At 41.8% G+C, this 57,876-nt stretch overlaps 2 protein-coding genes and 1 non-coding gene across 5 annotated transcripts; all 3 read left to right on the forward strand.

Moving 5' to 3' along the window:
* Positions 1 to 924: 924 nt before the first annotated feature.
* GNE (glucosamine (UDP-N-acetyl)-2-epimerase/N-acetylmannosamine kinase) lies at positions 925 to 54,219 on the forward strand. 3 transcript variants are annotated; one of them, XM_070431198.1, is made up of 12 exons: positions 925 to 1,063; positions 15,136 to 15,341; positions 20,934 to 21,385; positions 25,513 to 25,665; positions 28,305 to 28,517; positions 37,695 to 37,782; positions 38,991 to 39,201; positions 43,112 to 43,241; positions 43,587 to 43,796; positions 45,559 to 45,741; positions 50,733 to 50,849; positions 51,698 to 54,219. In XM_070431198.1, the coding sequence occupies exons 1-12, from the start codon at positions 1,013 to 1,015 to the stop codon at positions 51,931 to 51,933; spliced, it is 2,250 nt and encodes a 749-aa protein (XP_070287299.1). In that variant the 5' UTR covers positions 925 to 1,012; the 3' UTR covers positions 51,934 to 54,219. The 3 variants fall into 3 exon arrangements, with proteins under 3 accessions (XP_070287299.1, XP_070287298.1, XP_070287300.1); XM_070431197.1 differs by having other exon boundaries at positions 929 to 1,063; positions 43,575 to 43,796; XM_070431199.1 differs by lacking the exon at positions 925 to 1,063 and adding an exon at positions 9,109 to 9,265 and having other exon boundaries at positions 43,575 to 43,796.
* LOC139020904 (large ribosomal subunit protein eL34-like) lies at positions 30,439 to 32,727 on the forward strand. The gene is made up of 2 exons (XM_070430977.1): positions 30,439 to 30,510; positions 32,275 to 32,727. The coding sequence occupies exons 1-2, from the start codon at positions 30,439 to 30,441 to the stop codon at positions 32,641 to 32,643; spliced, it is 441 nt and encodes a 146-aa protein (XP_070287078.1). The 3' UTR covers positions 32,644 to 32,727.
* On the forward strand, positions 42,651 to 42,757 carry LOC139021374 (U6 spliceosomal RNA). The gene has a single exon (XR_011473479.1). It is a non-coding gene; the product is annotated as a U6 spliceosomal RNA (small nuclear RNA).
* Positions 54,220 to 57,876: the final 3,657 nt, after the last annotated feature.

The raw sequence follows: 57,876 nt of genomic DNA on the forward strand, positions 1-57,876 counted from the left end.
TCCTGGCTCATCGGTCTACTCTCAACTACTGAGCCACGCCGGCTGCGCTGACTTTTTTATTTTAGCTTTCCTGAGGTAGAATGTAAAGTTGCATGGTATATAAGGCTAAGCTGGTGATGTGTTTGAACAAACATATAGAAATAGCAGATCATTAGTCTGTACCCCACCCAGGTCATGGGAGGTCCCTGAGCACCAAAGGGCAAAGTACACCTTTTATAAAATGTAGAAACAGATCTGACCGGTTTGGCTCAGTGGATGGAGCATCGGCCTGAGGACTGAAGGGTCCCAGGTTCGATTCCGGTCAAGGGCATGGTCAATGGCATGTACCTTGGTTGCAGGCACATCCCCAGTGGGGAGTGTGCAGGAGGCAGCTGATCGATGTTTCTCTCATCGATGTTTCTGACTCTCTGTCCCTCTCCCTTCCTCTCTGTAAAAATCAATAAAAAATATATTTAAAAAATGAAGAAACAGCTTTAATGTAGCTTAGATAAAATGCAACAATATTAATTTTTTCCCTTCAATCTCTTGAAACTAAGGGTATTCAATATGTCAAGGCCTGTGACTATTAAGAAAACTTGAATCCCTAGTTTAATGTCTTTATTTTACTTTTCGGCTTAAGGTGGTATCTTAATAAATATTTTGAATGGGTCATGTGTGAAAACAATGTGAAAAGACTATTGAGACTTCGAATGTCGTTTTTTGTTTCTGTCTTCATGAAACTCAAGAAGAAACTAATCTTTCTAGTGGAAAATAAAATCAGGTAGAAATATCAAAAACAGGGAAGGGCCACTCAGACACTCAATGCCCTCCTCCTTGCAAGCTACTGTCCAGGAAGACAGGAACAATTTAGAGCCACATATTTTTTCCTTCCTTTTCAGAGAGGCGGGGCCCAGGATTTAGTCGGGAAATCAGACGCTTATTAATGACGGCTCTGTTGCAGCTAAACCAACAGAACGAACAGCTGCCCTGCTCCTCGACTCAACAACGCTGGGTCCAGAGCTGGTGCTGCGGGATGGAAATCAGTGTGTGTTCTTACCAGGAGCTGGGCTTTCCAGGACCTCACGTAAGTAACTGAGCAGTTGGGGAGCTTTGTCATGGAAACTGCAATCGGAAGCAAAGGGAGAAGAGGAAAGCTTTGGTTCTAAACCGGTCACATCCATCATCACTGCCAACTCATGCCGGTCATTTTCTGGTTCCCATTCGTCTCCTGGCTGCTGCGCTGAAACGCACGGCCTCCCAGCATGTCTAAACTGAAAGCTGGACACGAACTCTCCTTCACAGTCCTCATTCTGTCATCCAGGGAAGTGGATCTGCTCCTGCTTCTGGAACCTTCTGCTTCATAAATGTAGTTTATTTCTCAAAGTGAAAGTTTGCTGCAACTCTTTTTATTTGTTCCTTTGCTTTTGAAGCATGCTACGTGGAGCTGCCTGGTCTGTGCTTTTTTCTCCCAGTTATTCAACTACTAACTAGCCATGTTAGGGAGGGAGTGCACTTACTCTGTGTTATATGGTATCCAAATGCCCAAATAAAATGGAAATGGCCATGCTGATCAGTATGTCAGATAGTGTGCTATATTATAATGTCATTTATTTAACCTACATTTTTGTTGAAATGTGGAAATTCAGATGTTTTAGGAAATCATCATCACATTTCAATTTGGTGATTATATATATGTATATATATATATATATTTTTTCAATTTAAAGATGATCTATAGTTAAGGAATGGCTTGTAAGCACTTTTCAATCAAATATCATTCTTGCAATTATTTTCAACATAGTCTACTTCTAGCTATACTATTAAGCCCAATTTCAATTTGCCTCCTTCAATGAAAATTTATTTTTTAGTAGCATTTGTACTTACATTTAAATTCAAGGTCAGATTTTCTGAACTTCTAGTTTGAACTTCTTAGTAGTTTTTCCCTCATGTCTTCAATAAAACCTAAGAAATGGTTGTTTCTAGTTACAAAGGTAAGAGTTGCTCTGACTTGCATTTTTCAAGTGGCTGACTTTTAAAAAATGTGCCTTGGAATGACCATTTCACCCACTTGCTGATATCTGGTGGTTCTATGACCACATACCTCAACTCTGAAATACTGTGTATCGCCTTTAAGCTCTGTTCCCAGGTTCCCTCCCACTTGATATTTTCCGATATTCCTCAGCAAAACTTCCCTCCTGTCAGGTTAGTTCTCCCCTTTTCATGTTATTCTTGCCCCCTTCTTGTTCTCTTCAATCACACCATGTTCTCTTCTAGGAAAATGCTCATTTAAAATCTATAGTTGATAGGATTTCATGATAGACTGATTTGGGAGATAAAGATGGAGAGGTCAAGGATTCCTCCCAGGTTAGAGGTGGGTGATAATACCATTCTCTGGAGAAAGCCCAAGTTTATGGAGAAGAAAAAACTTCATTTTAGCGAGCTGATGGAAGTGCCTGTGGAACTCAGTCACATGACGATGCCCGCAAAGGAGTTGGATGTTTGCGTTTGAATGGAGAAGACTGGGCTAGAGATTCAGATTTAGAAACAAATTTCACTGGTTGTGTTAAGCCATGCAAGAGGATGGGGTCACACTAGATGTTTACTAAAATGAGATGAAAGAAAGGCTAAATAGGGGCTCCTAGGAAACGTTAACTTTTAAGGAGACGTTTGAGGAAGTATAGAGAGATTTGAGGTAGATGGAAAATCAGGAGGTGTCATGGAAACCCAGGAAAAAGGAAGTTTCAAGAATGAGACAGTGACCAAAAGTGTAAAGAAGGGGTTAAGAGAAGAGCAGCTGGAGGGTAGGAAAGACTGGACAGTTGGAAAAAGTGAGCTGGCGAAGAGGGCACAGGGCCAGGAAAGCCCCACTGAGAGTTAAACACAATAAAATGACGTCCCCGGATTTCCGCAGAACTTTATCCTGTAAAAGTAAATTTAATCATGTCTGAGAGTCCAACTGTCTAAGATTGAGATAACTGCTTTGTGTAAAGTAGTATAGAAAGAGCTCTGAACTGGCCAAGAGTAAATGTATAACAGACCAGGAGTCAGGAGCCTTAGAAAAGCTGGTGAGACAGGTAGGACAAGAAATGCAGTTGGGTGCCTTGGGCTAGAAGTAACAATGGATTTCAAAATAGATATAGCCCTAGCTGGTTTGGCTCAGTGGATAGAGCGTCGGCCTGCAGACTGAAGGGTCCCAGGTTCGATTCCAATCAAGGGCACATGCCTGAGTTGCGGGCTTGATCCCCAGTGGGGGGCGTGCAGGAGGCAGCCAATCAATGATTCTCATCATTGATGTTTCTATCTCTCTCTCTCTCTCTCTTCCTCTCTGAAATCAATAAAAATATATTTTAAAAAAATAGATATAAAGTTTGGGGGATGAATTATGCCTCATCACATATCTTTCTACAGGTCCTCAACCTTACGAAAATTTCCTTTAGGTGCTGCAAATTCAACATGTCCTAATCAGAGCTCAGCTTCTCGGCTCCTCTAGCCCATCCACGCCTGCTTCTCCTTTCCTTCAGATGAGAGCATTGCCAGTCACCCAGTTTTTTGAAGTAGAAACATCAGCTATTCTCTTTCATCATCATTCCTTCTGCCACCAACTTCTGTCCATTCTTTCTCCACATTCTTTTGAGTCTGTCCTCTCGCTCACACTTCATTTCCATGTCCATCACCTTAATTCAGGTCCTGAAATATTAATTCTTAACTGGCCTCCCTTCTTCTAGTCCTTCCTCCTCTTCCCAGCTCATCTTCCACAACTCTAATGAAGCAAATATGATCATGTCACTCTGATGATTAAAGAAACCTCCCAATTCTAGCGAGGAGAAAGCCTGGCCTCCTTAGCATGACATCACTCAGGGCCCCCACTGACCTGGCCTTACCCCACATCTCAGCTGCATGTCCAGCTGCTTTCTGCCTCCACACATCTATCTTATAACACCACTAAATTTCTCTTTGTTCCTCAACTCACCATGCTCTTTTACACTCGATTCACTATAAAGATAAGCAACCTTGTTGTAATACTACTAAGATCATTAGCTTCGGTGCTGGCAGCGGGGAGATGGGGGAAGTTGAATGCAAGTGAACTGGACTAGCCAGAGGGAAAAGAATGGGGATGGAAATGACTCTTCGATAAGAGTTGTGATCTCCTCATTTGACTCAATGCTGATGAGACTGTATTTCTTAAATAAGTCACGATTCAAGGATAAGGATGTATCAGGGAGACAAGTATACCTAACAGAGCTAACTTCACAACAGAGAAGGACTTGAAGTCTGAGTAGGGTATAAGCAGCTGAGGAATCGCCTTTTAATTGTGGGGAGTTGAAAGGGCCAGGGCTAGGCCCTCCATCTTGCCCCAGGGTAAGTGCTACACCCTCCATCTTACATTGGCCATGTGCTTGGCAAGGAGCTTCTTCCTGGAAGTCTAAGCCTCTGCTAGCCACACCCAGGAATAAGACACCGACTTGCGCCTGGTCAATCGGCAAGGCCCACAGCCCTTTCTCCTCCCTTTACTCCAACCCCCTATAAAACACTTCTCCACACAGAGTTCGCTCTCTCTCTGCTTCCTGCTGCTGTGTCGGCAAGGTGGGGGAGCCGAGCTAGCTCAAATACAGACTCCTATGCTTTTACATCGGACAGGCTGGCTCCCTGGTGTGGTTTCTTGGGGATCCTGAAATCTGGGCATAACAGGAGTGACATCAACAGAGGCAGGCAGCGATCTGTCCAGGGCAGAAGGACCTGGGAGGGGAGTCATGTTAGTCAGGCCGGGAAGAGGTCAGGGCATGATCATGATCGTTGGAGACTTTCAATGCCAAGTTGACCCCCTAGGCATACTTTACCCAGCAGGGAATGGGGAGACATGGAAGTTTTTCTTAAGCAAAGCAATGACTTGGTGAAAGCAGGCTTTTAAGTAGATTAATCAGGCAGTAGTGTGCAGGACAGATTCGAGAAGCAGGGAATGCAGGCTGGAAGAGCAGGGAGAAGCACAGTAATCCAGGTCTGAGATGCCATATTTGCTTAATTACAATAAAAAATCTCTACATTAAATGTGTACAATGATTAAAAATAAATCTTGAGTTTAAGTATGTAAAATCGTGAAAACATAGACATCTCAGAATTAAGGAAATAAAAAGATAAAGATCTGAATGAACTAAGGTGGTGATGTTAGAAATGGGAGGGAAGAGTAGATGCCAAAAAAACTCCCACAAAACACATTTTGAAGAATTTGAGAGATTGGATGTTAAAAGTTAGAGAGAGAAACAGAGACCAAGAGAGAGAGGAGGAGAGAATATTACAATATGACTCCATGATTTTGAGTCTGAATGAAAGTGGCAAGGGATACCATTAAGAGAAATGGGGAAGTCAAGAGGAAAAACACCAAACTAAATTTTATATATTGAGTATGAGATGAGGAAATGTCTAGCCGGCAGTTGAAATTATGGGCCCAGAACTAGCATGAGTATATACAACCACGGAATTATCTGCACAGAAGTCAAAATGGAAGACTTGAGAGTGAAAGACATTCCAAACGATGGTGTGTGTAGAGGACCAGAGGCAGAGGTGTAATTCAGGGACTGGCCACATTTAGGGACAGGAAGCAGGGGAGGGAGGAACAACAGAAATGATTTGAAAGGTTGAATTAGATTCATTCCAGAGGAGGGGAATGAAAGACATGAGAAGAGAGAGGTGGAGGCCTTTTGCTCATGCTTTGGACTTACAGATATTAATTATGTATCTTTGGATGTGTCTTAAGCATCCACAGAGGTATCGAGAGCTCACTTCAGTCCTCCAAAGGGATGGCATGTGGGACCCCATCTTCACTGTTAGCTGCAGCCCAGTACTAATTGGCTGTTCATCAGCTCCAGGAGTCCTGGCCCAGTGCCTTGGCTGGCTCCCCGGCCGGTGTGAGAAAGCATGAACTTTCCCAAAGGCTTATTGCTGGTCTGAATGCTTTTGATCTCAGCCTGATCCTTTGAAGTCCAAAAGAGCATACTTCCTACTAACTCTTCCTCCCGCCCCACTGTTCTTTCCTCCCCATGGAACTCTTTAATGAGCAGTTATTTTAGAACATAATGTAGTTGATCCAACAGTTTATAACAGAGCCAAAGTTAAAGGCAAACTCGTTTTTAACACTTTTCCTGTTCTGCTGGAATTGCTGGGCCAATTAAACTTTCTGAACTCCTATTAGTCAGGGGTGACTAGACACTTTCTGGCTTACCTCATTTCCTTGGCAGGTAGATAAGTAATAAATAATACTTGCATAGCCCATACAATACATTTAAAAATCCCAATAAAGGGCAGTATTTTACACAGTCATTGTATTTATTTGTACTTTTGTTCTGTAATTGGGAAAGCTAGCACAGGGACAGCTCACCACCACAGGTGCTCTAAAAAGCTGATTGGCTGATGTGATAACTGATTAGTGATTGGGGATATGAACAATGATTAATGGTCCTGAAATACAAATTTCATAAAAAGGCTTCTCTTCTTGTTATGAGTATCTATTTATTTATCTTCACCTGAGGATATTTTCCTCATTGATCCTTAGAGAGAGTTGAAAGGAAGAAGGAGAGGAAGAGGAGGAGGAGGGAGGGAGGGAGGGAGAGAGAGAGAGAGAGAGAGAAAAAGAGAGATCCACCAGCTGCCTTCTGCACACACCCCAATGGGGGGCCGAGGATTGAATTTGAGACCCTTTGGTTCACCGGCCCATGCTCTAACCATTGAGAAGACCGGCTAGGGCAGCTTTTATTGTTTGTTAGAGAGAGAGGAAGGGGGAGAGAGAGAAACATTGCTGTGAATGAAAAACATTCACTGTTGCCTTCTCTGCAAGCCCCTACTGAGGATGGACCCGGAAACCTGGATATGTGCCCTGACTGGGAATCGAACCTGCAACCTTTTGGTATATGGATGATGCTCCAACAAACTGAGCCACCTGGCCAGGGTTGTATTACCTATTATTAAAAGTATTTATATTCCTAGTTATAATCTGAAACAATGTTTAAAAAACATATTGTACTTATAATATGCGTACAAAAAACATGCACATCTTAAATGTACAATTAAAAATTTTATAAACTACATACATTCATTTAATAAACATCCAGATTTAAAAAAAACTGAACATCAACACTGTTTTTAAAATTAATTTTTCTTAACTTCAAGAGAAAAAAAGTGACGTTCTGTTCTGGGTATTTGCTGGGATGGCATGTGACTTTAAAAGTGGTATGCCCAGCCCTGGCCGTTGTGACTCAGTTGACTGAGCATTGTCCCATGAACAGAGAGGTCACCAGATCCATTTCTGGTCAGGTCACATGCCCGGGTTTCAGGCTCCACCCTGGGAGGGGGCATGCGGGAGACAGCAGATCCCTGTTTCTCTCCCTCCCTCACCCTTCCTCTCTCTAAAATCAATAAGACATTTTAAAAACTTATATTCCCCTCTTGAACATCTCCTGTGGTAGGCAAATAATACCTCCCCAAAGATGTCTACATCCTAATCCTCAGAACCTGTGAATGTTTCCGTACGTAGAAGAGACTTTCCAGATGCGATTAAATTAGGATTTTGAGGGAAGATTATTCTGAACTACCTGAGTAGACCCACTGTAATCATACGGGTCCTTTTATGTGAACAAGGGAGGCAAGGGCGTCCGAGAAGATGTGGCAAGGGAAGCAGGTCAGAGGGGCCACAAGTCAAGGAATGTAGGCAGCCTCTAAAAACTGAAAAGATAAGGAAACAGAGTCTCCCCCTGCAGCCTAGAAAGGCAGTTACAATTTTTGTGTATGTGATGCCTACACTGCTACCTTGATTTTAGCCCTGTGAAACCCATTTCAGACTCCTAAGTCCCAGAACCATAAGGTAAACAATTGTGTTGTTTCAAGCCACTAAGTTTGTTACAACAATAGTCGGAAATTTATTCATCATCTATAGTCTGGTGACTCTGTATTCAGACTCGTATATCTTATTGCCTGTTGAGTAGCTGCATATGGCATCTCATAGGTCTCTCCAACATAACACATCCCAAATTAAAACTGCTGTTAACTCCCCACACCTGGGCACACCCCCAGCTTTTCGCACCTTGGTAAGTGGCACCAATCACTCAGTACTAATGCCAAACACCTGGGCCATCCTTGTTTTCTTCTTCTGTCATCCCTCACACCTAATCCCTAAATTTCATCTATTCTGCTTCCAAACTAAATCTCATATCTATCCACTTCAATTGCGTTTCTCTGCCACCATTATTTTTCAATTAACTTTATTATCTTTCATTCGGATATGTGCATATACTACAAAATACAAAAGATATTATAAATAGGAATTTAGTGAAAAGGCCGACTCCTCCCAGCCCTATCAGATGCAATCAGTGACACCACGTTTGTTGTGCCTCCTTCCAAAGTGATATTTCAAAGTGACATTTGAAAAAGAAAGCCAACGACACTTTGTTGCACAACATCCCTTAATGTTCGTCCTTCTGTGCCTGAGGGGACCTTTCAGTGGCTCCCAGCTAGCTGCTGGGGATTCGGCATTAATGGAAAAATCAAGGTGCCAAAGTCCGAACTTTCAATGGTTTGTTAAGACTGTTGAGTTTCACTTGCGGTAAATCATGTAATGGTTGTAAAAAAAATAAAATTTTAAAAAATGTTTTGTTATCACCAACTCCAAGCTTGTCAGTGGTGAGTCAGGACCATTACAAATTCATCACCGGGAGCTGTGTGCGCGCCCTGCCACCGCTTTTCCCCCCAGCTTTGTTCTCGGCTGGGCGGAGCTCGGGGTGCCGGTCGCTAGTGTTCGCCATCAGAGCCCCTAGCAGTCAGGGCTCCGGGCCCGCTGCACGACAGCATGGCTCCGGTCCCGGCCTGTGAAACGCCTGAGGGCGTGGGAGGCCAAGATAACTACCCCAGCGCGGACTCGGGTTCCCTCCCAGGCGTCCGGGAGGCCCGCGGGGCGGGGGCGGGGGCTGGCTGGTCCCACAAGGCCACGACCACGGAAGGCAGCGGCCGCCCCGCCTCCCCAGAAACCCTTGGCGAAGGAGGTGGGGCGTAGGAGGGCCCAGCCAATCACGGGATAGCTCTCAGGTGACGTAAGGGCGCGCTCGCCGATTCGCGCCGGGGAGGGTGTGCAGGGTGCGGGCTGGGGTCCAGCGACGCGTCAGCGACCCGTGGGCCCCGCTGCGGAAGCCGACGGCGGGCTGGGCACAGCCTGCGGACGGGCGCTGCCTCCGGCTCTCCGCCTCGAGGCGTGGCAGCGGCGGCGGCGGCGGCGGCGCGGGAGGGAGCCGCGGACCAGCGACTGGTGAGAGCCACGCATCCGCCGGGGACGCGGGGCGCGGGCTCGGAAGAGCATCCTCCCGGCTTCTAGAGCCTCCTCCTCCTCCTCCGGTCCCCAGCCCGCGGCTTCGCACCGCTTCCCCCCGTCTCCGGCCCACACCGGCCCGGGCTCGCCCCCTCTCCCGCGGGCCTACCCGCCCGGGCCCCTCTGTAGTCCCGTTATAGGCCCCACCTGGCGGCGGGTGGCGCAGGCAGCGTCAGGGCGGCCCCGGGCGGGTACCGTCAGGGAAGTTGTGTGTGTGGTTGGGGATGGGGGCGGTGGGAGGGAGGCCGGCGCGACGCTCCCGGAGCAGTGCTCTCCGGGAAGAAAACGGGCGGCCCTGCACGGTAATGCCCGTTAACGGCATCGGAGGGCGGAGAGCTACTTGCTAGGCAGGTTGCCCTGGGGATAAAGGTTGAAGTGAGAGATGGCTGGGAAGGTCTGCGCCCAACCCGGACTGAGTTCTGAGTCTGCGCTTCCTCGGAAGTTTGATAAGCGTTTGTTACCCGCACGCGTGCACGCACAGACGCACCCCGTCCTGAGCACACTGCACACCTCCTGCGGCACGGAAAGTATTCTGTGCTCCTCTGGTGGAGAGAGGCGGGGTGGGCACAGCTAGCAATATAGGCAGCTGATTAACCGGACTGTCGAAGCCAAACGGAATTATCGCTCAGGAATAGGGTTCTGAATTTCAGAACACTTTCAGATAGCCCCGTCCTTCTGATTTCTGTGAGTCTCATCCTCTCTGCACTGAGGAAAGCGTAGTCCCCCCTTATCCATGGGGGACAGGTTGCAAGATCCCCAGTGGATGCCTGAAACCAGCAGATAGCATGGAACCCTGTTTTTCCCCTGTGTATACATATCTATGATGACGTTTAATGCCTTTACCATTTATTTTTTAAAAAAATATTTTTATTGATTTCAGAGAGGTAGAGAGAGGGATAGAGAGATAGAAACATCAACGATGAGAGAGAATCATTGATCAGCTGCCTCCTGCACGCCCCCTACTGGGGATCAAGCCCCCAACCCAGGCATGTGCCCTTGGCCAGAATTGAACCTGGGACCCTTCAGTCCGCAGGCCGATGCTCTATCCACTGAGCCAAACTGTCTAGGGCTGCCTTTACCATGTAACTAAGCACTTACGAACTGTGCCTTTAACTTTTGCAGTTTGAAGTGCGACGGCAAAACTAGCACGCATTCTCCCCCCCCTCCCCCCTTCACCCATAGAAGATTCATTCTTACTGTAGATTTTAGCAACCTCAGTATGTATCTTCTTGTTGAGTTGAGAACTGTCACGTTTTCGTAGAGGAAGCTCCTGACCGCTTCTCTTTGGCATATTTGAACTGCCGGCATCACTACTCTTACTCTTTGGGACCAGTATTAAGTAAAATGAAGTTGATTTGAACAGGAGCAGTGTGATACTGTGACAGTCAGATAGCCTAGGCTGCTACTAGGTGACTAAGGTTGGGGAGCATATATATCATGGATTCAACACTGAACAAAGGGATGAGTCACACTGGGACGGAGTGGGGTGAGGTGAGTTTTCATCACCCCACTGAGAACATAGTGAAATTTAAAATTTTAGAAAGAATTGTTTATTTCTGGATTTTTCCATTTAATAGTCTCAGACCGCGGATAACTGAAACCGCAAAAAGTGAAAAGGGGAAGGGGACGCCTACAGTGTCATGTTCTCTTGGCAGAAAGTTCTCACTCATAGATGTTTATGAAATGAACAGACACAAGGCAAACGCTGGATGTGGGCAATGTCCTGAATGCTGGGTTTGATTGATTTGAATGAGAGAGGAACATCCATTTGTCGTTCCACTTATTTATACATTCATTGGTTGATTCTTCTATGTGCCCTCACTGGGGATCAAACTTGCAACCTTGCCATATCAGGATGATGCTCTAACCAACTGAACTACCCGGCCAGGGCCTATTATTTTCTTTTTAAGATTTAACTTCTTTCCTTAAAAAAGTTTTGGCTTAAGTAACTTTTTTTTTTCAGGAAGTTATCTTTAATGTCTATGCTAAATAAATAACATTTACACACAAGACAAAACCATCATGGGCTTTTGTTTGAAGCCAAAGTATAAGAATCCAAGGTAGTGGGCACACAGTGCAATATACAGGTTTTGTAACATAGAAACACACACCTGAAATCTATATGTTCGTGTTGACCAATATCACCTCAATAAATTTAAAACACACACAAAAGAATCCAAGGTAAATGTGGAGGACCATCAAGTATTTCAAAATCTAGAATCAAGCATCTGCATATAAGAAATCACCTTGATTTAAAATTTTTCAAGCTTATTTATTCCTCAATTTTAAATTCTGCATTGGACAAAACAGATATGAATATATTTGTGCAAATTAACTTTAAAAATATAGTATGGCTTAAAAGTCATCAATTATTCCTACAGCAACATACTATATAAGCACACCTGAACATTGCTCTACTTTAGCCATCATTCTTAAGTGAACACACTGTATACATCTTCAGGCAATAGAAACCTAATTACTTTGCCCCAAATAGTAATAAAGGATTAAAATGCTATTGAAACAAGTTAATTTCTAGGGGTTTGGGTAAAGACAATAAACATTAATGTAATTCAAGAAATAAGATTTGCAAGTCTTATCTATTCCCTTTATATGCTAGACATTTCTTGTAGAAACTTTATCGGATTGGCCTAAGTAACTTTGTATTTTTCATGGTTTATTTATATAGCTAGTTTACTCTCAGTTTTGGTAGAATAACCTTTGAGTTACCTGGTAAATACTAAGCATTTTAATGTTGCTAGATGTTTACTGTTCTTTTAAAATAAATACAAATCGACCAGCCATGAATGATGTGCTTTGCCTCACCCAGCAAAGTAAATATCACCAACAATTTACTCAGCTTAAATGTAATGAGTGGAAAGAGGATTATGTACAAGAACACCTAAGACAGACACTTTTAGAAAAATATGTTTTTCTCTTTAATTATGAGGTAATGCTTAGATCTTATTAATAAGGCAGCATTGTTTTCTTAAAATGTTGATGAGATGCCATAGGCCAGTGATTTTCAACTGGTGTGTTGCAAGAATCCTTAAAACTTGAAATATCTGAGTAAATAAAAATTACACCAATGTTTTTGTCAAATTGGCAAAAAATATATTTTTTTGTTGTGTTGCAGAATTTCAGTAGTTTATGTGTGCCGTGAGTTGAAAATTGCTGGCCCATGGTAAAATTGGTTTTGTTTCACTTAGTCACAGAAACTATTGATAATATTAAGTGAGCAATTACTGTACAATTCTTGACAGAATGCTCATTATCTTATAAATGCTTTCTATTAGGTGGAATTAGCTTTTACTGAGATTGTAAATTCACAATGGCCCAGTGATAGGCAATTTGTGTGATCACGGAAGTTCTAACCTAAGAGAGATGAGATACCAACAACAGAGGGCTACTGATAGGATTTCCACTGAATTTCAGAGTTTACCCTGATCTGAAGGGAGCTCTGTTTAAAAAAAATTTTTTTGTTTTGTTTTGTTTTCAGAGAGGAAGGGAGAGAGAGATAGAAACATTAATGATGAGAGAAAATCATTGATCAGCTGCCTCCTGCACACCCCTCACTGGGGATTGAGGCCGCAACCTGAGCATGTGCCCTGACCAGGAATTGAACCATGACCTCTGGGTTCATAGGTCGACACTCAACCACTGAGCCACTTCAGCCAGGCATCTAAAAGGTAGCTCCCTTTTTAATGGCATCTTTACTCAAGCTTTTCTGGATTCCTAAGTGCAAATTCTAAACATTGGTACACTTCCTGAAAGATAAACATTGAGATCAACCTATGAAGTGAAATTTTATCCCTTGTCCCTGATTTTTACTTTTTGAAAGAAGGGTATAGAGTGGTAGGGAGACAGGAAGGCAGAGGAGAACAATAGTGTGTATCTGTATGGTAGGGCCCAGTGCTCAGAGGCAGGCAGCAACTAGAAGGGCTGGGTGAGGAGGAATGAGGGGTATGCGAAAGCTTTCCAGAGGAAGTGACACTTAAACTGTTTTGAGGTATGAGGAAGAGTTCAGTCAAGAGGGAAAGGAAGTTTTAGGGAGAGGTACTTGCATCTAGAAAAGCACAGATACGGAGACCCCCTGGCTGAACTTCAGGCTCTTCGGCCCAGAGTAAGGGCATTTGAAATGGATGGAAGGATAGGCTAGGTCCAAATTAGAAATTTGGGCTTTGTCCATAGGTGATGTATCCCGGTTAGCATGATAATCAGATTTATGAACTTTAGAAAGATCACTTGGAAAGTTTGCGGGAGGCAGGGCAAAGCTAGAGACAGGCAAACTACTTTGATAGCTGTTACCATAGTTCAGACCTAAAATGAGGGATTGGGATGGAGAGGAGAGAGATTTGAAAGATATTCAGGAGATGTAATTGATTGGGCCTTAGGAGGCACACTGTGACGAACAGAGGAGACAAGAATGTCAAAGCATTTGGATGAATGGAAGGCTCATAACTAAGAGAACAAGGAAAGAGAAACAGGTTTAGAAAAGAAAATGAGTTTGTTTTGTGACAGTGACTTTAAGGTGCCTGTGGGACAGGAAATTCTGGTGGCATTTGGAGTTGTGAAGTTTGTAATCACTGGCTACAGGTGCTAATGAGGCCTTAAAGGTAGTGTTGTTGTTTTTTTGTTGTGTTTTAATTTTTGTCTTATTCATCTTTCTATTCATCAGCACTGATCACAGTGCTTTATATATACGGGGTGTATGGTGTGAAGTTGAATAGGTATCATCCTACATAATAAAACCCTAATATGCAAATCGACTGAATGGAAATGACTGGTCACTGTGACGCACACTGACCACCAGGGGGCAGACGCTCAACACAGGAGCTGCCCCCTGGTGGTCAGTGCGCTCCCACAGGGTGAGCGCCACTCAGCCAGAAGCTGGGCTCACAGCTGGCAAGTGCAGCTGCAGTGGCAGGAGCCTCTCCCGCCTCTGTGGCAGCGCTAAGGACCTCTCAGTGGATGTGGCAGTGCTAAGGATCCTGTGGAGAGCACCTAAGCTGGCAGTCAGACATACCCCTAGGGGTCCTGGACTGCGAGAGGGCGCAGGCCGGGCTGAGGGACCCTCCCTCAGTGCACGAATGTCGTGCTCCAGTCTCTAGTCCCTTACAGGATGTGATACTGAATCTTGGGGAAGTAATTTCCCCTCTCAAAACCTGTGTTTTCCTTTTTGTTAGTGAAAGAGTTGAACTAGATAAGTAATTCTCAAAGTTTTGCAATAGTCTGCTATGTTGGGATCAATTGTGAGGTATGGCAAGTAATTTTTAACTAATAAAGACCTGATGTTTCCTTGCCTTTTAAATGATATTTGATTTATGTCACTCTTTTTTAATTGCATTCCAGTATTTTTTCTTTTTTTTAATCCTCACCCGAGGACATGCTTAGAGGGAAAGAAGAAGGGAGAGCAAGATAAAGAAAGAGAAACATTGTCGGTTGCCTTCTGTATGTTCCCTGACTGGGGATCTGATGGAGCTCCCAACCCAGGTATGTGCCCTGACTGGGAATCGATGGGCAATCTTTCGGTGCATGGTGCACAGGATGACGCCCAACCAACTGAGCCACTCCGGCCAGGTGTTTTCCAGTATATTTTCTTAATTGTGAGAGAAAGGGGTGAAGTTATAATTAGTCAGCTGGAATTTCATAACTCCGGATATACCAGTGGCTGTGTCACTCACAAGTATGGTGGGAAAAAAGGTTAAAAATCACCATGCTACACAGTGGATAAGGACTTATAATCGTAAATTCTGTTTATATCTAGGACCTCTCATTCTGATCATAAATCATTTTTATTTCTGTAACTTCAGGAACTCTATTTTAAGAACCTTTCAAAAAGAAAAAATCAAGTCATGGAGAAGAATGGGAATAATCGGAAGCTTCGGGTTTGTGTTGCTACTTGCAACCGTGCTGATTATTCTAAACTTGCACCGATCATGTTTGGCATTAAAACGGAACCTGAGTTCTTTGATCTGGATGTCGTGGTGCTTGGCTCTCACCTGATCGATGACTATGGGTAAGATGAAAGCATTTTCTTAAGATACTCTTCATTGTAACATTGTGTACTGGAGAGAGCTTGGATCCAGGAACTGCTATGTGGATCTAGTTTCAAATCCTAGTTCTACCACTTAGGTTGTTTTGTTTTACTCTTTTGAAGTAAGTTTTTTACTGACCTTCCTGTTGGAAGCACACTATCATTGTGCACACAATGTTCTTAGAATGGTATCACAATTAAAAGGAGCATCTTAGTAACATTTAAAAATATGCCTTATAGGGTTGCAACATTGATTCAAATATTCTCTCCTGAAAGTAATCAATGAGGCATATTTGTCCCCAATCACTCTTTTGTTAAAATGCTTTCCCTGTTTAAAGATTTTTGTTCCATCTTCTTTTTATTGATTATTTTTTGTCTTGCATGAGTTAAGATGTGAGATTTCAGGTTATTTGACTGGACAAAGCTCCTGTGACAGCCTCATAGGAACACACAAAAGCCCTCTCCCTGGTGTGGATGCGCACAAGTGTATGCAAGTTGAAGGCCAGGGAAAAGCGTTTTCCACACCCTTTAAAAGTTCACTGAAAAGGCCTCTCTCCAGGATGAGCCATGAAACGTCTTTAGTTTGGAGCTCTCAGGAAACGCTTTCCCACATTCCACACATGTGGTTGCGGGGCCATGAATGAGGTGGAGATGCTTTCTTAGGGAATTTCTCGTCTTCAACACTCTTGTGCATTCACTCTGAGGACAACCACATTTTTCTGGAGCATCACATTCTCCATTTTTTCTTGGCTTATTTCTAGCAAATTCTACAAGCCAGGTAGGATCTACCAGGCCTAGTGTTGGGTGTTCTCCAGGAGGAGGCTTCTTGCCTGTCATGTGCTCAGAATGCTCAACAAGTGATTTCTCTCTCACATTCTGTTGAGGAAGTTCTTGTTTTGCCCCCTTTTCCATGTATTGCAAGGAACATTCAGAAAGTGAGTTTGCATCATCAAAAACCTGTTGAGAAAACTCTTGCTCTGACCCACGTCTCAGGCAGTGGAAGGACTTAAGAAATACGTCCTCTTCCAGGATGGGTTTGGAGAGCACCTCGTATGATGCACTCTATGTAACAGAGAAGGGATCCTCTTTACCAACCTGATAGCTAATCTGCTGGTCCCCATCTTCATCCCACAAGGCCCTCATCACCATGAGGGGCTCCTGCTGGGCTGGCTCTGGTGTGGCTGGATTTGACTTATTCCCACCAAGGGCCCTTCTGCCCAGGCCTTTCCGTCCACGTGTCTCTGCCCTTGTGTTCAGTTGCTGCTCCATGCTGTCCTGTGGTTCCTCCTCAGAAGTTTGCACCACGATATATCAGCCACTTCCAGGTAGCAGTGATCTGGGTAAGTCTTCAGCAGGCACCTGCAGACTGTCAGAATATGAGAGCAGGGTCCTCTTCTGTCCTATTCACAGGTCCCAGCACTTAGCACAGTTGTTCCTTGATATTGTGTCACTCATTCTACTTCCTATTCCATTTCCTTTCAGAGCAAAGACGAGGAGGAAGGTACTTGTACTCCCAACGGCATTTAAAATCTCTACCACTTAGTTTTTATGTGGCCTTAGGGAAGTAGCTTAGCATCTCTGAGCCTCAGATTCCTCAATTATAAAATGGAGTGCAAACCTTTGATGTAGGTTATTGTGAAGAATGGAGATAGTGATATGGAGAATTCATGACAATGATGCTGCTTAATGGATGCTTGATAAATAGGTATTAATATTATTATTTGTTATATTAAGGAGAAATGGCACTTATATATTGTGTGATATGTGATTTAATGTTATCTGTTTTGTGAGTTCTAATGGTAATTCGACATTAAAACTGGTATATAGTTCAACAGCATATAAAGTAGTAGATATGGAACAAGATTTAAAAAATCTAATTTATTTACTAGGTAAAGTAAAATGTTATATTACCATTACCATTGATATTTATTTTGATGACATTAGGTTTGTTGTTGATCAGAGATGAAATACAAAAATGAAAATTGGGAAATTTTTGAAGGAGCAGAATATATAAACCAAAGATGAACATTCATTTTGTTACATGTAATAAGTAGCAGTTAGTGCACCCTTGTGGCATGAAAATGTTAATGCAATCTCCAAAGATGGTCAGAAATACAATATTAAATGAGAAAACAGCTGTGTTGCCGAAACCGGTTTGGCTCAGTGGATAGAGAGTCAGCCTGCGGACTGAAGGGTCCCAGGTTCGATTCCGGTCAAGGGCATGTACCTGGGTTGCGGGCACATCCCCAGTAGGAGATGTGCAGGAGGCAGCTGATCGATGTTTCTCTTTCATCGATGTTTCTAACTCTCTATTCCTCTCCCTTCCTCTCTGTAAGAAATCAATAAAATATATTAAAAAAAAGAGAGAAAACAGCTGTGTTAAAATAAATTTGTTTTTTTCAGACTGTTCTTTAAAAACAAGATAATAACAATAGCAAAAACAAATAAATAAAAACCTGCCTCCAAAAATCAATTTAGCAATTTTCTCTAAGAACTTAGAGTAGAGAAGAAATTTATGGACAGCTCAAAATTTCATAGCTTTTAAAAATGTGAAACTCTGCCTAAGAAAACCCACGTTAGGGTTCAATTTGGTGGTATAAATTATGTGGGTTTGGACAAATCTATAAAGACATGAACCCATTGTTTCAGTATCATACAGGGTTGTTTCACTGCCTTAAAAATCTCTACATATCCATCCCTTCTTTACCCTCACCCCAGGAAACCACTGACTTTTTCTTTACCATCTCCATAGATTTGCCTTTTCCAGGATGTCATAGAATTGGAATCATTCAGTATGTAGTGTTTTCAGATTGGCTTCTTTTATTTAGCAATATGCATTTAAGTTTCCTTCATGTATTTTAATAGCTTGATAGTAATTTCTTTTTAGCGCTGAAGAATATTACTATAAACATCTGTATTGCAGCTTTTTGGATGGATTGTGGACATAAGTTTTCAGCTTCTTTGGGTAAACAAAGGAGCACAATTGCTGGATTGTATGACTAGGGTACATTTAGTTTTGTAAGAAACTGCCAAGCTGTCTTCCAGAGTGGCTGTATCATTTTGTTTTCCCCCAATAACGAATGTAGAGTTCCTGTTGCTCCAATTCCTCATCAGCATTTGGTGGTGTCAGTGTTCTGGATTTTGACTAATATAATAGGTGTGTAGTGGTATCTCATTGTTTTCATTTGCATTTTCCTGATGACATAAGGTGTGAAGCATCTTTTCGTATGCTTTTTTTGCCATCTTTATATCATCTTTGGTGAAGGGTCTGTTAAGATCTTTAGCCCATGTTTTAGTTGGTTGTTTTATTTATGAGTTTTAAGCCATGGGCCAAATAAGAAATCCTAAGGGAAATTAGAAAATATTTTGGCCCTAGCCGGTTTGGCTCAGTGGATGGAGCATCAGCCCTGGGGACTGAAGGGTCCCGGTTTGATTCTGGTCAAGGGCACATGCTTGGATGCAGGCTCAATCCCCGGCCCTGGTCGGGGCGCATGCGGGAAGCAACCTATCAATGTTTCTTTCTCTCTCTCTCTCCCCCTCCCTTCCTCTTTCTTCTAAAAAATCAGTGGAAAAATATCCTCGGGTGAGGATTAACAAAAATAAAAAATAAAAATAAATGTTAAAAAAATATTTTTAGCTGTATAATAAATATTATAGTATACCAAATCTGTGGTTGTAAATGAAGCAGTGCTTAAAGGGAAATTTATAGCTTTAAATACTATATTAAAAAGAGGACAAGTTTAGAGTCAGTGATTTGTTTCCACTGTAGTAAACAAAAAGAAAGTAATAGAGTGGAAATCAATGAAATATAAAAATAGATTAAACAATAGAGAAAATTAACAGAGTCAAAAGTTATTTCTTTCAAAATATTGCAGCCTTTAAAAGAATAAAAGAGGGGACATATGTAATACTTCCAACAATAAAGATTTTAAAAAGCGAATAAAAGGGAATATTAGCCTAAGAAAATTGATAATCAATTTAGATGAAATGGCAAACCAATAATACATTACCACCAAGTGGGCTTATCTCAGAAATTTTAACATCTGAAAATCAATTAGTATAATTCACATCTCAACAGAATAAAGGGAAAAAACCATACAATCATATCAATACATATTAAAAAACATTTGATGAAATTAAACAGCTAGTTATGATAAAAACTTGTAGTAAGCATGGATAGAATGGATAAAGGACACCTGTGAAAAGCCTATAGCTAACATAAAATTTATGCTTTCCTCCTAAAATTGGGAACAAGGTAAGGACTTCCACTTTCACCACTTCTCTTCAACTTGTGCTAGATATAACAGCCAGTACAATAAAGCAAGATATATAAAGACATAAAGATTGTCTTTATTTACAGGCAGCATAGCTTGTATAGGAAAATCCAAAGGAATCTATGAAATGTCTACTAGATATCCATATAATGTACAATGATGTATGTAAAGAATCCACCATGATCAGAGAAAATTAGTATTATGTGAATTAAGTAGATTACAAAATTGTAGGTAATCTCAACCAGGTTAAAATATTATGCATAAAATGGCTAGAAAAAAACAAAATAACACTGAGTGTAGGTTTATGGATGATAATTTTCAGTATTTTCCAATTTTTAAATGATAATTGTATTATATATTTAGAAAAAAAGCCATATCTTTTAGAATCTTATCATAACTGACAGGAAACCTTAAGACATTGAGTATTACTGTGGTTACTAAAGCTTGAAACGGCATTTCACAGCCAATTTATGCTGTGAAACTTACATTTTTGCTCCAGTCAGAACTAGGCTGCATTGATAGTACCATACAAGGAAATTCAGGTGATAATTCCTATCATTCAGAAATTGGTATTGTTGTGATATGTCTGGTGTCCTGGTTCCCTACTATGTTTTTAAAATGAGCTTTGCTTTTATAAGTAACATTTTTTCCTATTAAGTAGCATATTTATTTTTAAAAATTTATAAATATAGAAAAAAAAGAAAATGTCATGACCAATTTAAATTTTGGTCTTTTTTTTCCTAATAAAAAAATTCTCCCTCAGATAGTTTTCCCTCCAGGTACTCACTGAGAGGGGCACAAGTGAGATTTCCAAGATGCTGGATGGTTATGTCCTAATCTGGGTGGTGGCTACAGGGTAATGCAGGTAGAAAAATTAATCAAGTGATCTATGCATTTATGGTCTGTTTTTAATTTTTTGTAAGTTATACTTTAATTTATTTAACAAGGAAATTTTATAAAATATTTCTCTCTTCAGAGTTGCTTTTAGATTGCTTTTCTCACGTTTTTGTGGTCCTGTATTTATTTATTTAATATATTTTATTGATTTTTTTTACAGAGATGAAGGGAGAGGGATAGAGAGTTAGAAACATCGATGAGAGAGAGAAACATCGATCAGCTGCCTCCTGCACACTCCCTACTGGGTATGTGCCCACAACCAAGGTACATGCCCTTGGCCGGAATCGAACCTGGGATCCTTCAGTCCGCAGGCCGACGCTCTATCCACTGAGCCAAACCGGTTAGGGCTGTGGTCCTGTATTTAAGAACATGCTCTCACATCTTTATTTCTCTCTTGCTTCAGAAATACATACCGCATGATTGAGCAAGATGACTTCGACATTAACACCAGGCTACACACGATTGTTAGAGGGGAAGATGAGGCAGCTATGGTTGAGTCAGTAGGCCTGGCCCTAGTGAAGCTACCAGATGTCCTTAATCGCCTGAAGCCTGATATCATGATTGTCCATGGAGACAGGTTTGATGCCCTGGCACTGGCAACATCTGCTGCCTTGATGAACATCCGAATCCTTCACATTGAAGGTGGGGAAGTCAGTGGGACCATTGACGATTCCATTAGACACGCTATAACAAAACTGGCTCATTATCATGTGTGCTGCACCCGAAGCGCAGAACAACACCTGATATCCATGTGTGAGGACCATGATCGCATCCTTCTGGCAGGCTGTCCTTCCTATGACAAACTCCTCTGTGCCAAGAACAAGGACTACATGAGCATCATTCGCATGTGGCTAGGTATGTATCAGACTTTATTCAGTCTTAATGGTTGTGTTTGTCAGTATTGGCTATGTTTTAGCCCTTCCAGAAACTACTGTGGATGGAATATGCCATTAGCAATCAGAAGGCTAAGGCTTTAGTTCATAGATCTTACTCTATGGTATGACTTCACCTCTCGAGACTCATCTTTTCTGTAAAGTAGGCTCAATGGATTGAATCTATGATATATTTGTACAGTAGAATGCTTTTAATCCATTAGATATAATGTGATGGGTGAATATTTAGTTACAGAGATAGATCCTGAAATAGCAAAAGGGGGGGAAGCAAGCTACAAAATTTATGTATAATATGCCATTTTTATGAAAACAGTAACATAGTGGAAAGTTCAAGAAAGTATGTACACCAATTCATTTATAATATTTATTTCTGGTTAGTAGAATTATGGGTGTTTTTATGTTTGTTTTCCTTTATTTTGGTTTTTAGTACCATTAAAAATGTGTTATTTTTTTCTAATGTCTTTGTTACATGATTGTTGGAATACTCATATGAGATAATAAATGTTGAAAGCAGTTAGTAAGCCATAAGTATTTATGAAAAAGGATTATGATGATGATGATGATGATGATGATTAAAAGCAAAAGTCATAGTTGTACCACCAGAGTTTGTTATATATGTAAATAAACATTAAGGTCTGAAATCTTCAATGTTCATTGATCTAGCCTCCTGGAATTACCTTTTGCTAAACAGAGGCAAAGAAAATAGGGTTACAAATAGAATTTCATTTGGTTAATTTATTATAGAGTACTATCTAGAGAACAAACCAGGATTAATTATCTGTTGAGGTACTTAGGGCTCTCCTTTTTAAAGAGGTAGAACTATTGGAAAATGAAGTTAATGAATAATAGGTGATTGTGTACTTTAAGTGATTGTGTATATTTTAAATCAGATCACATTAAAACAGGAAAGGGATCCGGCTTTCGTATTATAGAAGTTAATCCATTCTACATATTTCTTATTCTTGGACAGATTTGTAGTTATTAAGGACCCTGTCTAGATAATGCTAGTGGAAGAAACTTGTCTCTTTAGTCTCTTCTTTTTGTATGCTTCTAAGCAAACATTCTTTCATTATGTTCTGATTATATTGTTAGCTCTTAAATGTATTCTGACAAACTTTGGATTTTTGAAAAACCTGTAATGAATAGAAAATAATCCTTATAAAGCAGAATGTAGCAAGCTTGTACTTGTAGGGCTTAAAGTTCTATTTGGAACCACTTGAGCAGTTTATGAAAAGAAAGATGACAAAAGAGCAAAAACTTGATTTAAAAAACAGCAGTGTGTGTTTTGGGATGGGGTGAGTGGGAACAAGACAATGAGCCCAAGCCACCTACCCCTAGCAATGATACATTGTGCAATGTCTGTACCCGCTTCTTCTGATGTTTATCCCTTACTTACAGGAAAAATAGGATTGCAACTTTGTAACCAGAACATTAATAAATAACAGTCCTAATAAAAATATTAGCTAAGTTGAAAAGACATGTTAATTTCCCAATGTTGAAAGAAATGCCACAGTAAATATAGAACTTGAACACAAAACAAAATGATGGTACCTTAATGGAAAGGGTTGTGTGGAAGGGTTGAGACTGCTGACTGAGTTCTGGGGATAAAGGCAGAGTGATAATGTCAGAAGCTGTGCGTTGAGAAGCTTTGCACAAAATGTATTATTGCCAGAGATGGGTAGCTCCAGCTTATTGTCCTGTGTTTTCTTTTTCACTAGTTTTTGCTCTGTAGCTATCCTTCTTTTATAAAGAATCTAGCTCCAGATAGAGTCTTGAGTTACAAAGTGCAATTTCGCATTATATGGTTATTTTCTATATAGTGCAGATATTTCTTAATCACACTTAAAGGAGAAAATAAATGAGAAATGGAAGTTCTCTTGGGGTTAACTGCTGGAATTTTTCTTCATCTCCCACTTTCACCTTAGCAATAAGTTGTAGCCATAAATTATATAGAATGATCCTCTGCATGGGACCACAGAACCTCTCTGACATCTTCACTCAAAGTAAAATTGTCTCCCTCTCCCCCTACACACACGCACAGCCATGGTCAGAGACACTTGTCCCAAAAGTGTTCTCAAGACAGAGTACATGGGCACACTGAACCAAGAGAAAGAATGTGGGGTGAAAGGGCCCTCTGACAGGTGCTGTCTTCCTCCTAATAAAAATATTAGCAACATTGTGTATATTTACATTTGTATATAGCCATGGGGAATCATGTATGAATAACTAAACTATACATTAAAGGCTGACATCCTTCCTTTATTTACCAACCACAGATGAGCTAATTCACATTATAGAAATGTGCTTTATAGCGGGACCAACTTGTACCTTATCTTTTATCTCTTTCATTGTTGTTTCTCTCCCCATAGTTTGTTTTTTATTTATTTTTTATTTTTTTATTTCAGAGAGGAAGGGAGAGGGAGAAAAAGGTAGAAATATCAATGATGAGAGAGAATCATTGATTGGCTGCTTCATGCATGCCCCCCGCTGGGGGTCGAGCTTGCAACTTGGGCATGTGCTCTGACTGAGAATTGAACCATGACCTCCTGGTTCATAGGTCGATGCTCAGCCACTGAGCCATGCTGGTCTAGCTCTCCCCATAGTTTCTAAAGGCCCTGATCTATATCTAGTGAATTACTTAAATTTATGTTGAACTCATCTTTCTAGACTTTTGATTCTGATAGATTCTTTTAGGCCTTTGCACAAAGAAATTTCTACTTTGCTCAAAAATTTAATAATTATGCCCCCCTAGCCCTATTTTGGAACATAATATAGAATCAATAATTTTTTAAATATAATTTGGGAACCTTTATTATTTTTTTAATATATTTTATTGATTTTTTACAGAGAGGAAGGGAGAGGGATAGAGAGCTAGAAACATCAATGAGAGAGAAACATCGATCAGCTGCCTCCTGCACATCTCCCACTGGGGATGTGCCCACAACCAAGGCACATGCCCTTGACCAGAATCAAACCTGAGACCCTTCAGTCCACAGGCTGATGCTCCATCCACTGAGACAAACCGGTTAGGGCGGGAACCTATAGTTTTTAAATCAGTTACTACTGAAGATTCTTAGTAAAAATTCTGTTACCATTAAATCATAAAAAATAACTGCTATTGTTTGAATTTTGAAATTAATATATAATGCATTGTAAAATTGATCATTAAAATTAATATCACAAATAAATATACTCTCATTAAAAAATAAGTGACTGGAGCTCATTTTATGGGATAATATAGGCCCTATTGATAAATGTTCTGTGTTCTTTGGCATTGCACTGTCCATCTGACCCATTTACACTTTTTAAAGATTTTCTACAGAGAGGAAGGGAGAGGAATAGAGAGTTAGAAACATCGATGAGTGAGAAACATCGGTCAGCTGCCTCCGCACACCCCCCACTGGGAATGTGCCCGCAACCAAGGTACATGCCCTTGACCAGAATCGAACCTGGGACCCCTCAGTCTGAAGGCCGACGCTCTGTCCACTGAGCCAAACCAGCCAGGGCCCCATTTACACTTTTAAATCTTTGCTGAGGAACTGTCCTTGGTATCCTACCTAGCATTGGGATAAGTGAAGCCATTCTCATTCTTTGAACAGAGTTAGAAATATTAGCCATTTATTGAATTCGGTGGGTGATGGTAAGAGGAAGCTCCTATGTATTATATGAAATATATTTAATGCCCATTCAACCTCTGAATGTCATGATTTGCAACATATTATTCATTGATATTGCTGATAATTCATTAAAGACACTAGTTTGAAATTGGGAAGATTCAGTTTTCTAATGCTTTGGAATATTTTGGACTTGAAAGAATGAATTCTAGTTAGTGTCTTCTGTTTAAAGTCATATATTTTGTTTGTGGTAGCAAGCACCTTTTTAAAATGTTAAGTTTGTCGAATTCTTGAACTTTTTGCTATAAGTTTTTATCATTTGAACCCAATTTGGATGACTGGCTTAAAATATAACAACCTTTTTTCCTTATCATTTGTAAAAGCACAGACTGGGATCTGCCTTTTGGAATTTTCTTCTTCCTCCTTTGAGATTCATAACCAATGAAGCAATGTGGTTTGATTTTTCTTTAAACAGGTGATGATGTAAAACCTAAAGATTACATTGTTGCTCTACAACACCCCGTGACCACTGACATTAAGCATTCCATTAAAATGTTTGAGTTAACATTGGATGCACTTATCTCATTTAACAAGCGGACCCTAGTTCTGTTTCCAAATATTGATGCAGGTAATTGGTGCCACCTACCTTTCCAGTTGTACGTTTCTGTTATGTCTTCTTTTGACTGCCCTTCCTGTCTTGCTCATTTTATATTGAAGGCTGCTGTATTCTGAAATGCGTTGCAGTTTTCAAAGGATCACCAATTTTGTAGCAGATTGAAGAGATTGTGATGTTTTTGTAAAGTCTAGTAGAAACTTAATACTAAAAAAAAGAAAAATCTCTCTAATCTTCACTCTAGTTTTATATTAAATCTCTTCCCTCCAGTTTACACCAGTGAGAAAATGCAATAGCAAAGAGACAAACCTTAGAAGTTGAAAGTGTCTTTATTAAAGTAATGACTCCACTGACCACAGTAAAATAGCCATATTATTATTTCTTCTCTTCTTTATATTAACTGTACCTTAAAGTAATCTTGAGCTTAAACAATTTAGATCTAGAGTCCCCAGTTGATCCCCAAGCCTGACCTTATTGATCACCTACCAGTGGGTGGTACTATAGGCTTTGGTGCTAGTGAGACCTTAACCATGTTAATGGAGATATGAGATATGAATGAGAAGTGCCTGACATAAAGAATTTTCAAATATTCATTATTAGCTGACACCACTCACTGCTGAGCTGTTAGGCACTTTGTGGAAAAGGAGGCAGGACCGTTTTCTGCAATGTCATGATGTCATCATCATTCTCTGAAAGAATCCTTGTCTTAGTGGTAATTGGGAAAAAAAAAGTTAACCCACAACCCCGATTTTGTCCAGGTAATTTAACAATATTTCTGAAACCTTAATATTTCTTCTTTTATAATCCTTTAAACTTCTGTGTAAATATTTGTAATTATATATCTCTCTTGTTTAATATTCATTGCCAATTGTGTTTTGTTTTTAATATACTTTCCTGATTGTATATACCTTAAATTAGAAATATTTTTCCCCTCTGAAAGTAAAAGGTCCCAGGAATGCCTATATCATGCCTACCACTCCCATTTCCTTCTCACGGAGTTTTTGATAAAATATACACAAGGAACAATAGGGAAATAAGAATCAAGGCATCATTTTCTCATTATCTGTTTAGTGCCCAGTTCCGTAATATAGAACCCTCAGGAAAACATGATTACTACCTCTAATCTAGGCTTAAGGCCAAAAACAAGCCTTCAACTGAGCCCAAATTTGAATCTTGGAATAGTAGCACCTTCTGGCATTCTGCAATGGTTATAGGCATGGCTGGGCCTGTGCTAAAGAGTAGACCCTGGCTCTATTATCTCACTACACAGAGAAAGTTAAAATGAGAGAGAACACTGCATTCCCAGCTTTTGTTAAATCAGTGGCTACTGCCCACTGGGGAATGCAGTGTGATTGCTGTCCTGCCTTCTAACCAACCAGATTAGCAACTCTGCCTCCCTTGGTAGCTAGGGAAGGGTGAGTAGAGAGGCAAGCAGAGAGGCCTCTCCCTCATATATCTGTAACATTTTTTAAAATCACACATCCTATATAATAAAGAGCTAATATGCAAATGGTCATCACACCCTCACGCCGTAACAGCTCAGACACTCAACACTGGGAAGAGAGGAATGGGGACCAGCCAGGCACAAATGAGCTCACGAGAGAGGAATGGGGACCAGCCAGGCTGCAGCCTGGGAGAGGGACAAGCCACCCACCCTGTAGTCCCAGGCACCAGCGGCTAGGGCTGCAGCCCAGGAGAGAACAAGCTGCCTGTCCCTCGGTCCTGGGCGCCAGCGGCTAGGGCTGCGGCCTGGGAGAGGGACAAGCTGCACTCCCTGCGGTCTCGGGCGCCTGCCCTGTGGTTCCAGGTGCCTGTGGCTGCAGCCGACCCGGGCAAAGCTGGCCCGGGTCCTGGGTGCCTGCAGCCAGCCAGAGGCAGGGAAGCTTGGGTCCTGGGTGCCTAAAACCAGCAAGAGGAGAGAGTCCTGGGTCCTGGGTGTGGGGTGAGGCAGTGGTGGTTAGGGGCAATCAGGCCAGCAGGGAAGCAGTTAGGGGTGATCAGGCCAGTAGGGGAGCAGTTAGGGGTGATCAGGAAGGCAGACAGATGAGCAGTTAGGAGTCAGCAGTTCTGGATTGGGAGAGGCAGTTGGACATCCCCCGAAGGGTCCCAGATTGGAGAGGGTGCAGGCTGGTCTGAGGGACCCCTCCTGTGCATGAATTTCGTGCACCGGGCCTCTAGTTTAAAATAAGATATCAGCCACAGTAACAGAATCTATCTGTATTTTCTTGGAGCTTAATCCACATAAGTGGGAGAATTATCCCACTGAGCTGTTGTCAGCTTGATGGGTCGAGCCTGAGACCTTTCCATTTAGGAACACCCAGCCTCAGAAATAGAAACTAGTGGCTTGTCTTGAGCCTCTTAATTGTTGTTTAAGGTAAAGACTTTTACTGGGGCATTTATAAAAGGTATTTGCTTTCTGGGTGCTGTTTGAAAAGTCCAAACTGTTGCTGTTTAAAGTTTCTAGATGAGTTGAAGCAGAGAGCTAACCAGACAACTAGTCATCACTCATGAAAAGATCAACAATTAAAATGACTATTTCCTGAATAACTGTTATGAGTATTTATGGGAAGATTTCTTTAAGTGGGGTTATACTAGCCAATGAAAATTGTTTCTCTCATAAACCATGTAATAGTTGGTTCTGTTCATTTTCACAGGGAGCAAAGAGATGGTTCGAGTGATGCGGAAGAAGGGCATTGAGCATCATCCCAATTTTCGTGCAGTTAAACATGTCCCATTTGAACAGTTTATACAGTTGGTTGCCCACGCTGGTTGTGTGATTGGGAACAGCAGTTGTGGGGTACGAGAGGTTGGAGCTTTTGGAACACCTGTGATCAATCTAGGAACACGGCAGATTGGAAGAGAAACAGGTATCTACCTTTGCTTATATTTCAGCTGACTAGGCTTAATAGATATATATGAATTGTTACAAAATGTATGATGACATACATTTTTATCAATGAGTGAATGAAGTTAATGACCAAATGTAGCTTAAAATTTACATAAAGCACACTGTAATTACCAAACTTTTTAAGGCTCTACTTACATTTTTATTGTCTTTGTTTATTAATTGTGTGTGTGTATGTGTGTAATATATGTGTGTGTGTGTATATATATATGTATATATATATATATATATACACACACACACACACATATACATATATTTAAATATATTCTTATTGATTTCAGAGAGGAAGGGTGAGAGAGGGACCTATATATATAAAAGCCTAAGTGACCATTACAACCAAATGACTGGTCAACCAGTCACTATGACATGCACTGACCACCAGAGGGCAGATGCTCAACCCAGGAGCTGCTCCCTGGTGGTCTTTGCGCTCCCAGAGCCAACTTCCCGTGGCCCCTTCCCCCACCCCGGCCAGCCCCCTGATAGGCCTCGATTGCGGGCCAGGCTGATGGACCCCACCTGTGCATGAATTTGTGCACCAGGCCTCTAGTAGAAACATAAACATCAATGATGAGAGAGTATCATTGATCAGTTGCCTCCTGCACACCCCACATTTGGGATTGAGCCCGCAACCTAGGTATGTGCCCTGACTAGGAATCAAACCATGATCTCTGGTTTATAGGTCAACACTCAACCACTGAGCCATGCTGGCTTGGCTTTATTGTCTTTGTAATATCAGTTAGAGCTAAGAGTTTCTTAGTTAATTGTGGTCTTTGATGGCTGTGATGAAGGGAGAATGTGTTCTCAGTATATGAGTGCTAGCCTTTCATTTTCTGGAGCTAGTAGAATCCCTTTAGTCAGTGCTTCAGACTAAATGGCATTTCTAAATAAGATGCCTCCTTAATAACTAAAGTGTAAGTAGGATGATTAATGAATTTGCTAACCGGGCTTATCCTATCATTAACCATTTGTATGCCATAAGCATCTTTAGACGCAAACGGCAGACCTTTTTTAATTAAATTCAAAATATCGTGGCAGTTAACTGGTTAACATTAGTCTGAGTTCTAATACTGTCTATATGCAAATATATTTCTATAGCTAATGGAAAACATATATGTAGTTCATAGAAAAAGAATTGGAGTCCCAGCAACAACAACAACAAAATCACAGACATTCCAGAAAACTGGGATCTTAAGCCAGCCAAAGGAATGACATTTCAATTTTTCATTTTTATTTTTTTATTATTTTGTTAGCTTTTTTTTTCTTTTTTCTTTGTTTTCCCTTTTTTTTTTGTTTGTTGCTTTTTTTTTGCTTCTTTCTTTGTTCTCTTTTTTTGTTTGTTTGTTCCTTTATTTCCTACTTCTCTTCACGTTATTTTTTCAACCACGTGAGCAGCAGACAAGTGAGTGGCGTGCTCTTGTCCAGGGAGCATCAGCCCCGTGAGCAGCCTGCCTTGATCCTAAGAGCAGCAGCCTCATGTGTCCTGCCCCTGTCCAAGGAGCAGCAGCTGTGTGAGAGGCCCGCTTCCCTGTCCGAGGAGCAGCAGCCGCACGAGCAGTCTTCCTACGTCTGAGTAGCGGCAGCCCTGCGCAGCCCGTCCCCATCTGAGGAGCAGCAGCTGCGCACAGCCCGCACCCTGCACTAGTCCAAGGAGCAGCAGCTGCACAAGCATCTTGCCCTCGCCCAAGCAGCAGCAGCTGCACGAGCAGCCTGCCCAGTCCGAGGAACAGCAGCTGTGTGAGCAGCCCGCCCCCATCCAAGGAGCAGCAGTTCTGCGAGCGGCCTGGCCCCATTCGAGGAGCAGCGGCAGCCCACCCCGGTCCGAGGAGCAGGAGCCACAGGAGCAGACCGCCCACATCTGAGGAACAGCAGCCCTACGCAGCATGCACCGGTCCGAGGAGCAGAGCCACAACAGCCTGCACCTGTCCGACGAGCAGCAGCCGGTTCTAGGAGCAGTAACCCCACAAGCAGCCCACCACATGAGAGGAACAACAGCAGCGTGCAGCCAGCACCCATTCAAGGATCAGCAGCCACATGAGCAGTCCGCCGCAGTTCAAGGAGTAGCAGCAGCGTGTGTAGCCCGCCCCCATCCAAGGAACAGCAGCCTTGTGATCAGCACATCCACTGTCTGAGGAACAGCAGCTGTGTGTGAAGCCATATCCTCTGTCTGAGGAACAGCAGCTCTGTGTGAAGCCTCCCCCCACCAACCAGAGGAGCCACCACAGCAGTGAACAGCACTCACCAGAGGAGCTGCTGCCAACTGAGGAGCAGATGCTACCACAACTACCCAAGGAGCAACCACAGCCCGAGGAGCCACTGCCACCCAAGGAGCAGCCCCTGAACGACTCAACATCTAGATATGTCGGTGAGATCAAACATGGGTAGACAAAGAAACCCCCAAAGGAAAGAAAAGGAGGACTCACCAGAAAAGCAGCTAAGTGAAACAGAGGCATGCAACATGACAGAAAAAGATTTCAGATTAAGGATCCTAGAATGCATAAACCAGATGGAGGAAAAAATCAACAACTTATGTAAGAATCAAAAAGAAACGGATGAAAAAAATCAAATTATGTAAGAACCAAGAAGAAATGAAGAGTGATAAAGCTGCAATAAAAAACACCATTGAAAGTTTCAACAGTAGACTAGGAGAAGCGGAGGACCGAATTAGCGAATTAGAAGACAGGGAAACAAAACACACCCAAACTGAACAGCAATTGGAGAAAAAAATTAAAAGACAGGAGGAGAGCCTGAGGGAGCTATGGGACAACATGAAACGAAACAACATACGAATAATAGGGGTGCCAGAACAACAGAAAGAGGAACAAGGGTTAAAAAACCTATTTGAAGAAGTAATATCAGAAAACTTCCCCGAGTTGGGGAAGAAAAAAGTCACACAAGCACAGAGAGTCCCAAACAAGGTGAACCCGAAAAGACCCACACCAAGACACATCATAATTACCATGGCAAATGTTCAGGACAAAGAGAATCTTAAAGGCTGCAAGAGAGACGGAAAGTTACATACAAGGGATCTCCCATTAGATTATCAAATGATTTCTCAACAGAAACACATCAGGCCAGAAAAGAATGGATGGAAACTTACAAAGTGATGTAAAGCAAAGGACTGAATCCAAGAATACTTTATCCAGCAGGGCTATCATTCAGAATTGAAGAGGAAATAAGAAGCTTCACAGACAAAAAAAGGCTAAGGGAGTTTGTCACCACCAAGCCAGCAATGCAAGAAATGCTAAAGGGAGTGGTATAAAAAGAAGAATAAAAAGATCAGAAAGAAAACAGGCACAAAAAATAGAAATGGCTACAAACAAGTACCTTTCAATAATAACTTTAAACGTAAATGGCCTAAATGCTCCAATCAAAAGACATTGAGTGGCCGAATGTATAAAAAAACATGACCCATACATTTGCTGTCTACAAGAGACCCACCTCAGAAGAAGGGACTCACATGGACTGAAAGTGAAGGGATGGAAAAATATCTTTCAGGCAAATGGAAATGAAAAAAAAGCTGGGGTAGCAATACTTATATCGGACAAAATAGACCTCAAAGTGAAGGCCATAACACGAGATAAGGAAGGCCACTTCATAATACTAAAGGGATCAATACAAAAAGAGGATATAACTCTGATAAACACATATGCACCCAATGCAGGAGCACCCAAATACATAAAAAAACTCCTGGGCTCTTCCAGGAATGGTGACTTCTGTCTAGGTATTCACCATTGGTCCACCGTTTGACATACTGGCAGAAGCTGTCCTACAACACAGCCTCCAACAAAACCAGGCTGTCCCGAACCCCTGGTAATAGGATTGTTTACCTTTATACCAAGAAGGTTGGGAAAGCACCCAAATCTGCGTGTGGCGTGTGCCCAGGCCGACTTCACGGGGTTCATGCTGTGAGACCTAAAGTTCTAATGAGGTTGTCCAAGACGAAAAAACACGTCAGCAGGGCCTACGGTGGATCCATGGGTGCTAAATGTGTCCGTGACAGGATCAAGCGTGCTTTCCTTATTGAGGAGCAGAAAATCGTTGTGAAAGTGTTGAAGGCACAAGTACAGAGTCAGAAAGCTAAATAAATTTGAAAATGAAGCTTTTTTGAGTAACAAAAAACAAAAACAAAAACAAAAAAACTCCTGGAAGATAGCAAGGGAGAGATCGACAACAATACAATCATAGTAGGGGACTTTAATACACCACTGACATCACTGGATAAATCCTCTAGACAAAAAATCGGCAAAGAGACAGCAATCCTAAATGACTCACTAGATTAGATGGACTTAATTGACATCTTCAGAACATTCCACCCCAAAGCCATGGAATATACGTTCTTTTCAAGTGCCTCATGGGACATTTTCAAAAATAGACCACATATTGGGTCACAAACAAAGTCTCCCCAAATTCAAGAAGATTGAAATCATACCAATCATCTTCTCAGACCACAGTGGCATAATATTAGAAATTAACTACAATAAAAACAACTCAAAATACTCAAACACTTGGAAGCTGAGTAGCATGTTATTAAATGTTGATTGGGTTACCAATGAGATCAAAGAAGAAATTAAAAACATCTTGGAAACTAATGACAATGAAAACACAACAATCCAAAACCTATGGGACACAATGAAAGCAGTCCTTAGAGGAAAGTTTATAGCTCTACAGACCTATCTCAAAAAACAAGAAAAAATGGTAGTAAATCATCTAACTCTACATCTCGAAGAATTAGAAAGAGAGCAACAAAACAACAAGAAAGCCCACTGCATGGGAGAACATATTTGCCAACGTCATATCTGATAAGGGCCTAATCTCCAAAATTTATAGGGAACTCATACAACTTAACAAAAGGAAGATAAACAATCCAATCAAAAAATGGGCAAAGGACCTAAATAGACACCTTTCAAAAGAGGACATTCAGAAAGCCAAGAGACAGAAGAAAACATGCTCAAAGTCATTAATCATCCGAGAGATGCAAATCAAAACAACAATGAGGTACCATCTCACACCTGTCAGAATGGCTATAATCAACAAATCAACAAGCGACAATTGCTGGAGAGGATGTGGAGAAAAAGGAACATTCTTGCACTGCTGATGGGAATGCAGACTGGTGCAGCCACTATGGAAGACAGTATGGAGTTTCCTCAAAAAACTAAAAATGGAACTCCCATTTGACCCTGTGATCCCACTTCTAGGAATATATCCCAAGAAACCCAGAAACACCAATCAGAAAGGATATATGCACCCCTATGTTCATAGCAGCACAATTCACCATAGCTAAGATCTGGAAACAGCCTAAGTGCCATCAGTAGATGAATGGATGAGAAAACTGTGGTACATCTACATGATGGAATACTATGTTGCTGTAAAGAAAGGAATTCTTACCATTTGCAACAGCATAGATGGAACTGGAGAGCATTATGCTAAGTGAAATAAGCCAGTCAATGAAAGAAAAATACCACATGATCTCACTCATTTATGGATAATAAAGACCATTATAAACTTATGAACAAAAATAGATACAGAGGCAGAGCTGCCTCGAACAGACTGTCAAACTACAGCAGGAAGGCGGGAGGGTTGGGGGGCAGGAGGGAAGGGGGTAAGAGATCAACCGAAGGACTTGTATGCATGCATATAAGCATAACCAATGGACATAAGACACTGGGGGGTAAGGGAGGCCAGGGTAATTGTCAAGGGCGGGGGTGGGAGGGGGAAGGACACATATGTAATACCCTTTGTAATACTTTTAGCAATAAAAAAAATTTATTTTTATTTAAATACTTTATTGTTTAAAGCATTATTCTGTATTATCTTTTGACCTTCTTCCTTTTCATTCCCAAAGTATTGTTTTGCTCCCTACCTCAGAGAAAATTGACGCCACCAGATGAAAATTCTTTCTACTTCATTAATTCATTCATTAAGAAAACATTTAATAAACACCTACTATGTGTTATGCATTGGGATTCAGTAGTAAACTAGTCTAAAATGGGTTGAGCTCTCATGAAACTTCCATTCTAGTGGGAGGAGAGATGATAGTTTGTGCTGTCCAGACTATAACAAAAGGTAATATGTGGGCTACATTAGATTAGATAAGGAAAGGCCTTGTTTAGGAAATGACACTTAAGCTGAGATATTAATGACAAGGAATTAGCTATGTGAGGATCAGGGAGAAGAGGAAAACTCTACTATGAAGACCCTAAGATAGGAATAAGCTTAATGTACCTGTGAAAGATGGGCCAGGGTAGCTGTAGAGTACTGGGCAAGAAGAGTGGATACAAGACGATGTTATAGAAGGAGGCAGACCTAAGTCAGGGTAAACAATTTGGATTTTTTTCTAAGTATGATGGGAAGCCATTTAAGAGAGAAGATGACACAATATTTCTTCCATTTTGGAAAGGCCATCTGGCTGCTATATGGAGAGTGGAATGTGGTGGGCGGGGCAGGAGTGGAAGCAGGGAGACCAGTTAAGAGGTTTTCAGTTCATGTGAGAGATGACAGTGGCTTAGACTATGTGGTAGTATTAGTGATGGAGAAAAGCTAGATTTGGGGTTTACTATGGTACTTGCTGATGCTTGGATATGAGCAGTGAAAGGAAGAAAGGAATCGACAATAACTCTTAGGTTTTTGGATGAGGGTACTCTTTCCTGATACGGGGGACACTGAGGGAGAAGCAGATTTGGGAGGGGTGGAATTGAGACTTCTCATGGCCATGTTAAGTTTGAGAAGCCGAAGAGGACATGGCCTGTAAGCAGCTAGATAGTTCCAGGGAGAGTTAGAGTTGAAGATAAAAATTTGAGAGTGACTGGCATGTGGGATGGTATTTAGTTAGGATATCAGGTCAGCTGCTGAATCAGAGAGACCCAAAATAATAGTGCCTTAAATAAGTTAGATTTTTGTTTATTTCTTACTGGTATGGCAGAGACTTAGCCACCACCTGTCTTGCTATCAAGTCCACATTTTAGCTGTTGGGAAAGGGGGAAGGGGAAGATGTCTTTACCTTTAAAAGCACAGCCTGGAAGTTGCAAATATTTTTTCACTCCTCCTATCAGAATGTGGTCACATGGCCACATCTATTTGCAAGGGAGGCTGAAGAATATACTCTTTAGCTGGATGATTAGATGCCCAGATAAAAACTGTATTGCTAGTACAGGGAAAGGATATAGAGGGTAATGGCACACTCTACTTGAGAGAGTATTTAAAACCAGTGGGATTAGCCCTAACCTGTTTGGCTCAGTGGATAGAACGTTGGCCTGCGGACTAGAGGGTCCTGGGTTCGATTCTGGTCAAGGGCATGTACCTGGGTTTCAGGCACATCCCCAGTAGGGGGTGTGCAGGAGGCAGCCAATCGATGTTTCTCTCTCATCGATGTTTCTAACTCTCTATCCCTCTCCCTTCCTCTCTGTGAAAAAATCAATAAAATATATTTTAAAAAAACAACAACAAAAAAAACCAATGGAATTACCCAGGGAGAACATATAAATAGGGAGGAGAGTGGAGCCCAGGATCAACCTCCAGAGTAGTGGTTCTCAACCTTCTTAATGCCGCTACCCTTTAATACAGTTCCTCATGTTGTGGTGACCCCCAACCATAAAATTATTTTCGTTGCTACTTCATAACTGTAATTTTGCTACTGTTATGAATCATAATGTAAATATCTGATATGCAGGATGTATTTTCATTGTTTCAAATTGAACATAATTAAAGCATAGTGATTAATCACAAAAACAATATGTAATTATATATGTGTTTTCCGATGGTCTTAGGTGACCCCTGTGAAAGGGTTGTTCGACCCCCAAAGGGTTCTCGACCCACAGGTTGAGAACCGCTGCTCTAGAGCTCTTCAGCATTTAGTGTTCTGGTGAGGAAGGGAAAGCCCGTCAAGGAAGAATGAAAAGGAACTGCCGGTGAGGTCAAGGCAACCAAGAGGGGGGTATCATTAAAGCCCAGAAAAAAGTGTTTCCAGAAAATGGTGTTGAATGCTGCTGACAGTTCAAATAAGATGTGAACAGAAAATTTAATATTGGTTTGAGCAACATAGTCATATGTCAGAAGCAGTCTTTGTACTTTCTGCCACCACATTTTATAAATACAGCCCAGCCCTAGCCATTTTGGCTCAGTGGATAGAGTATCAGCCTGTGGACCAAAGGGGTCCAGGGTTCGATTCTGGTCAAGGGCATGTGCTTTGGTTGCAGGCTCCTCCCTGGCCCAGGCCCTGTTCGGGGCTCGTGCAGGAGGCAACCAATCGATGTGTTTCTTTCACATCAATGTTTCTCTCTGTCTTATTCTCTCTCCTCCACTCTCCCTAAAAATCAATGGAAAAATATCCTCGGGTGAGGATTAATAACAACAAAAACCACAGACCCATCTGTCTTTCCCTTCTTTATACTGGATGGTGTGGGGTGTGGGGTTTCTCTTGCCTGTCCACTGCTAGCTAGCCTTGTGTGTTCTAAATCACCCCTCCTGCCTTCTCAGGGACTGATCAGTTGTTCTTTTCTCTTTCATGTATCTTTAGCTTCCTCATCATCTAAACATGCCGAAGCTTCGAATATCTTAAAACAAAACCATAAAAATACCCCTTCCTTGACCTCATACCTCTTTCCAGCCACCACCCTTCTGCTCTTCTCTTCTTAGCCAAGTTTATTGAAAAACATGGCATTTCACTATATTTACTCCTTCATGTTAGTCAGAAACTACGTGGAGAGAAGGTGACTGTGTGAACAGCTGATGGCTAATTGACTAACTGACCAACGTGGCCTGACCAGCTGATTGAACAACTGGCTAAGTAGATGGGAGGGAGGGCAGACTGAAAGAGTGGACATGCTAGATGACTAGATAAATGACTTGTGGATTCTAGATTGATCCACCTTACTTATTTCAAGAAACATACAAAAATTTGATTGATTTTATTTGGGAATGAAGGACCCTAGTGCCCTTAAGTATTTGATATATGTATACTTTTGCTGAGAGAGCTTTAAAGGATAAACAGTAGAAAAGTTGAAGTCTTTCTAAAAGAAGAAGACTTATTTGAGACCTCTGGGTTTCAGGAATAATTATGAGGATAACATACTGCTAATTTCTTTATTCTTTGGATATTCCTGCTTCTGAATCATCATACTGTGTCCCTGGATTTTCCTAGGGGAGAATGTTCTTCATGTCCGGGATGCTGATACCCAAGACAAAATATTGCAAGCACTACACCTTCAGTTTGGTAAACAGTACCCTTGGTGAGTACATACCCTCTTTTTTAAAAGCGATTTAAAAGAGGAGATGCCTTGGGCACCATTTCCAGCTGTGGTCACTGTTTAATCATCCAAACAGAGCTTTCATTCTCCATCCCTAAGATCCCTAGCTGGTGCTGAGACAGAGCTTGCTAATATACCCCCTATTACTGTACCAAGGATTCTGATGGAGAATAATTTTATTTGTCTCAGTTAGTTAACATAGCTAGGAAATACTTCTTTAGCTTACTTTGAATTTCCGTAAGTATTATAAAGCAATATAACTGATTTTCTTTTAAAATAGTCTAGTTTAGTCTGGCCAGTGTGGCTCAGCAGTTGAGCGTCAATCAAGAGGTCGCGGTTCGATTCACTTCGATTCGATTCCAGGTCAGGACACATGCTGGGTTTTGATTCCCAGTATGGGGCATGCAGGAGGCAGCCAATCAATGATGTTCCTCTCTCTAGATGTTTCTATCTATCTCTTTCCCTTCCTCTCTTTCTAAAAATCAATAAAAACATATTTAAAATAAAAATAATCTAGTTCTGCCCTGACTGGTTTGGCTCAGTGGATAGAGCATCAGCCTTTGGACTGAAGGGTCCCGGGTTTGATTCTGATCAAGGGCACATGCCTGGGTTGCGGGCTCGATCCCCAATAGGGGGCGTGCAGGAGGCAGCCAATCAATGATTCTCTCTCATTGATGTTTCTATTTCTCCCTCTCCTTTCCTCTCTGAAAACAATAAGAATATATATTTTTTAAAAAGTAAAAAAAATAACTAATAATCTAGTTCACCCTGAAGGTACAAGTAAAAATAAAGAAGTCTGGTTCAGCATTTTAATTTAGTTTGCCCTCCTTTCTAGTTCAAATTAATGAGTTGTCCCGTGTATTTGAATGTTTTTTCCTGAAAATAACTTTTCCCCATGAAGGTAAAGATAAAAACTAAAAAAATTCATTGTCACAAACTGTTATATTCTAATATTGGCTTAATAAAACTAATTTTTCTTTGATAATAGTTGTATTTCAATCAACAATGGAATTAAACATTACATTGGTGACATGTGCTTACTGTGTTTGCTAAAGAGATCCATATGTTGTTATTTTCAAAAGAAAAAGTACAGATTTTATTACCTCAAGTCTGAGATTCCATTAATATGTCTTCAATATTATTTAGCATGTATGAGAGAAGCATTTAATTGGACTTTTTGGATATTGCAGCTCAAAGATATATGGGGATGGAAATGCTGTTCCAAGGATTTTGAAATTTCTCAAATCTATTGATCTTCAAGAGCCACTACAAAAGAAATTCTGCTTTCCTCCTGTGAAGGATAATATCTCTCAAGACATTGACCATATTCTTGAAACTCTGAGTGCCTTGGCTGTTGATCTTGGCGGGACAAACCTCCGAGTTGCAATAGTCAGCATGAAGGTAAAAGTACTCCTAAGATCTTGACTTCATATCTCATGTGAGTAATTGATTTTTAAAAAGTATGGTTGGAAGGTAAGACTAGAAGCATACATGATAGCTTGTAATCATTTGCCCACAGTATTGACTTTTTGTGGGGGTTTTTTTGTGTGTGTGTTTTTAAATTTTTTTATTAATTTCAGAGAGGAAGGGGGAGAGAGAGAGAGAAAGATAGAAACATTAATGATGAGAGAGAATCATTGATTGGCTGCCTCCTGCATGCCCCCCACTGGGGACCAAGCCCACAACCCAGGCATGTGCCCTTGACTGGAATAGAACCTGGGACGCTTCAGTCCCCAGGCTGATGCTCTATCCACTGAGCCAAACCAGCTAGGGCAGTATTGACGTTTTGGATCCATTACAGTATTTGTCATTATTTTACTAATTATTAACATTCAAAGAAGTAAAATTCTTGGGGAAGCAAAGTTAGGGGACATAAGTTGACAATGGGAGACCACTTTGGCCCCAGACAGGGCTTTTGCCACACAGGACACCTGAAATTCTGTATCTGGTTAATAGCTTGGATTATGGAGTATGCTGATTCCTTACCCAGGGAGGGTGTCTGCAGATGTCACGGGAATGGTATCTCCTGTAGAATATGATTTTGGTTGAGTACAGCATACCTTCACTCCCTTAACCAAACCATCACCACAGTGCTGACAGAGGTTGAGAGAGCCTTCAAAAAAACACCAAATTGTCTGTGTTAAAATGATCTCTGATGATTTAACAAGAAAGAATAAACCTACCAGAAAAGTATTTATTTGAAATATTGTTGATATATAAAGTTTCAGGAGTTTATTAGAAATAGCAAGGATTTTTTTTCTTTTTTTATTTGGAAATAGCAAAGATTTTAAACACAAAGTTGTTTAGGTCAATAAAGAAAAACAAAATATGATTTTCTCAAGAGAAGCCAAAGGCCTCCTTTATTAATACTCTTTACAAAGTTCCAGTAAGAGAATATTTTCTTAATATGAAGATAATATATTCTACATCAGTGGCCAACACTCTTTGTCATGGTGAAATTCTAGAGGGATTATTACTGCAATCAAGAGGAAAAGAAGGATGTTTCTGTAACATTATTGAACATAATTCTGGAAATTATGATGGGAATAAAACATGGAACAAACTGCAAAAATGGAGAATGTGGACAGGATAAATGTTATTTATAGGCAATGTGAATAAACAACCTTACATAATTATTAAGACAATTGAGTAAAATGGCTAGATATGATAAATATATAAATATCAATAACTTTCTACTTACATGAAATTGAAGGCAAAGATTTTAGTTCTTCTTTAAGTAAGTGAGTGTTTCTTAACCCTGATTGCACAATAACATTATCTGGAACCTTTAAAAAATATATAAATACCTGGCCCCCTGCCCCACCCCCAGAATAATTAAATTGGAATCTCTGGAGGTGGAGGCCAGGCATCAATATTTGTTCAAAGCTGCCCAGGTGATTCTGATGCACAATGAAGGTTGAGAATCACAACTTTAGGTTTTATGGCAATCACTAGGTGCCTGGTGCACGAATTCGTGCACATTGAAAAGAAATTAATTAGAAGAACTACTTTAATATTGCTATTCGCCCTTTCTCTATAATAGAAGTGTCAACCAAATTCACAGTTGATAATGACAGATGGAAACACATGTGCAATTGGCGCCAGCGAGAGCTTTATATGTATCACGCATGCATGAGTCAACTTAGCCCCTTATAGATATAGAATAAACTTGCTTAATTAGTCCTGCTTTCTGATTTAGCTAAACTTTTTATAGCCCAGTGAAGCACCCCAACTTCTCTTTCAGGTAATTGTCAGCAACACAGCAGTAAATATCAATACGAAGCAGATTATTATTGTAGATCATGCAGGGAGAACAACAGGGAAAATATTTAACTGTAGCAGTGTTTGACTGTATTCTGTGCAGTGAGAAAACCTGAAGTCATTTTCAAGGTCCACCATTTCTTCTTTTCAGTCAGGTCAAGTTTCTAAGCTTTCTAAATCTCCATTTTCTGGCTAATGAAAAGAAAATAGGATTCCACTGAGTCTTCTATCTAGCTACTCCAGGACTACTGTGAGGATAAAATGAGATGAGGCACGGGAAAATGCTTCACAGACATTTGGTTACAGTGTGAAATGTTTCCACTTGGCTATAAAGCAAGTCATGTTCCTGGGCTGAAGAAACTCCAAGGACGCTAGTCGCTAGGGAGAGGAAGCCGGGCATTGCTACATGATGTCATTATCCGGATGGTCGGACACTTAGCATGTTAGTCTTTTATATATATAGATAGATTAGTGACCACTCTAACCTTTGTAAATGTATAAAAATCCATTAACAACAGAAGAGTGGAAAAAGAGATCTTATTCAGAATATCATAACAGAATCATCTATGAATAATCAAAACCAGACAACTGTGTGATCTATGTAAAGAAAATTATAAAACATTACTGTAAAATGTAAAGACTTAAGAAATATCCTGGTTGGGAATGCTGAGTATTTTTTAAATGTCAGCACTTTCCAAATTGACTTATAAATTTAACATAATCGTAGTCAACATTTAAATGAAAATTTAAAAAAGCATTTTTCCATTATATATTTTTTAGTTTTAAATATATTATTTATTTTATTTAGTTTTAAGTATATTTTTATTGATTTTAGAGAAGAAGGGAGAGGGAGAGAGAGAGATTGAAACATTAATGATGAGAGAGAATCATTAATTGGCTGTCTCCTGCACACCCCCCACCAGGGATCGAGCCCGAAACCCAGGCATATGCCCTTGACCGGAATTGAACCTGGGACCCTTCAGTCCACAGGCCAATGCTCTATCGGCTGAGCCAAACTGGCTAGAGCTAAATGAAATTTTTAAAAGTTGAACATCATTATTCGGAAATTTACTTAAATTAATGCCCAAGTGAGAACAAAGAAAATTTAAAAACAAGAATAATAAGGAGGGACTATCCCTGATGGTATTAAAGCATATCAGAAAACACAGTAATGTAAACATCATGGTACCGTACCATTACTGGCTTCAGTTATGGGAGGTGATTAAAGCTTAATTACTTAAGGAAATTTACTTAGTTGCCTCAGTATTTAAGCAAGGAAAATTTATCAACCTGAAAAAGTAAAGTATGACCTTTTAATGAAAATTAAGATTAGCCAACATTGACTTTATGCTTAAGAGAGGGGCCACCCCGGCTGGTGTTGTTCAGTGGTTGTCGACCCATGAACCAGGAGGTCATGGTTTGATTTCCAGTTAGGGCACCTGCCTGGGTTTCAGGCTTGATCCTCGGTGGGGGTCGTGCAGGATGCAGCCTATTGATGATTCTCTGTCATCATTGATGTTTCTATTTCCCTCTCCCTCACCCTTCCTCTCTGAAATCAATTTAAAAAAATTTTTTAAAAAAGAGATGGGATGCTCGCTTCGGCAGCATATATACTAAAATTGGAACAATACAGAGAAGATTAGCATGGCCCCTGAGCAAGGATGACACGCAAATTCGTGATGCGTTCCATATTTTTTTGTGGGTTTTTTTTTAATGATGTCTGTACGTAAAGGCAGTTCCAAAATAAAAAAATACTTAAAAAAAAAAAAAAAGCGAGACGGGTTGGGGGGTGGGAGGGGTGGTCATCTGATTGGCTCTGGAGTTGTCATTACCTCAACAGTCATATCCCAGACTGACTTCCCAGAAAACGACTTTGGTGTATCCAGGGGCTGGTCCAAGCCAGACAATGGCTCCCTTCTAAAGCAGCCATCGAAATCTGTAGAACTGTGCTATGGCGGTGTCTGATACATTGGAAAAAGGACAAAAGATTCACTGTGTGTGCTCTTAGTGAAGACCAGTGAGACAGAAGGTGTTGTTTCTTCTCTTTTAGGGTGAAATAGTTAAGAAGTATACTCAGTTCAATCCTAAAACCTATGAAGAGAGGATTAATTTAATCTTACAGATGTGTGTAGAAGCTGCAGCAGAAGCTGTAAAACTGAACTGCAGAATTTTGGGCATAGGTAAGATTGTGAATTACATGTCCAAGAAATGTTCATTTTAATGTACAAAACTCACTGAGTCCTGCTGCATGACCGAACATCAAGTCCCTGTCTCCAGGCCCTGTCTGTGGCCACCAACCAGCATTATGGGAAAAGCATTGTTAGTACTGTATATCTGGGAACTATAGATTTAGCTCAGGACTGTTTGTCATTTCTTTGCAATCCTTTGTAATATTTGTCTTAGGATATGTTGGGTGAATTAATTTGTGTTCCAAGCCCAGAAAGTTGGCACACTTTTCTAAGATTGCTAATTAGAGTTACTTTGCCTGTGTTTGTGTTTGTGGTGGAGCTCAGGTATTTCCACAGGTGGCCGTGTAAATCCTCGGGAAGGAGTTGTGCTGCATTCAACCAAACTGATCCAAGAATGGAACTCTGTGGACCTCAGGACTCCCCTGTCTGATACTTTGCATCTCCCCGTGTGGGTAGACAATGATGGCAACTGTGCCGCCATGGCGGAAAGGAAATTTGGCCAAGGAAAGGGCCTGGAAAACTTTGTGACATTTATTACAGGCACAGGTAAGAGCAGGGGACGGTTGCTTCAGGAGGTAGAGTGTGTGCTGGCGCACACCTTTAACACTTTCCAACTTGCTTGAGTAGGGCCTGAGAGTGAGCCACACAGGAGAGCTGCGGTCTGCTCAGGTCGTTCCTGAGCATGGCTGTGGCCTTCTAAAATCTCAGGAGCTTGTCAGAGCTATTCAAACCCCTTACTCCCCAAAGCTGCTCACCCCCCAGCTTTTCCTCCTGGTGTGTTTGGTCAGTATATTGTTTGCCCCCAGTTTTACCTAGTTCCCTAAGCAGCAAAGACCAAGTATATTTTGCCTTTAAATGCCTTTGACAAATGCCCCTTGTGCAGCCCCCTGGGCCCTGGGAGAGTTCTGAGGTAGGTGAGATAAATGCAAGCCCTTTGAGCTGGTCAAAATAAACCACCACAATTCTTTAAGAATAAGGTTTGTTCAGCTCCCTCTAGTACTGCCATCTGTACTGGGAACGTGGGCTGCTTTTCAAGGCCACTGCCAATTTTTGTGTGTGTGTGGGGGGGAGGTTGCGGGGGGAAGAGGCCGAGGGATTAATGGGACCAGAAAATGCCAGGAAGCTCTTACTAATATTCAGATAAAGCATTCCCCTGGTTGTTGCAAACTTTTGTTTAGTTTCCAGAGTTCCAAAAAAGTTGCCAGTTTAGTCATTGCTTTAGTGGAGGGATGCACTTTTGGAGTTTCCTACTCTGCCATTTTTGCTGATGTCCCAATTTGTTTTTTAAATGAGGAAGCCTCAGCTAATACATGGTCTAGCCAGCATTTGATCCTAGATATGCCCAACTTCAACACTTGTGTGCTCTTAAACTCTATACTACCTCCCCTTTAAGCTCATATACTTCTTCTCTTAGTCTTGAACACAGTGTCACAAGTCTGGCTATCACTTCCTGGCACAGAGCAGTTAATAAGCTGCAAATGAGAGGGGTGGGCGTTGAAGAATAGGTGCCACCAGAAGTAATAGATGGCGGGAAAACTAAAAAGCAGAGCCTGCTAAGGCAGAATGGTCTTCACTCCTCAGTAACTCCCAAATTCCATAACAAGACAGTCATTGATATTCATAATTCCTGAATCAAAATTTTTTAGACACGGTATTAAGAGGAGGCAAAATCATATTCATATTCTGTTTAAGAAAGTAGGAGGTATTTGATACCTTAGAAAGATTGTCTGCCCCCAAAGCAGGGTCTGAGACAAGGATTTAGGTTGTGGGTATTTTATTTTGGCAGTGATGCTGGGAAGCAGGAGTGAGGGAGTGGGAAGAGAGTAGGAGGAGAGTCACTAGAGGAGACATGATCAAAGTTGTCTAGAGGGCAGTGGGGGCTGAAATCTACTGGAACCTCCCCAAAAGCCTGCAGAATACCATCCAGAATTGTCCACTTGGGTCTGCTGGCTCCTGTCTTGCCTTGGTTGAGGGTTGCCTCTGGACACTGTGCTTGCATGGTTGACCGAGTTCTTTAGTGTTGGAGAAAGCCTCGGGGAGAACAGTGGACAGTGTGCACTTGAGGTGGTCTGTCATCACAAGGTGAGTCAAGCAGATGCAACACAGGGTATCAGAGGATCTGCTAAAATTATTTCCATCCAAGATGATTCCAAATAAAGTTTTGGTACTTAGTAAGTTTCAGCTACTAGGAAAGTAGGCACTGTATAGAACCTCACATTCCAAAGCTTTCCTTAACAGATGAGGCATTGCCATATCAGTTTTCTGTCTCAAATGAAGAGTCACCTCAAGGATTGCTGTCTCTCTGTAGGAATTGGCGGGGGAATCATCCATCAGCATGAATTGATCCATGGAAGTTCCTTCTGTGCTGCAGAACTTGGCCACCTTGTTGTGTCTCTAGATGGGCCTGATTGTTCCTGTGGGAGCCATGGATGCATTGAAGCATATGCCTCTGGAATGGCCTTGCAGAAGGAAGCAAAAAAGCTACATGACGGTTGGTTTCTTTCTTCTAAGGGATTAAATAGCCAGATGGTAGAAAAATACTTCAAAGTAGGTATTCCAAAGGCTGAGCACTGAAACCCAAGCTCTTAACCTTTTCCCTTCCTGGAATACGAGTGGGGCTCTCTCATATTGAAGCTCCAAAGCTTCCTTAGTCCTGACCCATGTCAACACTCTTCCTCTGCAGGGGTGGAGGTGGACAGGGGTCCTGAGCTCCAGGGGAGTGGGGAAGATGTCTTTCATTTAAAAAAATGTGTATTTTTTTTCATTGATTTCAGAGAGGAAGGCAGAGGGAGAGAGAAATAGAAACATCAATGATGAGAATCATTGATTGGCTGCCTCCTGCACACCCCCTACTGCAGATTGAGTCAGCAACCCGGGCATGTGCCCTGATCAGGATCGAACCTGGGACTCTTCAGTCCTCAGGCCAACGCTCTATCCACTGAGCCAAACCAGCTAGGGCTGTCTTTTATTTTTGTTTTCTAAGCTCCTAGCACAGGGGCTTAATACACATCAATACACATTTTAATGAAGAATTAAATGGAGGAACATATTTTAGTTTTTTAATTCTAAAAGGTCTATTTGAACTAATGCTGTTTCTAGATGTTATAAAAGTCAAGATGGTTTCCATTCTAATGCAAGAGGGAGTCATTTAATATCATAATATCATAATATGGTGTCTCAGGTGCAGAGAGAATGATGGCCAAGAAATGTAGATGCATATAAGGACACCAGCGTTCCCTCCCACCTTTTCCATACAGTGAAGGGAGTGTTAGGGTGCTGTCCTGAGAGGTCGAGAGTCAGAGGGTAAATAGCACTAGTGAGGCAAGTCTGAATGGGCACAGGAACATTTCCAAGCTTGGGAGACAGTGATGTTGGTGCATAAAGGCAGAGTATCATGTAGTAAGAGGTAAGCCAGAACCAGCAGCTAATGGAGAAGCCACTGAAAAATTTTAGGGAAAAGATACAGTCAGATCTGAATTTTAGATTCTTCACTGAATTATAAATTTTTGTTTCCTGGGAGGAAAATGGTAGTTGAATAGAGGATAGCTTTAAATGGGGCAGTTCTATAGAGTGACTTCCAGTTTTCTGGATGGACAAGTTGGGGAACAGGTTTTGAAGGAAGGTAATAGTTGGGTACCAGTAAGACATCCATATGCAGGTGGAAATGCATAGGAGGCAGCCGGCTATAGGGGCCTGATGCTCAAGAGAGAGGACTAGGGTAGAGGTAGGGATTTGGGAATCAGCATGGAGGTGACAGTTAAACCTCTGAAAGGGAAATGAATGATGCAAGTCAAGAATGGAATCCTGAGAAACCAAGATGGCGGCATAGGTTAACGCCGGAGTTTGCTGCCTTGAACAACCACTTCAAAAATACAACTAAAAGACAGAACGGACATCATCCAGAACCACAGGAAGGCTGGCTGAGTGGAAGTTCTACAACTAGGAGGAACCGAGAATCAGAGGAGGCGCAGTGCTGAAGTAAAATACTAAGGTGCGGAGTGCGCGCAGCGCGGGCTGGTGGCTGAGGGCGCGATTGTCTGTTTCAATCCGGAGGGAGCCTCAGACTGAGCTCCAGATTCGGGCGAGTCTCTAGGGACCCAGACTCAAACGGGAGAAGCAGGACTGTCTGGCTTCGGTCCCTCCGAGGTTTGCAGCGGTTGCTGGGACAGAGAGGCAGAGCCCCTGGGGACGGACTGAGAGCAGCCATAACTGCTCCCTCCTCCGCCCTGTTGATCCCGTGGGACCCGCCCCGCCCAAGCCCTGCACAGAGGCATTTGCCGGATAGCCTCAGGCAAAGGCTAAATTAGCACCTCTCCAGAGGACAGAAGTTCTCCCACTGCAAACACAGCTGATTCTCACAGCCAGTCGACCTGGAGGTAAAATCCCTCTAGTATTAACTACAACAATCAAGGCTTAACTACAAGACTGCGCACAAAGACCACTAGGGGGTGCACCAAGAAAGCGTAAAAAATGCGGAGACAAAGAAACAGGACAAAACTATCAAGGGAGGATATTGAGTTCAGAACCACACTTTTGAGGTCTCTCAAGAGGCTTCTAGAGTCTGTCGATAAACTTGATGAGATGTACAGGAAATCTAATGAGACCCTCGGTGGTGTGATAAAGGACCGACTAGAAAGTAAGCATACACTGACTGAAATAAAGAATATTATACAGACTCCCAACAGCAGACCAGAGGAGCGCAAGAATCAAGTCAAAGATTTGAAATGCGAAGAAGCGAAAAACACCCAACCGGAAAAGCAAAATGAAAAAAGAACCCAAAAATACGAAGATAGTGTAAGGAGCCTCTGGGACAGCTTCAAACGCACCAACATCAGAATTATAGGGGTACCAGAAGATGAGAGACAGCAAGATATTGAAAACCTATTTGAAGAAATAATGACAGAAAACTTCCCCCACCTGGTGAAAGAAATAGACTTACAGGTCCAGGAAGCGCAGAGAACCCCAAACAAAAGGAATCCAAAGAGGACCACACCAAGACACATCATAATTAAAATGCCAAGAGCAAAAGACAAAGAGAGAATCTTAAAAGCAGCAAGAGAAAGAAACTCAGTTACCTACAAGGGAATACCCATACGACTGTCAGCTGATTTCTCAACAGAAACTTTGCAGGCCAGAAGGGAGTGGCAAGAAATATTCAAAGCGATGAAGCCAAGAACCTACAACCAAGATTACTTTATCCAGCAAAGCTATCATTCAGAATTGAAGGTCAGATAAAGAGCTTCACAGATAAGGAAAAGCTAAAGGAGTTCATCACCACCAAACCAGTATTATATGAAATGTTGAAAGGTATCCTTTAAGAAGAGGAAGAAGAAAAAGGTAAAGATACAAATTATGAACAGCAAATATGCATCTATCAACAAGTGAATCTAAGAATCAAGTGAATAAATAATCTGATGTACAGAATGAACTGGTGATTATAATGAATCAGGGACATAGAAAGGGAATGGACTGACTATTCTTGGGGGGAAAAGGGGTGTGGGAGATGCGGGAAGTGACTGGACAAAAATCATGCACCTATGGATGAGGACAGTGGGTGGGGAGTGAGGGCGGAGGGTGGGGTGGGAGCTGGAAGGAGGGGAGTTATGGGGGGAAAAAAGAGGAACAAATGTAATAATCTGAACAATAAAGATTTAATTAAAAAAAAAAAGAAGTACAAATTGGTAGTTACAAAATAGTCACAGGGATGTACAGTACAGCATAGGGGATATAGTCAATAATATTCTAATAACTATGTATGGTGCCTAGTGGGTCTGGACTTATCAGGGGATCACTTCATAAATTATATAAATGTCTAACCACTATGCATACAGCTGAAACTAAAATAAAATAATATTGGATGTCAAAATAAAAAAAAAAAAAAAAGAATGGAATCCTGCAAAACAGCAGAGTAGGAGGAACACCAGGAAAGGGTCAAATCACAGAAGCCAAAAGTGGAAGTGTTTCAGGGAGATTGTAGTCTGTAGTGTCAAATGCTGCTCATGAGTAAGAGAAAATCAGAAACGTTCTTTGGTTTTGGTCATGAGGACATCACTTGAAGCCCTGAAGTATTTTTTTCAACCTTGTTTTTATCACCCCTGATAAGGAACCTGCTTAGATGTTTTTTCCTAATCATCTCACCCCATGAAACTCTAATACCACAGATAGATATGTTCTTTGTTTATGTACTCTGTGTATAAAAAGATTTTTTGCCCCCAAGAATCAATTTCTGCCCCCTCTCCCCGGGGGGGTGGGGGTGCGGGGGGACGACAAATGCCTATCTTAAAGAAATTCAATCAAAGAGTGGAAGCAGAAGCCTAACTACACTGAGGAAGAGGGGAGAAGTGGACTCTGTTAGCATGTGCGGGTGGAAAGGAGACAGTGGAAATGGAAGCAACGGTTGGGAATGCAGGGGAGAGAGGATGGTCCCTACCGAAAGGCCCTTGAAGAGGGGGGGAAGAGATGAGTGCAAAGCCTGGCAGAGGGCCCAGAGAGGGAACGAAGGAATGAAGGTGTGCATGTACAAACCTGCTTATAGTTGGGGGCTGAAAAGTAAAGGAATTCCTGCCTGTCCTTTATTTATCTGAGAGGTCAGAAATACAGAAATGTCTTGGTCAGGTGAGTGAGGGGTGGGCAGGGAAAGAAGGTCTGAGGAGGTGAAGCCTTCGAAGAGGCAGCTGTGAGGGCCCCCAGGAGATAGGCGACCACCAGGTGATATTTAGTAAGCAGTCTGCATGGTTTAGCTTTTCTCTCATCAGAGCCCATGTATAATAGAGAAGGAGGCGGGTTGATCTGAGTTGGTGACTGGCAGTGAGGGACAGAAAAAAAGGACTATAGATAACAGAAATACCTACTGTTTATTTACCATTAGTCTGGCCCCCATTTAACTAAAAATACTTTATGGTCCATTATGTCATTTAATCCCTAAAATAATCCTGCTAGGATGGGTATTAGTATATTATCTCAGTCTCACAGAGAAGAGATACATGGTGACATGAAGTGGACAGGGTTGTGCAGCTCGTAATGACAGCGGGCAGCTGAACCAGGTCTGTGCTGTTTCCTAGGTGCTGTGCCTTCCTCCATGGAAAGTGGGGCACTGGCCGGTGATGCCACATTGCATCTGGCTGGATAAGGAGGGGGAGGAGTGCAGAGGAGTCTGATGGATTTGCTGGGGGGAAGCACTGCAAAGGCTCTGCTTCATCTGGAAGTGAGAAGTGGGAATGCTAGAGGGGAGGAGGTGGTTCAGCTCAGAACAGGATTTTAGTGGGGGACGTTTTGGGCAGTGTATAAGCGGGCAACGAGAGGGCAACAGAGGCCTCTGGGGAATGCATATGGATGTTTATGAATGATGAGCTTTGCAAATGTGAAAATACTGTCTTCTCACTTGGGGGCTCGCTGCCCACTGGCACCATTGTAGTTTGGCCTCCCACAGGGCTGCCACCGCTCATTATTGACTGTCTCTCCTCCTCACCTCTGCTCAAACAGAAGACCTGCTCTTGGTGGAAGGGATGTCAGTGCCAAAAGACGAAGCTGTGGGTGCACTTCATCTTATCCAAGCTGCGAAACTTGGCAACGTGAAAGCCCAGAGCATCTTGAGAACAGGTGAGTGTCAGCTCCTGGCAGCTCTGCCAAAGGGGACAGGCCCTGAGACCACCTGGGGCTCCCCCAGATGTTCAACTTCCCTCAGGACTGGTGCTCTGGAGTGTTACTCAGAGGCATTTTTCCTGTTTACTGAGAGAAAGGGACTTGCCTGCAAGGTATTTGGCAGCATTGTCTTTTTAAGCAGGATTTTTTGTTTCTTAGTTTAAAGACTATGAAGAAACAACCTGTTCATTTTATAGGAAATTTAGAGAAATACGAGTAAGGAAAAGTGTCACTTTCAGTTTTACTGTTTCAGAGATATCAACTATTAACATTTCCTACCAGTATTTCTATTTTTTTATAGTTGAGACCATAAAGTACAGTACATACCATTTTAGACCCAGCTTTTTTTCAAAGTATCTCATGATTATTTTCTCATAGTCAGAATAAATCATGAGCTTGGCCAGTATGGGTCAGTGGTTGAGCTTCAACCCATGAACCAGGAGGTCTCGGTTCAGTTCCTGTTCACGGCACATGCCTGGGGTGTGGGCTCGAACACCAGTGTGTGTGTGTGTGTGTGTGTGTGTGTGTGTGTGAGAGTGTGAGAGAGGTGGGGGGTGCGGGAGTGCAGGAGGCAGCTGATCAATGATTCTCTCTCATCATTGATGTTTCTATCCCTCTCTACTCCCTTCCTCTCTCTGAAAAAAAATAAATAAATAAATAAATCATGAATAGCTTTAAAAGTACAGCTTCAGGTACTTTTTATTAAATAGTGTGGATGTTCCTGGCTGCTGGCTCTTTCCCATCTTCCTCTTCGGCATTTTTAATTTAGTTCTCTTCCTGAAACTTAGTTTTTTATTTTTCTGTAGCTGGAACAGCGTTGGGTCTTGGGGTTGTGAACATCCTCCACACTGTAAATCCTTCCCTTGTGATCCTCTCGGGAGTCCTAGCCAGTCACTATATCCACACTGTCAAGGACGTCATCCGCCAGCAAGCCTTGTCCTCGGTTCAGGATGTGGACGTAGTGGTTTCGGATTTGGTGGATCCTGCCCTGCTTGGAGCCGCCAGCATGGTTCTGGACTACACAACACGCAGGATCTACTAGGCTTCCCCGGAGTGGTCACCGACAGAGACTCTCAGGTTGTCTTTTACATGTGCATTTCTTAAAAAGCAAATCTGATATTTAAATTTGGTATTTGGCAGGTGACTTTGCAGAGAAGTTTGTGCTTTTAGTCTCCTCTTCCAAAGTCACCTTGCCCAAACCCCATTTTTGTAGCTGCTGCTCTTTCTGGGGTCATTTCAGCTCATACCCTATAAATATCACTCACAGTTTTCTGTTAGCCTTAGACCTCTGCTTACTAGATGTACCACTCAGACCAGCAGGTCTTGCTTGGGAATGTGACTTTGATACTAGAGTTTGGATTATTAATCCTTTCTCCCTAAACTTAGATGACAGAAAGGAATCTAGTCGGCACAGAAGGAAATCTCACCATGAAAGGTTTAAGTGAACTTTTTAAAAAAAGTTTTATTGAGGTGTTTTTAAAGTGCCCAGTTTGATAAGCTTCAGTATATGTATGCACCTGTGAAACCATTCCCACAATCATGATACTGGACATATTTGTCACCCCAAAAATTATTTGTTATTACTCTCACAGAACCTTGAGCAGCTTAGACCAGGGATCTGAATGACAGTGGCCTTAGTGACCTTGTCTTCTTAAGGACACCTGAGAACTCACTAGGACTTACAGTCTCTGAAGGAGATTAACCATCTCAAAAGGATTGTTGCTCCTGACAAGCAGACACCTCTCCCTTCAGTAGCCTTTCATACTACATTGAATATGGCCCTGGAGTGTCTATCATGGCAGTGTTTGTGTCAGACCTAGAGCCCACGTCTGAATCTGGATTCCAGCACAATAAGATTCCATGCTTTCACGATACAGAGGCCACGGTTCTTGCTGTCAATTACAACCTGGAAGAAAAACTAATAACCACCACTTATTAAGTGCCTACTGTATGCCAGGTTCTGAACTAGGTGTGCCTCAAATACATTATTCTAAATTCTTGCAGCCTGTGACATAGGTGTTTTAATTCCCATTTTAAAGAATTTCAAATTGTCTTAATGTTTAAACATACCTAAAACTATGTGGCTAGTGAGTCTTAAGAGACAGGGTTTGATCCCAGATCCCCCGTGCTTTTTCTGCTAAGCTACATAACTCTCATATCAAAAAGCTTTCAAAATGTGAATATATTCTAACTTACTGCAGGCTATCAAAAGCTTTATTTAATAAAAATATCTCAGTAGTAATAACTCGATTTATTCGTGGCATAATGTGTAAGCAGTGAATTGAATCAAATATTCCTCCGTACTGTGTAAATTTTAGGAGCACAGTATTTGAATTAGTGATAGGTTTTAGTTATTGTTGAAACATTCCCAGTGATTCCTGGGAGGGAAGTAGTCTGCTTGGCCATCAGTGTCTGGGGCAGGAGGGTGTACGGTGAACGGGCATCAGATGTTCCTTCGTGAAATATGTAACCCCTCTATACATCAGATAACTGCATTGCTACCTAAATATATGAAGGATGGTACTGAATCTAAAACCAAATCTTAGTTTTCATTAAATTCATGGGGAGACTAATATATTCCAACATAATTATTACATATGGTTAATAATCATATCTTAATTTATTTTAATGTAAATGTTTTTGTTACTGAGCCAAATTCTAAAGAAAAAATAAATACATGTCCTTGTGGAAATCCTAGCACTTTTATTGTTTTATTCTTAAATTAACTCACTAGCTAAAAGCACTTCCCTTCCCAGAAGAGATTTACATTTTTGCATTGCTTTCTGAAGGTCATGTAATTTCTTTAAGTCATCTAATATGGATTTCTTAACCAAAAGAAAAATAACTTTGATAATAGAAAGCATTATTAGATAACATTTTAAAAATATGTTGTGAAATGATCACAGTCTGTCACCATATATAGTTATAGCATTTTTTCCCCCCTTGGGAAGAGAGCTTTTAAGATCTACTCTCAGCAACAAATATGCGATAGTTATTAACTACAGTTGCCATGCTGTATATTACATCCCCAATGAATTACTTTGAAACTGGAAATTTATAACTTTTGACTCTTCACCCATTTCACCCACCATCTATCTACCCTCCCACCCCTGGCAACCACCAATCTGTTCTCTATACCTATGAACTTGGTTTGTTGTTATTTTTTAGATTCCACATGTGAGATCAGACAATATTTTTCTTTCTTAGTCTGATTTATTTCACTTAACATAGTATCTTCAAGGTTCATCCATGTTGTCACAAATGGCAAGATTTTATTTTTTATGGCTGAATAATCATTATCCTATATAATAAAAGCCTAATATGCAAATTGTCCTCTTGAGCGGTCGTTTGACCAGGAGTTCAATCAGAAGACCAGGAGTTCGACTGCTTGCTATGACGTGTGCTGACCACCAGGGGGTGGCGCAGAACTTGGCAGGCATTGCGGTGCTGGCAGTGGGCAGCAATAGAGGTATTGCCGGTCCCGATGGGCCCCGATGAGAGCGGAACCGCGGTGGGATGGTGGAGCAGGTGAGTGCGGCGCCAGGGCAAGGTGGGTGTGAGCAGGGGCCCTATTGCCCCACCTATCACCCCACAGACAGTGACCAGTGGCAGTGGCGGGGGGTGGGGCTGGCTCCCCCGCACTAAGGGAGCTGCCCTGCAGGCGGGATGGTGGAGCAGGTGAGGGGGTGACACCAGGGTAAGTTGGGTGCCAGGTGGGGCTGCAAGGTTAGGGGCACAAGCTGGGGCTGCAAGCTGGGGCTCGATCTCCACAGGCCACCCCGAGGGACCCCAACAATGCACGAATTCGTGCACCGGACCTCTCGAGTGAGTGTGTGTGTGTGTGTGTGTGTGTGTGTGTGTGTGTGTATTTATTCAGCACAATTTATCCATTCATCTATCAATGGAAACTTAAGTTTCCATATTTTGGCTATTTTCTATAATAATAAAAGGGTAATATGCTATTTAGACCAGACTTCTTTGAGGTGTCATTCTGGATGTCCTTCCTGACAAAGCCAGGGCTGGAGGAAAGCCAGCCTGGGTCCAGGGTGCCCGCGGGTGGCAGGAGGAGGGAAGCAGCCCGGGTGCTGGAGGGCAGCTGGAGGAGGGAAGCCAGTGCCGGCAGCCAGGGGAAGGAAGGCCTACTCTTGCACAAATTTTCGTGCATCAGGCCTCTAGTTGTAAATAATGATGGAATGGACACAGAGCGCATATAACTTTTTGAGTTAGTTTTCTTTAGACACTCAAAAGTGGAATTTCTGTGTTTTATGATCTATTTTTTTAAAAATATATTTTACTGGTTTTTCACAGAGAGAAAGGGAGAGGGATAGAGAGCTAGAAACATTGATGACGAAGGAACATCAATCAGCTGCCTCCTGCACACCTCCTACTGGAGATGTGCCCACAACTGAGGTACATGCCCTTGGCCAGAATTGAACCTGGGGCCTTTCAGTCCGCAGGCCGACGCTCTATCCACTGAGCCAAACTGGTTAGGGCTTATGATCTATTTTTAATGTTTTGAGGAATCTCTGTACTATTTTCCAAGTGGCTGCACCAACAGTGCACAAGGGTTCTTTGCTTTACATCCTCTCCAACACTCAGTATTTGTCTTTTTAATAATTGCCATTCTAATAGGTGTAAGGTGTGGTTTTGATTTGTATTTCCCTGATGGTTAGTGATGTTGAGCATCTTTTCATGTACCTGTTTGCCATCTGTATGTCTTCTTTGGAAAAATATTTATTCAGATCCTCTTCTCATTTTTTCTTTTTAAATATATTTTATTGATTTTTTACAGAGAGGAAGGGAAAGGGATAGAGAGTTAGAAACATCGATGAGAGAGAAACATCGATCAGCTGCCTCCTGCACACTCCCTACTGGGGATGTGCCCGCAACCAAGGTACATGCCCTTGACCGGAATCGAACCTGGGACCCTTGAGTCCACAGGCTGATGCTCTATCCACTTAGCCAAACCGGTTAGGGCCCTCTTCTCATTTTTTTTTTTATTAAATCTTTATTGTTCAGATTACATTTGTTCCTCTTTTTCCCCCCATAACTCCCCTCCTCCCAGTCCCCGCCCCACCCTGCGCCCTCACTCCCCACCCACTGTCCTCATCCATAGGTGCACGATTTTTGTCCAGTCACTTCCCGCATCTCCCATTCCCCTTTCCCCCGCAAGAATAGTCAGTCCATTCCCTTTCTATGTCCCTGATTCATTATAATCACCAGTTCATTCTGTACATCAGATTATTCACTTGATTCTTAGATTCACTCGTTGATAGATGCATGTTTGTTGTTCACAATTTGTATCTTTACCTTTTTCTTCTTCCTCTTCTTAAAGGATACCTTTCAGCATTTCGTATAATACTGGTTTAGTGGTGATGAACTCCTTTAGCTTTTCCTTATCTGTGAAGCTCTTTATCTGACCTTCAATTCTGAATGATAGCTTTGCTGGATAAAGTACTCTTGGTTGTAGGTTCTTGGCTTCATCGCTTTGAATATTTCTTGCCACTCCCTTCTGGCCTGCAAAGTTTCTGTTGAGAAATCAGCTGACAGTCGTATGGGTATTCCCTTGTAGGTAACTGAGTTTCTTTCTCTTGCTGCTTTTAAGATTCTCTCTTTGTCTTTTGCTCTTGGCATTTTAATTATGATGTGTCTTGGTGTGGTCCTCTTTGGATTCCTTTTGTTTGGGGTTCTCTGCGCTTCCTGGACCTGTAAGTCCATTTCTTTCACCAGGTGGGGGAAGTTTTCTGCCATTATTTCTTCAAATAGGTTTTCAGTATCTTGCTATCTCTCATCTTCTGGCACCCCAATAATTCTGATATTAGTGCGCTTGAAGCTGTCCCAGAGGCTCCTTACACTATCTTCGTATTTTCGGATTCTTTTTTCATTTTGCTTTTCCGGTTGGGTGTTTTTTGCTTCTTGGAATTTCAAATCTTTGGCTTGATTCTTGCGCTCCTCTGGTCTGCTATTGGGTATAATATTCTTTATTTCAGTCTGTGTATGCTTAATTTCTAGTTTCTTTATCGTAGCATCGAGGGTCTCATTAGTTTTTGTGAGGCTCTCCACAAGTTTATTGCAAGCCCTCAAAATTGCGTTTTTTAGCTCCATATCCTCCATTTCTGTCATGTTTTTTTGTCTCCGCATTTTTTATGCTTTCTTGGTGCACCCCCTTGTGGTCTTTGTGCGCAGTCTTGTTCTAGTTAAGCCTTGATTTTTTTAGTTAATACTGAGGGATTTGACCACCAGGCTGACTGGCTGTGAGAATCAGCTGTGTGGAAAACTTCTGTCCTCTGGGGAGGTGCTAATCTAGCCTTTGCCTGAGGTGATTCGGCAAATGGCTCTGCGCAGGGCTTGGGCGGGGCGGGATCAACAGGGTGGATGGAGGGAGCAGTTATGGCTGCTCTCAGTCCTGCTGTTCCCAGAGGCTCTGCTTCTCAAAACCCCGGCAACCGCTGCAAACCTCGGAGAGAAAGCTGCCCTCAGATTCCAACCGATGCCGGACAATCCTGTTTCTCCCGTCTGAGTCTGAGTCCCTAGAGACTCGCCCAGATCTGGAGCCCAGAGTCTGAGACTCCCTCCCTACTGAAAACGACAACCGCGCCCTCAGCCACCAGCCCGCTTTGCGCGCGCACCTCGGTACCTTTGTATTTTCCACACTGCGCCTCCTCTGAGCCTCGGTTTGCTGTTCTCTTTCCTTCTAGTTGAAGAGTCTCTCCTCAGCCAGCCTTCCTGTGGTTCTGGGTGATGTCTGTTCCGTCTTTTAGTTGTATTTTTGAAGTGGTTGTTTGTGGCAGCAGTCTCCGGTGTTTAACTATGCCGCCATCTTGGTTCTCCAATCTCATTTTTTAATCAGATTGGCTTTCTTTGCTATTGAGTTCTATGAGTTCTTTAAACTCAGTTTTGGATATTAACACTGTATGATACATGATTTGTAAATATTTTCTCTCACTCAGTAGGATGCCTTTTTATTTTGTTGATGGTTTCCTTT

This window comes from Myotis yumanensis, unplaced genomic scaffold (genome assembly GCF_028538775.1).
Source record: "Myotis yumanensis isolate MYYU_CA2020_CCGP unplaced genomic scaffold, mMyoYum1.0.hap1 SCAF_12, whole genome shotgun sequence".
Lineage (NCBI taxonomy): Eukaryota > Metazoa > Chordata > Mammalia > Chiroptera > Vespertilionidae > Myotis > Myotis yumanensis.

Bases quoted from the DNA above. Each gene is read 5' to 3' on its own strand.
- GNE (XM_070431197.1), top strand. From the start codon at position 1,013: ATGGAAATCAGTGTGTGTTCTTACCAGGAGCTGGGCTTTCCAGGACCT. The intron at 25,666-28,304 runs GTAATTGGTGCC...TCATTTTCACAG, and splicing joins GTTTCCAAATATTGATGCAG to GGAGCAAAGAGATGGTTCGA. The intron at 50,850-51,697 runs GTGAGTGTCAGC...ATTTTTCTGTAG, and splicing joins CCAGAGCATCTTGAGAACAG to CTGGAACAGCGTTGGGTCTT.
- LOC139020904 (XM_070430977.1), top strand. From the start codon at position 30,439: ATGCACCGGTCCGAGGAGCAGAGCCACAACAGCCTGCACCTGTCCGAC. The intron at 30,511-32,274 runs GTAACCCCACAA...TGGTGACTTCTG, and splicing joins AGCAGCCGGTTCTAGGAGCA to TCTAGGTATTCACCATTGGT.